Source organism: Salminus brasiliensis, chromosome 5 (genome assembly GCF_030463535.1).
Source record: "Salminus brasiliensis chromosome 5, fSalBra1.hap2, whole genome shotgun sequence".
Classification (NCBI taxonomy): domain Eukaryota; kingdom Metazoa; phylum Chordata; class Actinopteri; order Characiformes; family Bryconidae; genus Salminus; species Salminus brasiliensis.
This window is the reverse complement of record NC_132882.1, coordinates 31,374,659-31,437,749: the sequence shown is the minus strand read 5'-3', so window position 1 is coordinate 31,437,749 and position 63,091 is coordinate 31,374,659. Positions and strand designations below refer to the sequence as shown.

The 63,091-nt window shown below is 40.5% G+C and overlaps 3 protein-coding genes across 5 annotated transcripts; all 3 read right to left on the bottom strand.

Moving 5' to 3' along the window:
• Window positions 1-3,604: 3,604 nt before the first annotated feature.
• Window positions 3,605-5,163, bottom strand: LOC140555663 (C-C chemokine receptor type 4-like). The gene is made up of 2 exons (XM_072678964.1): window positions 5,088-5,163; window positions 3,605-4,966 (listed from the first exon to the last, which is right to left on the bottom strand). The coding sequence occupies exon 2, from the start codon at window positions 4,807-4,809 to the stop codon at window positions 3,913-3,915; it is 897 nt and encodes a 298-aa protein (XP_072535065.1). The 5' UTR covers window positions 4,810-4,966; window positions 5,088-5,163; the 3' UTR covers window positions 3,605-3,912.
• A 15,892-nt stretch (window positions 5,164-21,055) lies between these two features.
• LOC140555662 (C-C chemokine receptor type 5-like) lies at window positions 21,056-38,330 on the bottom strand. Of its 3 annotated transcripts, none has more exons than XM_072678962.1 (4): window positions 38,207-38,330; window positions 22,798-22,879; window positions 22,533-22,610; window positions 21,056-22,431 (listed from the first exon to the last, which is right to left on the bottom strand). In XM_072678962.1, the coding sequence occupies exons 2-4, from the start codon at window positions 22,839-22,841 to the stop codon at window positions 21,375-21,377; spliced, it is 1,179 nt and encodes a 392-aa protein (XP_072535063.1). In that variant the 5' UTR covers window positions 22,842-22,879; window positions 38,207-38,330; the 3' UTR covers window positions 21,056-21,374. The 3 variants fall into 3 exon arrangements, with proteins under 3 accessions (XP_072535063.1, XP_072535062.1, XP_072535064.1); XM_072678961.1 differs by lacking the exon at window positions 38,207-38,330 and adding an exon at window positions 27,351-27,475; XM_072678963.1 differs by lacking the exon at window positions 38,207-38,330 and adding an exon at window positions 23,249-23,329.
• On the bottom strand, window positions 25,591-26,643 carry LOC140555661 (C-C chemokine receptor type 3-like). Its single transcript, XM_072678960.1, has one exon. The coding sequence runs from the start codon at window positions 26,556-26,558 to the stop codon at window positions 25,686-25,688; it is 873 nt and encodes a 290-aa protein (XP_072535061.1). The 5' UTR covers window positions 26,559-26,643; the 3' UTR covers window positions 25,591-25,685.
• Window positions 38,331-63,091: the final 24,761 nt, after the last annotated feature.

Here is a 63,091-nt window from a genome sequence, read left to right as displayed (position 1 = left end):
AGGTAAAAACTAAGGTCTTGGTAAAAATTGTTTGAGAGTTTGAGATCTATTATTGTGCCCACATTTTCATGGTGCTTTTTTCTAGAATTGTACAAAACAAAAATAATATAATACATTTGCTTAAAATGTTACAAAATTAATAAGTAATTAATAAATAAGTAATATTTTAGTCTTTAAAATATTTCCAGTAACAAAACAAATTGCCCAAACCACTGTTGTACGTTAAATAGAATCCCATGGAAATGTTTTGTGGATTTGAAGCTAATTTCTGAAACAGTCAACATCAGCTATTGTTGTGTGTTAAGAATGCAAGAGAAGGAGTCTTATTCACATGAGTAGAAGGATTTGAATCTGTATTATATCTTGAAAGAGGCTGATCAACTACAGCTGGGAGGATTGGGGGGTTGGAAGTTAAATATGGCTTGTCTGAGAAATAAACTGTAAGTTCATCAGAAAGTAATCACTGCATTCATATTCACGCAAAGCTGAAAATGAGTGAGTGAACCTCTCAAATTCTCTACGTTGTGTTGCAGAAGCATTAACATGATGAACAGCGATGGGTTTAGAGGCAGCGATGGGTTTAGAGCCCTGTTAGAGGGCTGTGTACTGAGAAGTTTACAGTGCAGTGTTACCACATCACACAGATGCAGCAAGAAGCACTGGCCGCAGTAAGAGTGGCTGGTCTCTTAGAGTGGCTCTGTGTAATGTGTAATGTCATCGCAGGTATCCCACCGGTCACAGAGTCAAATAAAAAGTATTTTTTATTCAGTGGAGATGATTGTAGAATGAGATGTCAGATAAAAAAGGGAGTATCCTGCAGTATTTGACATCTTGCTATGATTTGGTGACCATATTTTCTTTTCTTTAGACACTGGTGACACATTCGCATTCACTGTGGTTAGGACGTTGTGGCTGGGGGACTGCAGGTAGGTCTAAGTTGTAGGATGGTAGCAGTGTGTTTGTGTGAGGATGAGAAGAGGTTAAATACCTGTAAAAGCATGTAACCTTATTCATGAACATTGATTACTCTTGGTTCCATGAAGAACCATGTTTGTAAAAGAGATGTGTGAGTGTGAAGAGCCTTTTAATAGTTTAAAGAACCTTCACTTGATGTTTGTTACCAATTTACCCATTTAAACACATCAAAAGTGGTTCTTTTATGGCATCACTCAAAGAACCATCTGTGTCAAATGTGTGTTTGTATCTTGGGTATGGTTTGTGTAGTTACCTTTTACCATTTTAACCATTTCCTGTGCTCTCTCAGTTGTTTTGCTACTTCATTTTGATTTTGTATCCATATTCATCAAGTAGACACCTCCATTGCACTTCCTCTCACAAAATGTTATTAAAATTATTTATCTGAGCTGTCAGTGTGGCTTATAAAAAAAATCAATAGAAGGATTAGAGCCTAAATCCAGTAGTCCGGTACAGTGAATGGTTTTCACGTTCTGGATGTGTTGGTCGTGCACTTTACAAACTGAAACGTACAAAAGGCTGTTGACTCTGCCATGCCTGAATCAACGTGCAGTATTATAGCCTTCTTAAAGTAGCATTATGGAGAATTGGCATTTCCTGTCAGGAAGTGTAATTCGTCATTTGAGCCACCTCTAAAGTGTACACATTTCATATGCATTTCTGGAAAAGCTGATAGATACAGAACTGTCACTGAAAGTGAGAGAAACATGTGGACTAAGGTGGTGGAGTAATACCACAGGATTGTACACAGATATGACTTACACTGCACTACTTACACTACACTACTTACTCTGCGCTGCTTGAGTAGCAATGATAGAGGTACTATTTTCACTATTACACTGTTAGTCAGTGGAGCATCACAAATCACAATCCTTTTGAAGCTGTTATTGTATGGTAAAAAATGCTACATAGTGCTGCTTTAAAATGCATTGTATTAAGTGAATACAGTAACTGTCATTTATAACATAGCTAAACACCAACAGCTAGCAGTGATCTGTCAAAGCATTGCAATGTCAGGAGCTATTTGTGTCTTGGCTATATAGTTCGGTGACATTCATGAGTATATTGCCCACTTATGCACAGATTTCTGAGACACTGAGAACTCCAGTTTTTAGATGCAGAAAAATAAAACTAGGTGCTGGATGGTAATTATAGATACTGGCCTTATGATCATTGATGAGCTTTGGAAATCGTTAAGCTTCACACCCAAAATCATAACATTATTTATTAGTTTATTTGTATTTATTATAATCTTTTTAGATATCCTAAGGAGACAGTTGGGGCAGTATTGTAGGTGCACAATACTGTGCAAGGTAAAGCTATGAAGTTGGACTTTCTAATGAAGTAGGCCTAGCTGATGAGCACAGTTCAATTTGGCTTCTTTGGTGAAAGCATGAGCTTGTAAATGAAGGAAGTGATTTAAAAATGAGAGGGCCGCTTGATTTCATTTGCTCAAAGATATCTTCTCTGGAAAGCTGCAGCACATGTTACATCAGCTCACACCACTTCCCATGAAGTATGGTATCCCATGTGCATATGATATTTTTAAATTTAAAATGCAATAATGTCAGAATAGTAGCAGTTTTAGCAGTAGTAATAGTACTAGTGGTAGTAATAATACTAGTAATAATAGTAGATGTAGTAATAGTAGCAGTAATTGTAGTAATAGTAGTAGTACAAGTAGTGGTAGTAATTATATTAATAGCAAGAGTAATAGTAGTAGCAGTAGTAGTAATTATATTAGTGTCTTGTCAGTCCTAGCCACGCCAGTCCATTGCTTTCATTTGCTCAAAGCTCTCTTCTCTGGCAAGCTGCAGCACATGTTACATCAGCTCACACCACTTCCCTTGAACCATGTGCATATGACATTTTTTCATTTCAAATGCAGTAATGTAGGATTAGTAGCAGTTATAGCAGTTCTTACAGAGTCAGTAATTCTCACTAGTACTGTTCCCGAAGGTGACACCAGCAGGTGTTATTCCCATCATTGTGGTCTTTGCAAGTTCCGTTGCATTTGCGACTACAGCAGTAGCCTGACTTGAAACATTAACACTGTTGGTTGTTTCTGAAGCTGAAGTAGTAACCTGCCTTGGCACAGTTTTTACCCCTAAAGTGGTTGCAACAGAAAATCGTTCCTGGTCCCATTTATATACTGTGGAGATTTCAGTTGAGTCTTTTATGTTAACTATCATCTTACAAGTTACATACTCCTGTCTCCACACTTTTTGTACCGGCATAAAGTTGAACTTAAAATAAGTGCATGTGTACTCCCCTTGATCTAACAATTTAGACTGTTTCTCCACCGAGGGGGGTTATTACCTCCAGTTTAAAATCTTCCACACCCACAAGAAAGACGAACTGATCTGCCTAGTTTGACTGGAATTACCAACTGCACAGGAGCTGCAGTTACTGGAATCACCTGGACAGCTGGTTCTGGTGGATGTGATACATTTATACCTTTAGTAATATTTAATGCTAAAGTAAAATTCCCCAACGACACATCTACCCCAGTCTTCGTAATGTTTAGATATGACCCTTTTTTGAACTGTCAGTCATTCAAGTTGAATACTTCAGTACTGAATCTTGAGATGTTAGGATGGCAAGTAGATCATTTCACATCTAGATTTATTAACAAAAGTATTTACATCACATACATACTGATTAATCACTTGGTTCCCTCTTAAACTCTTTTTAAATCAGTAGATTCTGGTCTAGAAACAGCAACTCAGTAACACTTTTACATTGAATAACGTGTAGGATAAGGATTTCATAATGGTACAACTGTATTAAGAGTATTATGGGGTGTCTATATATAAGAATGTTCCACAATGCAGAGCTCATCTAAAGACAGATAGCAAATAACAGCACATACATTTACAGTGATACCTGGATGGTAAAATGAGATTTCGTATTCCTCAGAATCTGTGCCTGCCTGGCTTACATGGCAGTAGAGCGCTCGTCCACACTGGTAGTCTGCGAATATACTGAGGCTGCAGTCTGGGTCAGGTAGCTCTTCATGAACTTCATCTTGATGCAAGGTGTCTGTCGCAGGAGCCTGAAGAGGTGCCTCTTAAACTTCTCACCAACAAACACATACAAGATGGGATTCAGGCAGCTGTGCGAGTATGCGATGGCTTCGGTGAACTGTAGAGCTGACTGAATCATTTTGCTGGTCTCACACTCTGGAGGTATGACGGTCAATAATTCCAGACCTTTGATGAAGGCTGCAATGTTGTATGGTGTCCAGCAGCAGAAGAAGACCACCATGACCAGGATGACGAGGCGAATGGCAAATTTCTTGGAAGAGCGAATCATGAGGAGCCTTTTCAGCACCATTGAGTAGCAGAATCCCACAATGCACAGTGGAATCAGCAGGCCCAAAATGTTAATTTTAAATAGGCCAGCAGTTCTTAAGAAATGGGTTTGGTTTTGATCTTGGTATTGCTGAGGGTTTCCTGGATATGCACTGCAAAGGAATTCCTCATTAATCTCTTCGACTTTAAGGTGAACCAGCTCAGGGAAAGATGCAGAGACAGCTATGATCCAGATGGTCAGACTGGCCAAAATCCCATATGTCTTTGTTTGGACCCTGGCAAACACAGCATGGACCACAGCCAAGTACCTGTCGATGCTCATCAGCACAATAAAGAAGCTGCCGCTATAGAACCCAATATAGTACATACCAAGGACCATGGTGCACATGGTTTGCCCGAAAATCCAACTGTGTCTTGCGTAGTAGGCCAGGAAAGGGAAGGACAAGACCAGGAGCAGGTTGGCTAAAGCCAGGTTCAGAAGGCACACGTCGATCATGCTTTTCAGGCGAGCGCCCGCCATGATGACCCACACCACGAGCACATTTCCAAGGAAGCCCACCAGAAAGAACAGCGAATAGAGCGCAGGAAAGAAATTTTTGCCATGCTTTTCATAAACACAGGGTGCATGAATAGACAAGTCGTCGTAATCATAACTTGTGTAGTCATACGGGAAACCACTGAAAACAATAAAGATAAAATTACTGAAGAAGAACTTTGTAGAATAAATGTCACGATGATACAGTAATTTTACACTAAATATGAAAAGGCCTTTTTAAACACAGCAGGTTTTGCTCTCACCTTGGATTGATATCACCATCAGAGTCATTGTTCTTCAGCACCTGAGCTACAGTTGCAACACTGAGATTGGAAAAAACACTGAGAGAAAAAATCACACGAATGATTAACATCAAATAAACGTTAAACAAAGTGATATATTAAAGGACCTGCAACTTTAAATACAAGATCAGGGTGATTATAAAAAAAGTTTTTGTTTTTAGCACTTTCTTTGGCAGCCCCTAAGTTAAATGAGTTTATGAACATTCTCACATGGCTGTTGTCATTTCCCAAGTACTACTGGTGCTGTTCATCATTTTTCTTGCTGAACCCAAACTGAGCAGTCTTGCTTGCACTGAGGATACAGAAAAAATGCAGAAATGTCATACGGCAGTGGCAATGTCGGCAGAAGACCACTATTGTGCATAACATATTCTCTGTATCATTTTCTTTCATGACCAAATGTCAGTTCCAAAAATTAGTCCAAAAAACGTAAACGTGTGTTTTCTGTAATTAGAAACACATGAAAAAAACACTTTTTTTGCAATGAATGGCATAATTGGTTGTATGTATACTTATATTAAATTTAGATATTCGGATTGCAAAGTGATATTGTGGATCCTTTCTGTCACAGGTCATCAATAGCATTTTGTCATCATTATGACCTGCTACATCTTGTTGCCTGTGGATATTGTACATTCATTATTCAAATACTGCACAGAGCTTATCTGGAGTGGACTCCCTCTTTTCCACAGAAGTAACACATAACAGCACTTCCAGCTATAATCAGAGATGACCCTCCCCAGCCTATGAACACTGCTGCACCTATTTCAAATCTGAAGAATGAAGAAAATCTTGAGCCCTCACCACTCCACGTGCAGTGCTTTTAAGAAAGGAGGGGAAATGAGGTAATGATGTTAAGCAAAAATGTCATGACAAAAAACAAAAAAGTTGAGAGAGAAACATGTAGGAAGGAAAGGAGATTTGGGCAAATTCTCTCTGAATTACCTGAATTACTTCATAACTTTATAACTACAAACATACATATTTAGTTTTTTATACAAACATATACATATATATACATTTCTTTCCAATCAAAGCAAACACAGCTCCCCAGAATCCCAGGATTACAGAGACAATAGACTGGTCCCCTTTATCTACTGTGGAGATTTCAGTTAAGCTTGAGTCTTTTATGTTAAGTTGAACTTAAAATAAGTACATGTGTACTCCCCTTGATCTTCCCATGTAACATTAACCATAAGAATTGAACAATTGTATCTAAATGTGAACCACCTCATGTCATTGGACAAAACACACTTTCTCTGTTTGTAAGGCACTATATCAACTGTAGGTCCTGCTAACACAATCTCTTCACCACGACTGTTTCTCCACCGAGGGGGGTTATTACCTCCAGTTTTAAATCTTCCACACCCACAAGAAAGACGAACTGATCTGCCTAGTTTGACTGGAATTACCAACTGCACAAGAGCTGCAGTTACTGGAATCACCTGGAATCACCTGGAATGTTAATTATTAACATTTATCTATTTCTAGCCATCAAAACAAAATCACAGACTAAACATACGACATGAAACATTACCTCCTTTTTTCCTCCCTCTATGGACCCCCATATCTTCCCTTAAATTCACAACCTCCCACAAAGGCACACATTTTCTGAAACAATATCAGAATTGACTTAAATAGTGATGGTAGGGTATTTGTATATGTGCAATTGTTTTTTCAGTAAAAGCCAACAGTATGGAGAGTTTTAGAATTACTCTCCTCTAACCAAACATATCCCTTTAACCCCAACGGAATGGGACAAAGAAAAAGAGGAGGGACTGAGACACACACAAGAATCCCCCTTCACACTCACACACACCACAAGTCAACTGTTTTAAGCTATCCCTTTCTTCTCTTCTGTGCACACTATACCCTATATCTCTTTTCTTCTGACACTTATATAAAGCCTTATATTAAAACCCCTTCTGCACACCCCACAAACGACCCAAATTTATAACAGAATCTCCTCCCAAGTTAATGTCACAACCTCACACATAACAGTTTCACTCGGTGCATCCTCACAGCACACACCTCAGTAAAACTCAAGCTCAAATAGTGAGAAAAGTGCTCACCGTTTAATGCCGGCTAGAGAGCAGGAGTTTGCCACGTCGAACCGTCTTGTGCCGGCAGAAATCACAGCTGAAGTCCCATCTTGAGTGCCATTTTCTTGTGGTGACTTCTTTTAAAAAGGAGACTTTTTATTAAAATCAAAAGAACAGTGTGAAGTGAGTCCACCAATTCTTGCTGCCCCTCTGCTCTCTCTCCCTAGAAAGAGGGTTCCGATATGCATGATGTCCAAAAGGAATATTCATCAGCCCCCACCACTGCTTATGTGGTCTACGTGCTGCAGACACATCTGGATCCCCTTAACATTCCTGTCACGTACACCAAAAAGTATGTTCAATCTAAAAAACACCCTATGTTGGACTCACCAGCAGCTTCGGTAGTTTGATTTAATCAAATGTTCTTTTTTTCAGTTTGCGTTTACTCATTAAAAGCTTCTCAGCCAGCTCCACATCCATTCTGTTTGATTTTCTTTTCTCCCACAAATATGAAAGCTTTTGAAGTGCAGTTTATCTGATGGGGCAGTTTTGGTGGTCTACCACATTTTGCACTGTGGTTAGGGATTCAGTTATGACATTTTGCACAGTTTAGAAAGCTCATGTTTTTTACCTTCTTACCCTTTCCCTTTCCCCCTAATGTGGATTATCTAATATCTATATCTAATAAAAAAATAATGACTTATTAAAGAAAGGAAGGTTCCCTGACTTTTGCACAATCTTGTGTGCACTACTTTACAATAAGCAATATACCACAAAGCATTCTAGTGTCTGTGCAAGAAACCGCAAATCTTAGCACTGATCTAGGACCAGTTTCCACCTTTCATATCCTATCTGAAATGGTTCTAGCTCAGCACTATGACTGTGTATGCATATACAGTGGGGAAAAAAAGTATTTAGTCACCAATTGTGCAAGTTCTCCCACTTAAAAAGATGAGAGAGGTCTGTAATTGACATCAAAGGTAGACCTCAACTATGAGAGACAAAATGAGAAAAAATTCTGAAAATCACATTGTCTGATTTTTAATGAAATTTATTTGCAAATAATGGTGGAAAATAAGTATTTGTTCAATAACAAAAGTTCATCTCAATACTTTGTTATATATCCTTTGTTGGCAATGACATAAGTCAACCGTTTTCTTTAAGTCTTCACAAGGTTGGCACACACCGTTGCTGGTATGTTGGCCCATTCCTCCATGCAGATCTCCTCTAGAGCAGTGATGTTTTGGGGCTGTCGGCGGGCAACACGGACTTTCAACTCCCTCCAAAGGTTTTCTATGGGGTTGAGATCTGGAGACTGTCTAGGCCTCTCCATGACCTTGCACTCAAAATCTCACAATACATGTCCCCATTCATTCTTTCATGTACACGGACCAGTCGTCCTAATCCCTTTGCAGAGAAACAGCCCCAAAGCATGATGTTGCCACCCCCATGCTTCACAGTTGGTATGGTGAGTTGTGTTTGTACCAAACAGTTCTACTTTGGTTTCATCTGACCATAAGACATTCTCCCAATACTCTTCCAGAACATCCAAATGCTCTCTAGCAAACTTCAGACGTGCCCGGATCTGTACTGGCTTAAGCAGGGGAACACGTCTGGCACTGCAAGATCTGAGTCCCTGGCGGCGTAGTGTGTTACTGACGGTAGCCTTTGTAACGTTGGTCCCAGCTTTCTGCAGGTCATTCACTAGTTCCCCCCGTGTGGTTCTGGGATTTTTGCTCACCGTTCTTGTGATCATTTTGACCCCACGGGCTGAGATCTTGTGTGGAGCCCCTGATCGAGGGAGATTAGCAGTGCTCTTGTAAGTCTCCCATTTTCTGATTATTGCTCCCACAGTAGATTTCTTCACACCAAGCTGCTTGCCTATTGTAGATTCAGTCTTCCCAGCCTGGTGCAGGTCTACAATTTTGTTTCTGGTGTCCTTCGACAGCTCTTTACCTTATGCTACATTCTCTGCCCCATTTCATCCACAGCTGTCATCCTGTATCAGGCATTTTTACTATGGCATGCTAACAAGTGAAAAAAACAAAAACCAAGAGGTGGCCACTGTGTGTGCTATATGGCATGATGAACGCTGGTGTGATAAACTCATGGATCATTCACAAGGAGAATGCCTTAAGGAGAGGTGACACACTAATGAGGAGGAAGCAGTATATGCAGGCTTTGGCAATGGCACTTATCAAGCCATGGACAGAGCAGAGACCCCCCTCTTCAAGTCTGTCCCATCAGCTCAGAATCTGCATTGTGTGCAACATCCTTACACCTGGCACTACTGCTAGAGAGGTTGAACCAGTGGCAGCAGAAAGCGGAGGTCACTTAGTGAGGTGTGCTGACTGCCCCACAGGCTCGGACAGGAAGACACAACACAGGTGTCATGTCTGCCATCGACCAGTGTGCCCTCGCCATTACTACCCTGCCTGTACTGACTGCATGTAAGGCATAAGGTAAGTTAGAATTGTCCCAGAATTTGCATATAATCCTTAATTTGTAGGCCAGTGTCAGGGTTTTGAATCTGGTGCGGGCAGCAGCTACAGGAAGCCAGTGAAGAGAACGCAGCAGTGGAGGGACATGGCTGAATTTAGGAACATTGAAGATGACCCGTGCCGCTGCATTCTGGATGAGTTGCAGGGGCCTGATGGTGCGCAAAGGAAGACCAGCCAGAAGAGAGTTGCAGTAGTCAAGTCTGGAAGTGACGAGAGACTGAACAAGCACCTGGGTGGCCTCTCTAGAGAGGAAGGGTCGAATTCTCCGGATGTTGTACAGGAGAAATCTGCAGGACTGAGTTACGTTTGCAACATGACTTGAGAACGGTAACTGATCATCCATGACTACACCAAGGCTTCGAGCTTCTGTAGAAGGAGTGACCAGTGAGTTCTCAAAGGTGATGGCAAGATCGTTTTTTGGTCCAGCAGTTCCTGGGATGTACAGCAGTTCCGTCTTGCTGGGGTTGAGTTTGAGGTGGTGAGCCGACATCCAAGAAGAGACGTCAGCGAGGCATGCTGAGATGCGGGCAGAAACCTGTGTGTCAGACGGTGGGAAAAAGAGCATGAGTTGAGTGTCATCGGCGTAACAGAATATGTGAATTAAATAAGTGAACTACCTTTTAGTTCCATTTTAGTAAATAACGTAGTTACTAATTACGTTTGCGTGTTTAATGTCATCATTTTCAGCATATTTTTAGACCAAGAGTGCCATCAAAAATGTATATGAACAGGTGATGAATAGGTTATTGATGATGCTGGATGTACTAAGACTTTCTGCTGCAGTTCTGCTGCAGTGGAATCCTTGAATTTGCTGGTCTCTGGTCTCTATCTTTATCACAGTATTGTGGGTGGAGCTCATTCACGTAGGAGTTGCTAATCCAGTGGAAGGTGTGTGGTGAAACTGTGAAGCCAAAGTGCCACCCCAGCAGTCCGGAACACACCATAGACAAAGACGGGTGACAGATATCAGTCATCCAAAACAAACCATGTTTAGTTCATTGCTGCAAACTTGCCTTAGATTTCGTGGCAGGTGCAATGTACACTCCTGTGTCACCGTGATGAAATGCTTTTTGAGGTAGGGGTTTCACAGCATGGGAAAGAAATGTAGAAAGTGTGCACAAACACTTTCGGGCTGTGCCTGTGGTGTCAAGGGTGTATGAAGCTGTCTGAACTACAGCCCAAAGGTCTCAGGGTGCTCTCTGTTCTCTTCAGTCTCTTCTGAAATCATCATATGTTGTAGGCATGGTCTGAACTCTCCCTTAATGCCTGGCATTCAAGTTGAATACTTCAGTACTGAATCTTGAGATGTTAGGATGGCAAGTAGGTAATTTCACATCTAGATTTATTAACAAAAGTATTTACATCATATACATACTGAATTTTCACTTAGTTCCCTCTTAAACTCTTTTTCATCAGTATCAATCAGTAGATTCTGGTCTAGAAACAGCAATTCAGTGACACTTAATAAGAATAAGGATTTCATAATGGTACAACTGTATTAAGAGTATTATGGGGTATCTATATATAAGCATGTTCCACAACTCAGAGCTCATCTAAAGACAGATAACAAATAACAAGCCATACATATACAGTGATACCTGGATGGTAAAATAAGATTTTTGGATTCTGAGATTTTGGTGACGTAACTACAACCTAGATTTAGTCCAGACCCTGGGTGTTAGCATGGATCATCTAAATATTCTACCTCAAAGCTCAGTAATACCAGACCATTATCTAATCTCCTTTGAGCTACATCTTAGGCAAAATGTTCATTCGTCCCCCAAACACTGTCTAAAGCGCACAATAACCGCAATGACAGCTGTACAGTTTACTGAAAAACCTCCCACCCCTATTGACCTTAGCTTACACTCCTTTGGACCAAATGGAGCTAGTTAAATTAACAAACGATCTAGAAAATACCCTCCTATCAACCTCAGACAAAGTAGCACCGTTTAAAAATAAAATGACAAGGCAAAAAAGGCTTGCACCGTGGTACAGTGATCAAACTCGTACCTTAAAACAAACAGTGCGGAAACTAGAGCGTAAATGGCGGACAACCAAACTAGAGGTGTTCCACTCTGCGTGGAAGGACAGCCTTAGTCAATATAGAAAGGCACTCATTAAAGCTCGCTCGGCATATTTGACCTCGCTGATCGAGAAAAACAAAAACAATCCTAGAGTTCTTTTTACTGAGATCTCTAAACTTACTAAAAGCCAGGCAGATTCTCAACCCCAGATCCCAACATCTTTAACCAGTCATGTTTTATGGACTATTTTAATAATAAAATAGAAAATATTAGACAAATCCAACCCTGCTTATTAAATCAAACATGGCCATCACCTGATGTAGCTGCTTTAGAACATAACTTAGTTGTAGAACAAAGGCTGGAAGCCTTCTACCCACTCCCCCAGCCAGAACTAGAAACAAATTATTACCTCATCAAATTGTACAACCTGTCCATTTGACCCAATTCCCTCTAAACTTCTTCCCTCTACAACTTAACATTCGTATCTAAGATATTAGAAAAAGCTGTGGCCCAACAACTCTGCTTATACCTGAGTAAGAATGACATGTATGAGAAATTCCAATCTGGATTTAGACCCAATCACAGCACAGAGACAGCCCTAGTGAAGATTACAAATGATCTCCTTCTTGCCTCTGATCAAGGCCATGTATCTTTTTTAGCCCTACTAGACCTTAGAGCAGCCTTTGATACAATAGATCATACTATATTACTAGAAAGATTAGAGAAAATGGTTGGAATCACAGGAACAGCCCTATCATGGTTCAAATCATATCTAACGGGACACTATCAGTTTGTAAAGATAAAATAATTATCATCAAATTACACAGAAGTAAGATAATTCTTTTATTAACATATAAAGCCCTAGATGGCCTCGCTTCTGAGTACCTGCAGGATCTTTTTACATATTACGAACCATCAAGACTACTTAGATCTCAGGGTGCTGCCTTCTTAATAGTTCCTAAAATTCAGAAAACCTTGGCAGGGGGAAGAGCCTTTTCCTATAAAGCCCCCCAACTCTGGAATAACCTTCCAGATAATGTTTGGGACTCAATCTTTACATCTAAGCTGCAAACTCATCTGTTTGGTTTAGCTTTTGGTAATTAATGTTTCTTAGATAAAGGTTGCAGGTCCAGGGGTTCACAGACCCAGGGAATTGTAGTACACTGAGATGCTGGAGCTGTCGTCTTGCTGCTTACACGTGATCCCTCAGGTTTGTTGACGGTGGAGCAGATAGATGCTGGTGTTTTCAGGGTGCTCTTGTGTCTGTGTTACCTTCTGGCTCTCTAATTTTAATTATAATATTAAGTTGTCTGGTCTCACACAAAGAAAAAAGCACCCTGGAAACATCTGGATATAAGATACTCAATGTACAGTCCTGTTACTCTTATTCATTATTAATTATTGAAATTTTTCTTTCCCTTTCCAATACCTCTGTACTTATTACTGACACGTCAAGTTGATAATTTCACATCTAGCTTTATTAACAAAATTATTTATCAACAAAACAAATCACATATATACTGATTTTTCCACACAAATCGCCTCTTAAACTCTTTTTAAATCAGTAGATTCTGGTCTAGAACCAGCAATTCAGTGACACTTTAACTTGGAAGCATGTGTAAGGTAAAGATTTCACAATAGTGCAACAATATTAAGAGTATTATGAATATAAGCATGTCCAGCAACTCAGAGCTCATCTAAAGACAGAAAATAACAGCACATAAATGTACAGTGATACCTATTTGGTAAAATAAGATTTCGGATTCCTGCGAGATCTCTGTGCCTGCCTCGCTTACATGGCAGTAGAGTGCTTGTCCACACTGGCACTGACCGAGTCTGCAGCCTGGGTCAAGGTGATGCAAGGAGTCTGACGCAGGAGCCTAAAGAGGTGCCTCTTAAACTTCTCGCCAACAAACACATCCAAAATGGAATTACCGATAGCTTTAGTTAACTATATAGCCGACTGAATCGTTTTGCTGGTCTTGCACTTTGGAGGTATGGCGGTCATTAATTCCAGACCTTTGATGAAGGCTGCAATGTTGTATGGTGTCCAGCAGCAGAAGAAGACCACCATGACCAGGATGATGAGGTGAATGGCAAATGAGTTGCAAGTGTGAATAGTGAGGAGCCTATTTAGCACCATTGAGTAGCAGAACCCCACAACAGTGGAATCAGCAGGCCCAAAATGTTAAAAAAAATTTTTTAAATAGGTCACAGAGTCAAATAAAAAGTATTCTTTTATTCAGTGGAGATGATTGTAGAATGAGATGTCAGATAAGGAAAGGAGTATCCTGCAGTATTTGACATTTAACTGTGATTATGACATTGTGGCTGGGGGACTGCAGGTAGGCCTAAGTTGTAGGATGGTAGCAGTGTGTTTGTGTGAGGGTGAGAAGAGGTTAAATACATGTAAAAGCATGTAACCTTATTCATGAACATTGATTACTCTTAGTTCCTTGAAGAACCATGTTTGTAAAAGAGATGTGTGAGTGTGAAAAGCCTTTTAATGGTTTAAAGAACCTTCACTTGATGTTTGTTACCAATGTACGCATTTAAACACATCTGCATCACAAACATCTGCACACAGCCACACCTAATGACCCACACGGAAAGGTGGAGCACAGTGCCTTGAGCGGTCTGCAATCCTCTTGCTGGCCCTCGTGGTGGCCAGTAGGGTGGACCGTGCCTTCTGCCAGGTCCTACGACATCAACGGACGAGCTGCACAGCAGAGGGAACCCCCACCTCCATCACTTGTTGATGGGTAGTACCCAAATTAGCACTCAAAGGGAGAGATACACAGGGATGAGTGCCAAAGCGTGTTGTGAGCATACTCTGCCCAGGGCAGTTGATCCACCCAAGAGGCTGGGTTCCCTGCAGCTGGCCAAGGTCTTGGTTGGTTCGTTTGGCCTGCCCATTCGATTCAGGATGGAAAGACTCTGGCACCCATCAACCCTCAGAAAGCCCTCCATAACCAGCTGGCGAATTGGGGTCCCCGATCCCAGCAGTTCTGCTGTCTCTTGGGTTGAACCCGGCCTATAGGACAGCGTAAAATGGAAGCAGCCAAAATACAGTGCTCATCGGGTCTGCCGAGGGTTCAGGTGTTTGACCTGCTGTATATAAGCCAGGTTTTTGTGGTCTGTCCAAACAATAAACGGATGTTTGGCTCCCTCAAGCCAGTGCCTCCATTCATCCAGGGCCAACTTCACCGCAAGGAGCTCCCTGTCTCCAATGGGATAGTTGCATTTTGCCGGGGTAAGCCTGTTCAAGTAGAATGCACAGGGATTTTCTTAGCTGGGCCCTGGCATTGGGACAGTATGGCACCTACACATACATCCGAGGCATCTATCTCGACGATAAATGGCTCATTGGGGTCCGGCAGCTGTAAAACCGGAGGTGAGGTCAACCTCACTTTAATTTCTTCAAAAGCCTTTAGCCCCTCCATGGACCAACGAAAGGGGCCTGGGGTCTTTCGAGTTAGAGCAGTGAGAGGAGCTGCCACTGTATTGATATTACGCACAAAGCAGTGAAAGAAGTTAGCAAACCCCAGGAAGGACTGGACTTGTCTGAGAGAAGAAGGATGTGGCCAGTCCTTAACAGCCCAATTCTTGATTGGATCCATGCAAAGGGTGCCTTTGGAGAACCCCAAGAACGACACAGTCTCTGTGTGGAACAACTTGATGAAAAGACGGTTCTCCAGGAGCAGTTGGAGGACTCGCCTGACATGTCCCACGTGTTCCTCCAGGGACTGGCTGTATATTAATATGTCATCGATGTAAACACATAAGAAGCGGTCCAATGCTTTCCGTAACACGTCACTTTCCTACTGTGCTGGCCAAAATCAAACCACCTGGTGTTGTAGCTATTTGTAAGAACTTGAGTAGACAACATCCCCTTTTGGTCTATTGCCAGGCCTTATCTGTGAGGCATCAATATGGAGCTATAAAGTTGGACTTTCTAGTGATGTAGGCCTAGCTGATGAGCACAGTTGATAAAGCAGTGAAAGCATGAGCTTGTTAATATAACAGACTATCCTTGTCAGAATGGGGGAAGTGATTTAAAAATGAGAGGGCTGCTTGCTTTCATTTGCTCAAAGCTCTCTTCTCTGGAAAGCTGCAGCACGTTACATCAGCTCACACCACTTCCGATGAAGCATGTGCATATGATATTTTTTTATTTAAAATGCAGTAATGTAGGATTAGTAGCAGTTATAGCAGTAGTAGTAGTAGTACTAGTGGTAGTAATAGTACTAGTAATAATAGTAGAGGTAGTAATAGTAATAGTAGCAGTAATAGTAGTAGCAGCAATAGTAGTAGTAATAATAGTACTAATTGTATTAAGAGTAAGAGTAATGGTAGTAAGAGTGTAGTTAAGAGAGTAATTATGTTAGTAGCAAGAGTAATAGTAGTAACAGTGGTAGTAAAGGTAGTAGCAATGGCAGTAGAAGCAATAGTACTAGTAATCAAAGTAACTAGGACTAGTACAAGTATTTGTAGTGGCAGTAATAGTACTACTATTAGTAGCAGATGCAGTAGTGATAGCAAAAGTAGTAATTCTAGTAGATATGGCAGTAGTTGTAAGAGGTGTAATGGTACTAGTAATATTGTACTAATAGCAGTAACAGTAGTAGTAATGGTAGTTATAGTAGTGTTAATAGTAGTAGTAGTAATAGTAGTAGCAGTTTTAGCAGTAGTAGTAATTAACTAGTAGTAATCACAGTAAAAGTAGCAACAGTAATAATAATAGTAATAGTAATAGCTGTAGTAGTAATATTGCTACCACTAGTAGTAAATATTTATATTATATATTGTATTATATATAGGGCATTTAGCAGACACTCTTATCCAAAGCGACTTACAAAAGTGCATCGCTATTTACTCAAGAATAAGCTCAGCAAGTTTGAATAGGCTTAAAATTTAAAGATACCTCTAAGCTTAGACACTACTAAGCACAAGTCGAAAAGGAGACCATAGTACTCTACTATTTGGACTAGGACAAGTAGTAGTAGTAAATAGGACTAGTAGTAGTAATGTTAGTAGTAGTAGTTGGAGTAGAAGTAATAATAGTAGTGGTGGTAGTAGTTAATAATAGTAGTACTATTAGTTAATTATAGTAGTATTAGTAGTAGTGCTAGTAGTAGTAACGGTAGTAGTAGTAATGTTAGCAACAGTAGTAGTATAATGTAATTAAAAGAAATATAATTGTCTTTTGACGAAAGAATAAGGTCACTCAATGTCCTTATTGCTGGTATTCCCTTCCTTTGGATAAAAAAAAACTCCAGTTAAACATTTCCTATAATCTAGTAGTCTACTAGTCTCTGACATCAACTGGGAGAAACATGTTCCCACTCCTCCAAGCAGAAGTCTTTCAAGCTGTGAGACGTTTCAACTTTTTAGACAAATGCTCTCACATTTTCTTTCTCAAGCGCCCTCTAATGCAATAAAGAATTCCTAGTGCTCTACAGGCCCAGCTGCAGAAATGTAGCCCTAAACCATGACATTTCCACCTACATGTTTCACAGTTGATATGGGTTCTTGTGCTCAAATGCTTTCGTTGGTTTGTGCCAAACATGTCTCTGGCCATGCCGGCAGTTGTCTTAATTGTAAACAATTTTTCGGACAGTGGAAAGAATGATTTCTAATTCTTTAAGTCCCTTCTCAAACTCAAATGCATCTCCAGCCTTCTTCAATTCTTAGCCTTAGGTTAAAATAAGACAGACTCCTCCAGAATCGGCTCTAATGACGCGCTGCACCTGATTCTAATTTGAAGTAGTGATAGATCTGGAGGTGATCTAGCTTTTTTTCTCACATTTTACTATTAATTATGTTTTACAGATGATTTTTGAAGGACGTTTCTTCAGTTGTATGTGTTTTGTTATATCACCCTCTTCCCCCAGCATTGTTCAAATGAACATGAAATGTCCAGATGTTTAACCATATTAAAAAAGACAAAGTTTGTCATGGGGGTGTCCTAACCTTTTTACATGACTGTAGTTATGAGTAGTAGTAATATTCATGAATAGCCTGTATGTTTGTTTAGTAGGCAGGAAAGGGATGTGTAAATACGTGCCTCATGCTTTGCTGAAGAGGATAGGGTGTTGCTGGTCTGTCGATATTCTTAGGTCCTCTCTTTCTTCATGACTCGGTAGGATGCAGAAAAGGTGTGAAGCATGGTGTATTTATGTCAGCTGATTCTTGTTTGAAGGCACTTTCTTCCTCTGTCGTCAGTCTCACTCTTTCTGACTTTGCACTGTGCCAATAGTCTGACAACTACAGAAAATTAAAAGCTGAACGCAGTAAAGCAGCAGTTTACATGCCCCTGTGTGGGGATTGTCCCTCTAAAGGGGAGAAGTACGTTTCTCATTTCTGAATGTCAAATGAATCAATGTGGTAATGCCAGTTTGGGACACGTGATGTCTTGCAGCAGAAACACCTTATAATCTGAATAGGCCAAATTTCCAGGTTGTAACACCTTGCCGTGACCTTACCATTTTCTAATGTTGACAGATATGTAGAGAACATAGTGACGTTTGCTGACTAAATAACATATAAGGTACTTCAGATGACCAAACTCATTCTATACACAACATACATACTACACCACCCTTCATGTTTCATTTTCCAGTTAGAATGTCCATTATGTATTTTTGAGCATTAAGAAAAAACATAAATGTAGCAGAAATCACATAGAATCCTTTACATCTAAATGTAAAATCAGATGTTTAAGTGTTTAATCGGTCCAGCTTTACCTTCACTGCAGCTTCTGTTCTGTTCACGAGACTCACTTTCAGTGTTTGCAGGAGATTTCTCCCCACCTTGCATTTTCCTGGGCCCTGGGTGGTCCAGCAGACTAAGGTAATGTCACTATGATCAGAGGATTGCTGGTTTGAATCTGAGTCAGCTGAGGCCTTGAGAGGGCACAACTGGTCTTGCTCTCTCTAGGGTGGATAGACAGTGTTCTCCCCCCCACATTGCTTCCTTGCAATGCTGGTCATCACTGGCCATCGGCTTCATTGGTGTCAGGCCATTGCGTGTGATAGGGGGAAGGATTATGTAGGGGTTGGGTAATTGGAGAAAGAAATTTAATAGAATTCATACAAACAAACAAAGCATTTTCTACCATTCCAAACACATTCATTGGTGCTGAGGTCTGGACTCTGGACTCACCAGCAGCTTCTGTAATTTAATCAAATGTTCTTTTTTTCAGTTTGCGTTTACTCATTAAAAGCTTCTCAGCCAGCTCCACATCCATTCTTTGGAGCGATAGTGAAGCTTGATTTTCTTTTCTCCCACAAATATGAAAGCTTTTGAAGTGAACTTTATCTGATGGGGGCACTTTTGGTGGTCTACCACATTTTGCACTGTGGTTTGGGATTCAGTTGTCTTGTTCAGTGACGTTTTGCACAGTTTTGGTAGCTCACGTTTTTCACCTTCTTACCCTTTCCCTTTTCCCCTAATGTGGATTATCTAATATCTATATCTAATGTAAATAATGGCTTATTAAAGAAAGGAAGGTTCCCTGACTTTTGCACAATCTTGTGTGCACTACTTTACAATAAGCTATATACCACAAAGCATTCTAGTGTCTGTGCAAGAAACCACAAATCTTAGCACTGATCTAGGACCAGTTTCCACCTTTCATATCCTATCTGAAATGGTTCTAGCTCAGCACTATGACTGTGTATGTATATATGCAGAGCTTTAGTGTAGAAGTGCTGTTTCTGGATCAGTGCAGAACCGTTTACCAGCAAAAAAAAAAGAAATACATGACTAGCTTGATTAGCACCACTCTCACCCTAGCAGTGACACTGCAACCCCAGCAATGTTGATATATTCAAGATCCCACCATCACTCAGAAGCATGCGGCGCTCTTAGCAGTCTTAGCATGTCATGCAGGTCTGCAGGCTTCCAGAGAAGGTGGGTTTCACTCTTAAGAGGCTTGCTGTAGCTGCCCGCATCAGATTCAGAACCTTGACGCTGGCCTACAAAGCCAAGAATGGTCCAGCCCCTCCATATTTGATGATGACGAGCTTCCCCTGGATGTCCGAACGCTCGCTTACTTAGAGGTATCTTTGAATTATTAGTCTATTCAAACTAGCTGAGTTTTTTCTTGGGTAAATAGCAAAGCACTTTTGTAAGTCGCTCTGGATAAGAGCGTCTGCTAAATGCTTTAAATGTAAATGTAAATGTAAGTGGACACAAGCATGAAGTCCAATTGTTTCGCCATCACTTCCCTGTCACACTTTCTCACAGTGGTTAAGAAACATAGCTACCCACATCTAACCAGATGTGGGTAGCAGAATAATTCCATTTACTCAGTAAAATGTACTCACACACTTTTTTAGTAAATAACGTAGTTACTAATTACGTTTATGTGTTTAATGTCATCATTTTCAGCATATTTTTAGACCAAGAGTGCCATCAAAAATGTATATGAACAGGTGATGAATAGGTTATTGATGATGCTGGATGTACTAAGACTTTCTGCTGCAGTTCTGCTGCAGTGGAATCCTTGAATTTGCTGGTCTCTGGTCTCTATCTTTATCACAGTATTGTGGGTGGAGCTCATTCACGTAGGAGTTGCTAATCCAGTGGAAGGTGTGTGGTGAAACTGTGAAGCCAAAGTGCCGCCCCAGCAGCCCGGAACACACCATAGACAGAGACGGGTGACAGATATCAGTCATCCAAAACAAACATGTTTAGTTCATTGCTGCAAACTTGCCTTAGATTTCGTGGCAGGTGCAATGTACACTCCTGTGTCACCGTGATGAAATGCTTTTTGAGGTAGGGGTTTCACAGCATGGGAAAGAAATGTAGAAAGTGTGCACAAACACTTTCGGGCTGTGCCTGTGGTGTCAAGGGTGAGGGGGCTGTGGTTAAACATCTGACCCAGTTTCACACTTCAGAGCCCGATATAAGTGTTTGGGTTTGAATGGAGTAAAAAGCACCCTGGATATACCTGCCCGATCAAAACTACTGCACACAATCCTTGTTGATTGAGCTTTATCATGGATGATGTCATTGTTTTTATTCAGTCCGAAGGATCTCCATTAGTTTTCATTGTGATTTTGGGACATCCTATAAATGTCCATCTCTACCTTGTTCACTTGCCTCCACCACCTGGCCCCTATTTTTCTGGCTCCACTTACTACGGTAAGGGGGGGTATGGCTTCCTACCACAAGCAGAAGCTGTCTGAACTACAGCCCAAAGGTCTCAGAGTGCTCTCTGTTCTCTACAGTCTCTTCCGAAATCATCATATGTTGTAGGCATGGTCTGAACTCTCCTTTAATGCCTGGCATTCAAGTTGAATACTTCAGTACTGAATCTTGAGATGTTAGGATGGCAAGTAGATCATTTCACATCTAGATTTATTAACAAACGTATTTACATCACATACATACTGATTAATCACTTAGTTCCCTCTTAAACTCTTCTTAAATCAGTAGATTCTGGTCTAGAAACAGCAACTCAGTAACACTTTTAAATTGAATAACGTGTAGGATAAGGATTTCATAATGGTACAACTGTATTAAGAGTAGTATGGGGTATCTATATATAAGCATGTTCCACAACTCAGAGCTCATTTAAAGACAGATAACAAATAACAGCACATACATTTACAGTGATACCTGGATGGTAAAATGAGATTTCATTTTCCTCAGAATCTGTGCCTGCTTGGCTTACATGGCAGTGGAGCGCTCGTCCACACTGGTAGTCTGCGAATATACTGAGGCTGCAGTCTGGGTCAGGTAGCTCTTCATGAACTTCATCTTGATGCAAGGTGTCTGTCGCAGGAGCCTGAAGAGGTGCCTCTTAAACTTCTCGCCAACAAACACATACAAGATGGGATTCAGGCAGCTGTGCGAGTATGCGATGGCTTCGGTGAACTGTAGAGCCGACTGAATCATTTTGCTGGTCTCGCACTTTGGAGGTATGACAGTCATTAATTCCAGGCCTTTGATTAAGGCTGCAATGTTGTATGGTGTCCAGCAGCAGAAGAAGACCACCATGACCAAGATGACGAGGCGAATGGCAAATTTCTTGGAAGAGCGAATCGTGAGGAGCCTTTTCAGCACCATTGAGTAGCAGAACCCCACAATGCACAGTGGAATCAGCAGGCCCAAAATGTTAATTTTAAATAGGCCAGCAGTTCTTAAGAAATGGGTTTGGTTTTGGTTTAGGGATTGCTGGGGGTTTGTTGGATATGCACTGCAAAGGAATTCCTCATTATTTTCTTCGACTTTAAGGTGAACCAGCTCAGGGAAAGATGCAGAGACAGCTATGATCCAGATGGTCAGACTGGCCAAAATCCCATAAGTCTTTGTTCGGACCCTTAGGGCAAACACAGCATGGACCACAGCCAAGTACCTGTCGATGCTCATCAGCACAATAAAGAAGATGCCGCTATAGAACCCAATATAGTACATGCCAAGGACCATGGTGCACATGATTTGCCCGAAAATCCAACTGTGGCTTGCGTAGTAGGCCAGGAAGGGGAGGGACAAGACCAGGAGCAGGTCGGCTAAAGCCAGGTTCAGAAGGCACACATCGGTCATGCTTTTCAGGTGAGCGCCCGCCATGATGACCCACAACACAAGCACATTTCCAAGGAAGCCCACCAGAAAGAACAGCGAATAGAACACAGGAAGGACATTTTTGCCATGCTTTTCATAAACACAGGGTGCATGAATAGACAAGTCGTCGTAATTATAACTTGTGTAGTCATACGGGAAACCACTGAAAACAATAAAGATAAAATTACTGAAGAACTTTGTAGAATAAATGTCACGATGATACAGTAATCAGGCCCTTTTAAACAGAGCAGGTTTTGCTCTCACCTTGGATTGATATCACCATCAGAGTCATTGTTCTTCAGCACCTGAGCTACAGTTGCGGTACTGAGATTGGAAAAAACACTGAGAGAAAAAATCACACGAATGATTAACATCAAATAAACGTTAAACAAAATGATATATTAAAGGACCAGCAACTTTAAATACAAGATCAGGGTGATTATAAAAAAAAAGGTTTTTATTTTACTATTACATTTTTATCACTTTCTTTGGCAGCCTTTAAGTTAAAGGAGTTTATGAACATTCTCACCTGGCTGTTGTCATTTCCAAAGTAATACTGGTGCTGTTCATCATTTTTCTTGCTGAACCCAAACTGAGCAGTCTTGCTTGCACTGAGGATACAGAAAAAATGCAGAAATGTCATGAGGCAGTGGCAATGTCAAGACTTGCACTGCGTAAACCACAGGTGACGTACACCACTATTGTGCATATCATATTCTCTGTACCATTTTCTGTCTTGCACGACCAAATGTCAATTCCAAAAGTTAGTCAGAAAAACGTAAACGTGTGTTTTCTATAATTAGACACACATAAGAATAACACCTTTTTCCCATATAAAAAATATACCTGTCAAAATTAGCTATGCCTAGCATACAATACAAAATGTTTACAATGAAGAAAGTCACATTTACATCTACATCTACCTGTGTACCCTGTGTAGTTTTATTATTTAGGCACACAAATTCAGCACAGGTACTTACAAAAGTGGACGGTGAACCTTGCCTGTAGGGCTCAAAGCCAACATTGAGATGAAATGAGTTGAGATATTGTAGGTGTCTGAGGTCTTTGGTTTTGACACTTCCTCTGTTGAGGAGTGAGGGGGCTCTGTGCATGGTGCATGTTATTACATTGCTCACATGAGCATAGCAATCACATGATTGGCTCAAACCAACTTCAAATTCAAAGGAGAACAAAAGCTAACAGCTAATGCTACATTGTGCAATATGAGTTGAAAAAGGTAACCACTCAGGCTTGCTAAAACCAGCTGCTGCTGGGCAATGATGTTCAGCTTGTGGTTACTTTGCACACACCTGACTTCTTGGTCGTTCTATGCTTGCAAGGTTTTGACAACTCCAGAAATTTGCATGTGTTTGCAAAAGGTTCTGCTTCTGTGTCCGGATTAGTTTGGAAAAAGTGCTTCAGATGAACTGAAATGCAGGTTTGTGAGGTTTCTATACGCTATTGACAAAACACTTATGACTCTTAGCATTACTACCTATGCACATTCATTTGTCTACCCTTTTCAGTAAATGTGGGAACGCACCGCAAATCTTCATTATAGCTTATTCGTCCTTTCTAAAGTTAGAAGCGATTAATAAAGGCATGAAAATGCATTCTGTCAAAATGCCTTTCTGTCCAATTTATAATGTCATTCTAATGCACATTATAATCCTGGTTGGGGCAAATGGAAAGAGGCCCCACCACAATTCTATTTTAGGTCGTTTTTCTGTTTGCTCTTCTGGTTTCACTTGGGCCACCAACACATATATGTAAGATGTGCTGTAACGAGCTACAATGACACAATCTTCACACTAATGTTAGTGTCAGCTGGCTTCTCTGGATTGGTGCTGGTTAGCTAGGAACATGATGCCGGTAAAGGCAAAACATAGAAAACTTCATCAGGCTGTATTAGCTGAGCCTGCCTGTTTACAGGCATGTAAGCTTTGTGGCTTTCACAACACACCTATCTGAAAGATCAGACTGTGAGAGAATACATGTTGTACACTCATCTCTCACAGTTTATACTTAGTACAAGCTTCCAACATTTAGTGTGGTTCCTTTCTCACAGAGTTTGGAACTTAGTCTTTTATAGTCTCATTTACAGGTGGAGATTCAAAGGTGGACGGACGGTCATGCCATCCCCAATGGTTGTCCTTCACCTTAAGATTTATAGGAGACTGAGCTTCTGAGCTAACTACTTTTTGTATGTTTAAGAATGACAAGAATGTGTTAAAGCATGGTGAACTGAGCAGACTAAAAATGATAATGTGAGCTTTTGTCAGATTTCAGTTTGAAGATGTAGCCCGCCCCTGAATTTAATGGCGTGTCACCCCGCCATCCTGTGACAGTAACACATCGGAAATAATACCAACAGGAACTAAACATATATCAGTTATATGCTAACACTATGTATATGGTTTTAGGCATTATGTGTTTTCTATGTACATTTTCTGCATTTTCTACAAATCTGCATAAACAAAATATTAAGTGTTTTTATGCAAAAGTGATTGCACATTAAATAAATGTCCCAATATGTTAAATTCAGTGAATACCTCAGGTCTCCCACAGCCCAGTCACATGGTCACTAGTGTGGTGAGGAAAGGCATGAATCTGCTTTTACCTGTACCCAGAATGTAGTGGACAGTAAAGGATTCAACAGTTTCACCTATCAACAGTCACATCATGAACGTAGAATACCCATACACACCCATTCTAAAACAGTGCCTCCACCATGTTTGGCAGATGATGTGATATGCTTCAGATCATTAATCCATTTTTTGTTCCTTCTCAATACTCTATTTAATCCCAAAAATATTGTTCAAGTGCTGGTCAGGCAATAAGATGTTTTCCTATGGTGTCTAATCTGACTACTCTTAAAGTTTATGTTATTTCTCTAAAAGGTTTGTTTTAGGTTTTCACTCACATCAGTATACCTTTGGCATGTCTATTGAGTTGTCTGGTCTCACACAAAGAAAAAAGCACCATGGATACACCTGGATATAAGATACTCAATGTACAGTTCTGTTGCTGTTATTCATTATTAATTATCGATTTTTTTCTTTCCCTTTCCAATACCTCTGTACTTATTACTGACACGTCAAGTTGATAATTTCACATGTAGCTTTATTAACAAAATTATTTATCAACAAAACAAATCATGTACATAGTGATTTTCCACACAAATTGCCTCTTAAAATCTTTTTAAATCAGTAGATTCTGGTCTAGAACCAGCAATTCAGTGACACTTTTACATGGAAACATGTGTAAGATAAAGATTTCACAATAGTACAACAGTATTAAGAGTATTATGAAAATAAGCATGTGTAGCAACTCAGAGCTCATCTAAAGATGATGTACAGTGGTACCCTTGGTAAAATAAGATTTCGGATTCCTGCGAGATCTCTGTGTCTGCCTCGCTTACATGACAGTAGAGCACTCGTCCACACTGGCACTGACTGAGTCTGCAGCCTGGGTCAAGGTGATGCAAGGAGTCTGTCGCAGGAGCCTGAAGAGGTGCCTCTTAAATTTCTCGCCAACAAACACATACAAGATGGGATTCAGGCAGCTGTGTGAGTATGCGATGGCTTCAGTGAACTGTAGAGCCGACTGAATCATTTTGCTGGTCTCGCACTCTGGAGGTATGACAGTCATTAATTCCAGGCCTTTGATTAAGGCTGCAATGTTGTATGGTGTCCAGCAGCAGAAGAAGACCACCATGACCAGGATGACGAGGCGAATGGCAAATTTCTTGGAAGAGCGAATCGTGAGGAGCCTTTTCAGCACCATTGAGTAGCAGAACCCCACAATGCACAGTAGAATCAGCAGGCTCAAAATGTTAATTGTAAATAGGCCAGCAGTTCTTAAGAAATGGGTTTGGTTTTGGTTTAGGGATTGCTGGGGGTTTCCTGGATATGCACTGCAAAGGAATTCCTCATTAATCTCTTCGACTTTAAGGTCAACCAGCTCAGGGAAAGCTACAGAGACAGCTATGATCCAGATGGTCAGACTGGCCACAGTCCCAAATGTCTTTGTTCGGACCCTTTGTTCAACAAACACATCATGGACCACAGCCAAGTACCTGTCAATGCTCATCAGCACAATAAAGAAGATGCCGCTATAGAACCCAATATAGTATATGCCAATGACCATGGTGCACATGTGTTGCCCAAAAATCCAACTGTGGCTTGCGTAGTAGGCCAGGAAGGGGAGGGACAAGACCAGGAGCAGGTCGGCTAAAGCCAGGTTCAGAAGGCACACATCGGTCATGCTTTTCAGGTAAGTGCCCGCCATGATGACCCACACTACGAGCACATTTCCAAGGAAGCCCACCAGAAAGAACAGCGAATAGAGTGCGGGAAGGACATTTTTGCCATGCTTTTCATAAACACAGGGTGCATGAATAGACAAGTCGTCATAATTATAACTTGTGTAGTCATACGGGAAACCACTGAAAACAATAAAGATAAAATTACTGAAGAACTTCGTAGAATAAATGTCATAATGACATGGTAATCAGGCCTTTTTAAACAGAGCAGGTTTTGCTCTCACCTTGGATTGATATCAGAGTCATTGTTCTTCAGCACCTGAGCTACAGTTGCAACACTGAGATTGGAAAAAACACTGAGGGAAAAAAATCACACGAATGATTAACATCAAATAAACGTTAAACAAAGTGATATATTAAAGGACCTGCAACTTTAAATACAAGATCAGGTTTTTTACTTTACTAAGCTTTCATCACTTCATTGGCAGCCCTCAATGTATAGCAAGAATATATATTGGTCCACTGGCTTGATAAAAATCAGCACCCACTCTTTGCTACTGCTGGTTTCCCCTCAGATTATTTCCTGCATACAAAACCTAGTTAGGTTTTAATATCCTCAAACAGATTTTAAATGCACAGAGACTTTTATTTTAGAATATATTTTAAGACAAACATTACAAACCACTGTGACAAAAGCCACTAGTGGCCACCCAGAAAGCACTGAGCAAAATGCCAATGGGTCGCTTTGCCATCAGTGGGGCAACCATGGGCTGCAATCCACTTTCCACTATCAGGGAAGTAGAATGAAGGTTTCTCACCTGGCTGTTGATATTTCCCAAGCATTACTTGTCTGCTTTGTCATTTCTGCTGGATACAAACTGAGCAGTCTTGCTTGCACTGAGGATACAGAAAAATGCAAAAATGTCATACATAAGTCATACATTTGTGTTATTGTGTAATATTCTGTGTAATATTCTATGTTGATAATTCTTTCTAATATGACCAAATGTCAATTCTAAGCATTAATCTGAAATATGTATGTATGCTTTCTGTACTTAGATTTGACATGATGTACCAAATGTACACAAAATGAGATATGCATACCAATCAATACAGAATATTTACAATTATCAAATTTAATGTTAATATGGAATTATTAAAATATTAACATTCCGGTACTTACAAAAGTTGACGTAAATCTTGCCTGTAGAGCTCAAACTCAAAACTGAGATGAGATGAAAAGATATATTCGCAGGTGCTGAAGGTCTTTGGTTTTGATACTTCCTCTGTTCATCTGTTAATGACCTTGCTGATTGGCTTATACCAACTTTATATATGAAGAAAAGGGAAAGAAAAAACAGCTAATGCTGTTGATGTGCAATATGAGCTGGAGTTAACCATTCAGATTTGCTACAATCAGCTGCTGCCGGGCATGTTCAGCTTGTTGTTACACACCTAGCTTCTTGGCAGTTCTCTAGAAAGTTGCATTTGGTTGCCAATAGTGCTTTAGTTGAACTGAAATGAGGTTTTGTGAGGTTTCTGCGCTTTGTTACAGTTTGCTACTGTTCGTTACATGTACCTTCGCCTACCCTTTCCCATTTATGTAGGCAGTGGCATATGTTTAATGTCAACTTTTGGATTTGGGGGTACTGCTAAAGCATAGGACATTTAACACAAGAAATGGCAAATGATATATGTTATACTGTTAATTGTTATTATTTAATATGGCAAGCATCTCACCTTGAGTAGCACTAGAAACACTATACTGGTCTGACCTACTTATACCTAGACACGCCGATCTCTGGTCATCTGACCACTCTGACTACTTACTAGAAGCGCAGTGTTGGTTCAAAACATTAGGTATAGAAACGAGTCTTTTTACAAGGAAGCTCTTGCTGATGTATAATAATACCAAGAAGATAATTCCAAGTAGATACTCAGTGATTAGGTCAGACTGGCAGATTCTCCATGTAAATAGCCCAATTTAATTGTTATGTAAGGTGATGAAGTTTAAGTTTCACAGGGCAATCTTGTGTCTGAGGCTCACTGAGTCCCTGGGTAGCCATAGCACCCTTTGATGGTTTTGGCAGCATTAATCCTGTTGGCAGGGTCACTAGTTCATCGCTGCCTGGATTCTAGAATGACTAATGCTATATACTTTTTTAACCATAATTAGCCAGCTGGGCCTTTGAGATTTATTGCATGACTTATTATGTTCAGGCAAACACGTTGTAAACCTTAGAGCAAAGTTTCTACATCTATATAAGACCAGATAAGTTTATGTGGTATGTGTGCATGGCTGTCCAACACTACACTGATCTGTAGCAAAACAAAGAGATCAATGTCAGGAAATGACAGCAAAGAAGAAGAAAGCCTGACATTCAACCGTTTTTGGTGTCATAAGTGAAGATGAGTGAGGTTAAGGACATATTTAAACATGCAAAACATTAGTCAGATGCTCCACTGTACTTAACTAACCTCAGTGTCTCAATATGCACACACTTGCAGTTCATTAAAACCATCTCCTGTTTCTACACTTATTATCCATATACAAATAATAATAATAATAATTTCATAAAAGAAAAACCCACAATGGTCACAGAAATAACTTGAATCTTGAAGGTAATAATAAATAAAAATGCTATGAAACTTTTGAACCATGCTTCAACAGAAGTATTTGAAAAAATAAACTCATGAAACAGGCCTGGACAGACATTATGGTACCCTTAACTTAATATTTTGTTGCACAACCTTTTGAGACAATCACTGCAATTGAACAATTCCTGTAACTGTCAATAAAACTTCTGTCAATAATGCACTTTTCAGACGGCATGTTTCAGCTCCTTCCAAAGATTGTCAAAAGGATTTAGAAGGCTCATAGAAGACTACTTCAGAATAGTCCAATGTTTTCCTCTTAGCCATTCTTGAGTGTTTTTAGCTGTGTGTTTTGGGTCATTATCCTGTTGCAAGACCCATGACCTGCAACTGAGACCAAGCTTTCTGACACTGGGCAGCACATTTCTCTCTAGAATCCCTTGATAGTCTTGAGATTTCATTGCACCCTGCACAGATTTAAGACACCCTGTGCCAGATGCAGAAAAGCAGCCCCAGAATATAACAGAGCCTCCTCCATGTTTCACAGTATGGACAGTGTTCTTGTCTTGATACGCTTTATTTTTCTTTCTGTGAACAAAGAGCTAATATGCCTTGGCAAAAAGTGTCCATAGAACATTCTCCCAGAAGCTTTGCGGCTTGTCATTATTGACTTTTTTTTATTTGTTTTTAACAATGGTGTCCTTGGTTGTCTCCCATAAAGTCCACTTTGGCTCGAACAATGAGTCACTGATGTTCCTTGAGCTTAAAATTCACCTTCAATCTCTTTAGAAGGTTTTCTTTTTGTTTTTGTTCATATTATTCGTCTCTTTGGTTTGTCATCAAGTTTCCTCCTGTGGCCACATCCAGGGAGTTTGGTTACAGTCCAACTGATCTTAAATTTCTGAATAATATGTACAACTGTAGTCACAGGAACAGCTGCTTGGAGATGGTCTTAAACCTTTACCTTTAACATGCTTGTCTATAATTTTCTTTCTAATCTCCTGAGACAACCCTTTCCTACGCTCCCTCTGGTCCATGTTGAGTGTGGTACACACCATGTCACCAAACAGCACAGTGACTACCTGTAGCCCTATATATAGACCCACTGACTGATTACAAGATTGTAGACACCTGTGATGCTAATTAGTGGACACACCTCGATTTAACATGTCCCTTTGGTCACATTATTTCAGGGGTACCATAATTTTTGTCCAGGCCTGTTTAATGAGTTTACTTTTTTAAATAATTCTGTTGAAGCATGGTTCAAAATCAATGTCGGATTTTCATTTGTTCATTTTCATAGAATTTTTATTTATCATTACTTTTGTCAGTTTTTCCTTCATTAACCGAGGGGTACCAACAATTTTGTCCACGTGTGTATATGCTTCACTTCCCATATAAGATAAATAGCACTGTGGAGTTCTATAATTGCAGACTGTACTCCATCTGTTTCTCTGTAAACTGTTAGCCTCCTTTCACCCTGTTTTTCAGCGCTTAAGACCACTACAGGACCACTGCAGAGCAGTAGTATTTCTAAATCCCTTAGCATCACTGCTGGACTGAGAACAGTCACCAACTAGAAATATCCAGTCAACAGCGTCCTGTGACTACAGATGGAGGATGACCAGAGGAGACCTGTTGTCTCTGACTTTACCTCTACAAGGTGGACCAACTACGTAGGAGTGTCTAATAGAGTGGACAGTGAGTGGACACAGTGTTTAAATCACCACCATCATGTCAGTGTCACTGCAGTGCTGAGAATGACCCACCACCCATACACTACCTGCTCTGTGGTGGTCCTGTGGAGGCCTGACCATTGAAGAACAAGGTGAAAGGAGGCAAACAAGTGGCCTACAGTCTGTAATTATAGAACTACACAATGCTCCTACATGGTCACTGCAGCTGATTAAATGGAAAGTAAGTGTAGAAACTCACTTGAGGTGAGTTTTAATGAAGTGGTATTCAAATTCAAATTTAAATGTATTCGAATATACTTCTATACAAACAGCCAATCATAGTTTACAAACAGTATGCTGTACAAAATCTGGTTCTAGATAGAGGTATCATTAATTTCATTCTGATCCTTTTATTTCTCTTAATCCATTAACTTCCATAAGTGGAAAAGGATTGTTGGTTTGAGATTGTGCTGTCCAACTTTTGATACAATGGAAGGCATGGTGTTAGGGTGGTATCTATGCACATGCACACATGGACAAAAATGTTGGTACCCCTTGGTTAATGAAAGAAAAACCCACAATGGTCACATAAATATCTAGAATCTGACAAAAGAAAAAAATTCTATAAAATGAACAAATGAAAATCCGACATTGATTTTGCACCATGCTTCAACAGAATTATTTTTAAAAGTAAACTCATTAAACAGGCCTGGACAAAAATTATGGTACCCCTGAAAATAATGTGACCAAAGGGACATGTTAAATCAAGGTGTGTCCACTAATTAGCATCACAGGTGTCTACAATCTTGTAATCAGTCAGTGGGCCTATATATAGGGCTACAGGTAGTCACTGTGCTGTTTGGTGACATGGTGTATACCACACTTAACATAGACCAGAGGAAACGAAGGAAAGAGTTATCTCAGGAGATTAGAAAGAAAATTATAGACAAGCATGTTAAAGGTAAAGGTTATAAAACCATCTCCAAGCAGCTTGATGTTCCTCTGACTACAGTTGCACATATTATTCAGAAATGTAAGATCCATGGAACTGTAGCCAACCTCCCTGGATGTGGCCGCAGGAGGAAAATTGATGACAAATCAAAGAGACGAATGGTAACAAAAGAGCCTAGAAAAACTTAAGAGATTGAAGGTGAACTTCAAGCTCAAGGAACATCAATGTCAGACTGCACCATCCGTCATTGTTTGAGACAAAGTGGACTTCATTGCAACAGTATATTGACCCAAAACATGCAGCTTAAAAACGAAAAGAATGGCTATGAGGAAAACATTGGACTATTCTGAAGTGGCCTTCTATGAGCCCTGACCTAAATCCTATTGAGCATTTTTGGAAAGAGCTGAAACATGCTGTCTTAAAATGCACCCTTCAAACCTGAGGCAACTGGAGCAGTTGGGCAGCAGGAGTGGGCTAAAATACCTGCTGAGAGATGCAGAAGTCTCATTGACAGTTACAGGAATCGTTCAATTGCAGTGATTGCCTCAAAAGGTTGTGCAACAAAATATTAAGTTAAGGGTACCATTATTTCTGTCCAGATCTGTTTCGTGAGTTTATTTTTTCAAATAATTCTGTTAAAGCATAGTTGAAAAGCAATGTCGGCCTTTCATTGGTTAATTTTCATAGCATTTTTATTTATTATTACTTTTGTCAGATTCAAGTTATTTCTGTGACCATTGTGGGTTTTTCTTTCATTAACCGAGGGGCACCAACAATTTTGTCCACGTGTGTATTTGAATATTGCAAATACATTTAATTTATATTTGTTTTAAAAATAATACTGTATCTTGGCATGTGAATATGGTTAAACCTTAGTCTACTGCACGCTCTCTGTCACCAAACACGAAAATATGAACAGCACAAATGTGAATGACAGCAGCTTTTTGCAGACTAGAAGTCGCATGGCATGTTCACGAAACTGAACATGAATAATTGAAGGTTGAGCATTGATAAACACTTGAGGTGTTAAGCTTTTCCGCGTGGGTTGGTGTGTTACAGAAGCAAGATCACAAGAGGTCATATACACGTACCAAGCACTTTACCAGGAAGGGCATACTAATACTGGGTAGGGTCTCCTTTTACTCTCAAACCATACTAGCAAGCGGCCTTACTACATGATTTCCACAAAATGTTGGAAATATTCTTTTTAGCTTCTGGTCCAAATCTGCAGGAATTGCATGCCACTATCCACCATGTCATGACTGCATCAGGCAATACCTGCAGATTTGACAGGAGCACTTTCATGCTGTGAATCTCCTGTTCTTCAACATCCCAAAGGTATTCTGTTGGTGACTGGGATGGCCACTGAAGAACACTAAACTCACTGTCATGTTCATGAAACCAGTTTCAATGACTTTTGACTTTGGTGATTTGGTGTGTTAGCATGCTGGAATTAGCTGTTAGAAGATGGGTGTGACACTTAGGCGAAGATTGCTAAATATTAACGGGCTCAAAGTATGTCAAGAAAACATTCCTCACACCCATTACACCACCTCCATCAGCCCGGATTGCTGACAGATAACAGAGTGGGGTTTATGCATTCATGCTGTTTGTGCCAAATTCTGACCCAACCATTTGTGGGCTTTAGCACTATATTTTCCCAGTGTACCACTGACCAGTTTCGATCAGCCTGTTCTCACAACAGCCTCAGATTTCTGTTCTTGGCTGACAGAAGTGGAACCAGGTGTGGTTTTCTGCTATATAGTCCACCCGCCTCAAGAATTAACTTTGAATTAAGTTTTGTGCATTTTGTGATGCATTTCTGATCACCTCAAGAGTAGCCTTTTAGCAAACACTACTATGAGACAGGTATCAGTGCTGATCAGAGGATCATGAGAGCAGCAGAGTAAAGAAAGTAATGATAAGTGATTACACAAAGAAAAGCATCCACCAGTAACAACTAGGATCAGTGCGATCATTTACATGCACTTAATATAATGCTATCATAAATGGATTTCTGCAGTAATCTAATTATTTATGTGGTCATGTAAACAGCATATTCTGATTTCTTAGATCGGAGTAAGGTCTTTTGATTAAGAAATCTGATAAAGAGAGCTGGAGTTTACCTCAGTAATCAGGATTTTTCAGTCTGCACATGCATGAAAACAGGCCTTGGTAAATGAGCAAGCAGTGTTTTACACAGCACCAGCGAGCAAAACACTTTTATAGTGATGCCGGATTTAAATATTTTTTATTTTCTAGATGATATATGTTCATATTGCAGATTGGTGTGTAAAAAGCTCAAAGTATGTCAAGAAAACATTCCTCACACCATTACACCACCTCCACCAGCCTAGACTGCTGACAGATAAAAGGGTGGGGTTTATGCATTCATGCTGTTTGTACCAAATTCTGACCCAACCATCTGTGGACCTTAGTAATCAGTCTTATTCTGAGAAATTATTGTCTAGATGCAGAGCAGACTCCAATGACAGCCTGACTCATGCACACACAGATTTTTCCCATGATCTGATTACTCAAGTGTATGTAAACTTGCTGATTTTCTATAGTTGTCGGATTGTGAAATGCATGTCAGCACACTCTGTGTAAAAGAAATACAAATAACCGCCACCTTTTTGTCTTATCAATCCCCAGCATATCATACCAGCCATTATTACTTTTTAGTTTAGTTTTTGAATATAATACAGAATGAAAAATGCCCATTTTAGCAGTGTCTTAGCTCCTAACTGTATGATCCATCCATTGGTGTCATTCAGTCTAAATTAGTCTAAATTATTATTATCTTCCATTATCATTCAATTACATTAAGAAACAAAATTCTGTTAACAAAAGTAATTTCCAGTTGAAATCTCCATAAACTACATCTGTAACAAGACTGTACTGACAGTAGGGTGCATTTATTAGGAAGGCATGCAGTCTTAGGTGTGTATTCCTTTAGTTTTGGACTTGGACCATTTGATTGTGACACATGCTTGAGCCTTTCTGAGGTTTGTTGGCACTCATACTCTGTGCTTTCTAACCCGCTACAAATAAAAAATACTAAAAAGAAGTTTTGCAGCTCTTCATTCACAGGAAATCAAAGTGTTACAGCTTCTATATTCTTATTGAAAATAGGTACCTGAGGTAAAGTGAGCAGTTACTTTATAGTTGATGAAAATCATTTCCTTACCTCTGTCCTAACCCATAACCTCTATCTAAACACAGTGGAGCATAGAGACTATGCATCACTTTAACAGAAGTTGTGCCAAAGTATGGGTTTCTGTACATTTTGGTACAAAGAGAACACACAAAGTTCTGGTCAACTGGATTCCGTTTTCCTTTCAAATGTGAAACTACACAACAATGATGTTGTTGTTTTTTAGCTACCCTAGTGCAGGGGTGAAGAAGTTAAGTAGTTTTGCTGGATGATTTTCTCTTTTGTCAGCTTTACCCTGACCTTGCATGGGCTAAAGGGGCTTTAAGCCCCCCAGCATTGAGCTGTGAAGCAGTGCAACTGTGGAATTCTCTGGATTGATGAGGCTCCTTCATCCAACACTCCTGACCTCACTAATGCTCTTTTTGCTAAGTGCAACCACATTCTCACAGCAATGCTCCAAAATCTAGTAGAAAGCCTTCCCTGGACAGGAAGATTAAACAAGTTACTCCAATAAAAGCAGGAAAAGCAGAATGATACCCTTGATTTCAGAAGAAACAATGAATGAGCTGGTGTCCCAATACCTTTGTCCATATAATATAGCTAGGAACATTGAGGATTATCTCAGTAAAGTTACTTCAGTGAAACATTCCATGCGAGAAAGGGTTTCCCTATTACGCCTAAAAAAACACCGAGGGGGTCCCGAGCTGCGGTCCACAGGCTTCAAGTTCAAGGACTTTTATGTTGACAGCCATTTATGTACTATGCCATGTTTATTTACGTCTGTATCATGTTTTGATTTGGGTCACCTGAGAGCTGGGGTATAAAGGGAGCAAACGCTATCCTCCCGGTGCCGAGAATTGTGCTTGCCGCGCCAAGCTGTATGGTTGGCTTCATTGTTCCTGTGATTCTAGGTCTGTTTATGGTGTTCTCTAGAGTATAGTCTTTGAGAGTTGATTCATGTTCAGGAGGAGTTCGCTTCTTGGTTGACAGGTTGGTCGCCTGGAGGATTCAGCGACCGATTCCCTAGTGTTCAAGTCAAGTAAGTTTAGTTACGCCTGACGAGCACGGTATCACGTTTGTTTAGTTTCACTGGCCCTGCCAGTGACGTTTGGGTCTAGCGTTATCTTCCCTATCTCGCCTGGCTCCCTGGCTCCCAACCAGCCTCAGATGGCTTTCATGTTTGCCCATGTTGCTTTGTCACATTTGTTCTGTTTAGTCAGTATTCCATGCATTATTGTTGCACTCTTGTGTTTTCCCCTGATTTGTTTGTTATTAAAATCTTGCATCGCACCGTCCCTGCAAGTGTTCGCCCGTCATTGTCCTAGCCAATCATAACAGCGATCTTATATGCTGTAGCTGTAACTGAATGTAGTGAAATTAGCACGAGCACATTAGTTACAAGTTGCTTCTGGGTTTTCTTTATGCAAGATTTTTTTCTTGATATTTGTTCTTGTTTTCTGTCAGGAGGAACAGGCGAAGCCATTCAAAATGGTATTTTTTATCATTACTGGCATCATTAGTAGAAGTATTAGTATTATGATATTCTAGTATTCCATTTATTTTTACATCACATTTGGCAGACAGTCTTATCCAGAGCGACTAACAAATATGCTTCATTCAGAAAATATCAGAAAATAACCCTAGCTAGTGTGAATAGCCTATCCAAAAACTACCTCAAGCTTAGATACGGTCATACACTGCAAAAGACAGTGTGAACACCTAGATACACAACACTCAAGAAGACTAGTCTTAGATTAGTGTTAAATTAGTCTTCAGTCGGCATTTGAGGGAAGCAAGAAGACTGCTGATCTGACACTCAGGGAAGTTTGTTCCACCACCTCTAAAAATGCTTCCAGGTTTTTGCTATGGGGTTGCTAGACAGTTGCTTGATTTTAGAAGAAACATTGAATGAGCTGGTGTCCCAATACTTTTGTACATATAATATAGCTAGGAACATTGGGGATTCTCTCAGTAAAGTTACTTCAGTGAAACATTCCATGCGAGAAAAGGGTTTCCCTATTACAACTAAAAGAAACACACATCCTGGCTTCCAGTGTTATTTATTTCAGGATGATCTTAAATGCTGTAGCTATAACTGAATATAGTGAAATTGGCACGAGCACATTAGCTACAAGTTGCTTCTGGGTTTTCTTTATGCAAGATTTTTTGCTATGGGGTTGCTAGATAGTTGCTATGCTGTTGTTATTAGGTTGCTAGGTTATTATGTTGTTCAAAGTGATTGCAGTACTGTACTAAAAGCATATTATATATTGTATTCCAAATACATTATTATTATTATTATTATTATTATTAGTAGTAGTAGTAGTAGTAGTAGTAGTAATATACATAAAGCAGCCAAGGACGCACCAACTTAACATTCACTCCAAAGTTAACCCAGCATTGTGCAATATTAAAAACCATCATAACATACACCAGCACATGTTCTGTCCAATGGGTTGCCAAATTGGAGGTATTTCAACCCAGCATGTTTTAGAGTCTACTGGAGTTTTTTTTTTATTTGAAGTGATCAAACCAAACCAAAATTGTTACAAATCTGGTAAATGAATTACATAATGTAGGCAAATATGTAAATTATGTCATTATGTAATGATTACATATTTAATGAAGTTAACAGAAAAGGCAACTGTAAAATGATACATGTACAATGTTACATACAAACAACTATTTCTCCACTAGTTGTAAGGTTTAATTATTCAGTAGCTGCTAAAACAGTAGTCCTAATTGTTCCTCGGGTGTCAACAGTGTGGGGGCAACATTGTTAAGCTTATGCAGTATTAAATAGCATTTATCACTGATATTAAGAATGTGTTTGGGGAGCAGAGAGGATAAAGGCCCTTGCTCAATGGCCCAACATGTGTAACTGAACTCGCTATTACATTAGCATATTCAAACTGATTTCACAAAGATTCAAAATCAATAACAGGGTAATGACTGTATCAGAAAACTGAAAGTCTATTTAAATTGCTATTTAAATCGCAAGGTCATCTACTACTGTCATCTACTGGTAAATACGGATGAGCGCAAATGTACATGGAGTAGAGATTCTCCCAATATCACTTAACATTCTGTCCTAGTTTCAGTACATACATGTTACAAGTTAGAGAAATAAAATACACTTTTATCATGTTAGTATATTTAAATAACATTACTGACACTCACTGATTTTATTTTTCTGTCAATTTGATTGTTAATGATGGTTTGCAGTGTCCAAGTTAAATGCATCTGCAGTTTCCTTCAAGATCAATACATTATATGTATCTGATACTGACTTACCTTCTGAAGACGACTCTGCAGCTCTTTCTCGAAGCAGACGTTAACATGTAACCACATCCCAAAACCATTTTTAAAAAGCTATAGCAGGAGAAGGAGAAACGAAATACCCCACCCATGTACAATGCTTCAGTTCTCTATTTTGTTTAGGTTAGATCAAGGGGGGGAAATCACTGCTTTTTATAGTGATGGTGAACATTTTTGATTGATGTAACATGATGTAAAGTGATTTAAGTTAGAGATTCATATTGATTTCAGCCATCATCTGTCTAAAAATGTAAAAAAGTTTTACAAAACTGTCTTGGTGAAATCAAGTGTACTACATATTCTAAAAGGTACAAAAGCTCAAATCAATGAGCAAATCAGTCATATAAACAGTTAATAGACAGACAATATTTCAAGCTGATGCTAATGATGTTTTTTATAACTTTTTTAAGATTAAGGCTTTTTAAATTAGTTTTTGTAAATGAGTGTATATGTAGATTTATTTACAGTGCCTACAAAAAGTTTTGACCCCTTTAGATGTTTTCCCCCTTTTATTGCTTCTATAAATGGAATTGTGTTTAATATCATTTGACTTTTTACAACAATTTACAAAAAAATTTAAGCATTTAGATTAATATCAATTAAATAAAAAGTCATCATATAGTCACATATATGTAAGCAATTACATGCATATTCACCCCCTATCAAGTCAGTATTTAGTAGATACACCTTTGGCCACAATCACAGTGCTGAGTCTGTGTGATTAGGTCTCAATCAGGCTTCTTCCTCTGTGCAAAACTGCTTAAGCTCTATCAGGTTGCATAGGGATCGGGTGTGAACAGCCCTTGTCACTTTCTTTTTAGAATTGAGGTCTGATCTTTGGATCTGTCCCACTCCAGAACATTCACCTTGTTGTCTTTAAACCACTTCTGTGTAATTCTTGCTGTGGGCTCAGGTAATTGTCTTGCTGGAAAATAAATTAGACTGTCCTCCAGGATTTCCCTATGTTCTGCTGCATTCATTTTACTCTCTACCTGAACAAGCCTTCCAGGTCCTGCTGCTGAATAGCATCTTTTTTCAGTGGTTGACGTATTGATTTGCTAGGGAAGAACATGCAAATTTCCCTTTTTGGGGAAAAGTGTATTTCTCATTTCCATGGTCACTGTTTTTGCCCATATAGGGGTACAGTCTGTCTATTGTAGGTAAGCATATGCACTAGAAGAAAGGGACCTATAAGCAGTCTAAAATTGTCTCTGGGGAAATTAATTATGTGCCATCTATAACTCAGTAAAGTCAGCATCTTTCAAACATCTTCCCTCAAAGAGTTATTTTCAAGGATTTCACTTCTTGTTTCTAGGGAAAATGACTAGTCTCTCTAAATTTACTTTGCTCCATGTGATAGCCTGCTTGTGCAAGAAAAGAGCACATCACATAGACTTTGAAATCTGCTGCCTTTTGCCAAGTAAAGAAATAAGGAGTCGATGCTAAATCAACATTCAAATAAAAAAAACATCACCAGAGCTTTATCTAAGACATGGCAAGAGTCTCTCGCAGACTATTATACAGCCAATACCTCAAACTTATTCAAAAGAAAGGACCATATTTGTGTTTTTTACATTTTTAACTGCTAGTTTTCACATAACTAGTTTAAACATGTTATTGCTTAATACTTACATCCACCTAAAAGTATGTCTAACATCTGACATAAAAATTATGTGGCATTATGATTACAGAATGCCACATGACTGCAGAGTCAGAGATTAGGTAGTCTTGCAGTCTATGTAGCTGGCCTTGCAGTCATTTTATTTCCATTCCTATAGGAAAGAATGAACCTGATTTCCTTTACACTCTGAATGTCTATAGTAATAAGCCTTGAGTTACTAGACCTAACTGCTTAACACAGAAAGGCTTATTACACACTAAGATGTATTATTCAGTAACTACAGGGACTTCTGTATAAGCAGGTTGGGTTATTCTTTGGTAACAAAAGTTTGTCCATATGCTTTTTAAGGGGTGGGGCTATTCTTTGGTAAAAAGTTTTGTATAGGCTGTTTAAGGGGTTAATGTGGAATTTAAAAAGATGAATAGTTCCTAAAGTACTGTTAGTGTCTACATAAGGATAATAGTAGCTTTTTGATGTTTTCGTATCTTCCCAGAAAGATTTTCCCTGTTTCACCACCATCACTTCTAGTTTTGCGCAGATGTAACTGAACAATAGAAATTCAAAAATGCCTTTGGCATCCTTCATGATGAGCCATTCAATCCATCATGAAAGACTATGTTTCAATATATTCAGATGACTTATTGGTATTTGTATGACACTGTACTGTCATCTGCATAATATTTATGCGCTTTACTTACCGCACGTTACACTTTTTAAAACTGCTTCATTATATTCTTATTACATATTCATTCTGTTTTTAATTTATCTATCTATCTATCTGTCTGTCTGTCTATCTATCTATCTATCTATCTATCTATCTACACCGTTTCGTAATTTGGTCTCTGATAGAACAATTCACCAGGAATCATTGGCTACAAAATACTGTGCAGTACTTCTGTTAGTGCTGTGGACTATTGCTGAGGAAGTGAGCAAGGAGGTGCAGGTACATCAAATGAAGATGTGTGTGTGTGATCTATTTGTCTGTCTGTCTGTGTGTATCTATCTATCTATCTATCTATCTATCTATCTATCTATCTATCTATCTATCTATCTATTTGTCTGCCTGTCTGTCTGCCTGTCTGTCTATCTGTCTGTCTGTCTATCTGTCTGTCTGTCAGTCTATCTGTCTATCTATCTATCTATCTATCTATCTATCTATCTGTCTGTCTGTGTGTCTATCTATCTATCTATCTATCTATCTATCTATCTATCTATCTATCTAGATAAGATTAAGTTGTTCTTTAGAGAATATTTGAGAACATCTTAATGTTTATTATAACTTTCTCTGTATTTATTGTTTTCCTAAATGTTTTTCTTAGGAACGCTTTTTGTGAATCTGGTCTCTGGAGGTGTTCATTGTGTACATTGAGGTATCATTTCTAAAATTGTTGATGTGCTGAAACTGAAACTGAAACAATCAAACAAATATGTCTCTCTACCTGGGTTACCAATGTAACCAAATAGCCATTTTGGTCTGCTGTGCTGTCATATAGATTTGCCCAGAATGAAAAAGTGTCATTTCTTTAGGAATATATATTTAAAAATTCTGACTTTTGAAAGACGCTCCACATGTCACTGCTCAGCCATCTGCTCAATGAATGACTGGAGAGCTTCAAACTGAAAGCTCCCCATGTGGCATGTGGTGCATAGGTGTTACTATTGTCCCAACCAGAATTGGTTACCCCATTTCCTCTCTAGCACAGCAGAAATATAGAGATATGGGTGAAGGCAGGATTCTTTTTCCATAGTTTTTCATGTGTGAGATATTACTGCATATTAGATATTAGTGCATAGATATAACTGCAGGGTTCCTATTTGTACCTATGTTGTTAAAAGCAGGAAATGCTCATTAAGTGGATCACCCCACAGGAGACCATCAGTACAAGGTAATATTACATTTAACTCTGGAACTCTGTAAACAGCTGTTGCGCATTGAACATAAAACATTCAAATAATCATACAATCATATTCATAAGTATTTGGACAGTGACACCTTGTGTAATTTGGTCTCTTATAGACCAATTCATCAGTAATCATTGGCTACAAAATAGTGTGCAGTACTTCTGTTAGTGCTGTACAGTATTTTGCAGCCAATGATTGCTGAGGAAGTGTGCAAGGAGGTGCAGGTACATCAAATGAAGATGTGTGTGTGTGTGAGAGAGATGTGAGGCAGGTTCAGTTCTTGTGTGATGTGGGGTATTGGGGGAAGGAACTGTTGCAGAGCCTTGACTCTGCAGTAATGCCTCAGATGCACTGGTACTTTCTGCCATCATCTCTAAAAGGGTCTGTGTGAGGGATGGGTGGATGCTCACAATGCTGGTGGCTTTGCAGATGCAGCATGCAGTGTAAATGTCCATTTTGAAGAGAGAGAGAGACTGATGATCTTTTCGGCAGACTCTATTTACCATAGAGTATTGTGGTCAAAGACGTTACAATTCCCAAACTAGGCAGGCATGCAGCTGTGCAGGATCCTCTCTGTAGTCCCTCTGTAGAACATGGTGAAGATAGGAGGGAGGAGGTTTTCTCAGTCTGGCAGTAGAGCCACTTCTGGGCTCTCTCTCTGCAATGTGAACACAGAGGAACTCATTGATACTGATGGTCTTTACAGAAAAAGCATTAATTCTCAGAAGGGGTGGTCACCTAATGCTCTGTTGAAGCCAACAACCATATATTAAGTTTTTTGATTCTGCACTAGTCCACTTTTGTCTGTCCAATCTGTTAATCTTGTTTTGTAACTTGTCGTGATATTCTTACCCTATAGTCATTGTCAAGCTTACATCTCTCTGTAACTATAAAAAGTGCTCCACCAAACAGACGTTTTTCAAGAGAAAATGAGATCAATACCATTAAAAGGTTAGTCTGTTAGACTGTGGGTCTCAGAATGCAGAAGTGTGAAAGCGTCTGTTCACAAAAACAGAAAATGTGGTTAACTGGCTCTCATGCTAATAGCATGAGAGCATTCAGAACATTCTAGTTCACTGCTGATGTATTTTGTATGGGTACTTTAATTTCATTCTGTAATTTACATAACAGGGTTGTTTTTTGTTTTACAAAACAGAACAAGTTCAGGAATATTACAAACATTTCACAGAACAGAGATGGATATGTTCAGATAACTGGGCTTTAGTATGGGATACAGTAAAAATGTGTACTTTTCATTTCCTATAATAGACTCAGTAAAAGATTGTTTTTTCCTCACTGTTGAAACAACTTGACCAGTTTGCATTGCTTTGCATGTAATTACAACTACTAATTCTTAGGGTGAAATAAAAGTCACAGAGCATTAATGGTTAAGAATGAGATGTGTAATGGAATTACATGATAATGCAAAAATAATATCATAATATTAATAACTCATTAAAAATGATAATTGTCAATAAATAAACTGCAGTCAACCTCCTAAACATCAAAAATAAACCAAGCTTTATTGTTCAAACGAGCTCATATGAAATGAAATGCCTCTTACTGTATTTATGTTGGGTGACTATATTTTGGTTTACAAAAAAGCTGGAGCTGTCATCTCACTGCTTGCACGCGATCACTCAGGTTTCTGAACAGTGGAGCGTTTCAGGGTGCTCCCATGTCTGTGTTACCTTCTGGCTCTCTCCTTTTAACTTGGCTGTTATAGTCAGACCTGCCGGAGTCGTCAGACACACTCTAATACTGCTCAACATTCTCTGCTCTCCATAAATCCATTCAGAGCCAACTCTTTTTTCATGTCTTCTTATGTTATTTCTCTTTTCTTTTTTTCTTTTTATCTGTCTTTTACTAATTGCTGATTATGTAAAGCTGTTTTGTGACAACAACAGTTGTAAAAAGCGCTATACAAATAAATCTGACTTGACTTGACTAGTATACTGAGATGTTCAAACTGTCATCCTGCCACTTGCACACAATCACTCTGTCTGTGGACAATGGAGCAGATGAACGCCAGTGTTTCAGGGTGCTCCCGTGGTTCTGCTACCCTAGTCAAATAGTCATAGTGCAAATAGCAGAGTGCAAATAGCTGTTCAGTCCGGTTTGGTACAGTTCAGTTGTATGTTTTGAGGTTTTATAGTGGGAGGTGTCCACTGTGGTTGAGGAGCGCTACAGCTCTGGGAAAAAAGCTGTTGGCATGACGTGTTGTGCTGGTTTTGATGGACCGCAGTCTTCTACAAGAGGGGAGTGTCTGGAAGAGGAGGTGTCCAGGATGTGAGGGGTCAGATGTAATTTTGCCAGCATGCTTCCTCACCCTGCTGGTGTAGATCTGCTGAAGTGATGGCAGGTTACATCCAATGATCCTCTCTGCTGTCCTATCTCTTTACCTTCTCTGAGTTAATGGTCGCCCACTCATTTGGCCTGACCTGTTAGAAGACCACTGGGGTCCCCTTTACCTGTGTCAGACCAGCTGCCACCATTTACTATCATGACTATTATGATTATCATGTTATGATATTAAGATTATGTTGAACACCTGAGCAGAAGAACAGCCTTATGTGGTGGTGTGGTGACTTTTATTAACAATTTATAAATAATTCTTGGGTTTTTGAGTCTTGGGTTCTCCCAGTGTTTCTTCCTCCAGCACTGAGGGAGTTTTCCCTGCCACTATTGTCTTTGGCCTATTCACTGGTGGTCTTAGGTTTTCATGCCTTTAATGTTTGTGACCCATACTAAGGGTATTACGGTGAGAGAAGAGCTGGTACACCTTTCTAAGGCTTACCTGGTAGGGGGGTGGCGCCTTTAAGATGCTCGGCACATTGTGGGCTAGTAGGAGCTCCGCCTACTAAGTCTCCTGATATTTGCCCAATGATCGTTTGGTTCATTGTCAGGGACATGTGCAGGTAGCAGGAGGAGTGCTCTCGTTAAAGTTTAGCACAGCTTGGAATACTTCATTCGGACGGTTTGGAGGATGTGGAGGAGTGAACTGCTGTACAGGCCAGGGAGTCCGGTATGCAGCATTGAAGGCCAGATGCAGGTATTTGCTGTTTGATGGTTTTAGTAGTTGATGCTGTAACATAGTCACAGTATCTGCTGCTGTTTAGCTTGTGTGAAAGCAGGTGTCTGTTGGTTCAGCAGGTTGGATTGCAGTTTTAGTGAGGCTTTGAGTGCTTCATTTAAAGATAAGATAAGTGTGGCATTGAACCCGGTCTGCAACAGTGAGGCCTAGATACAGGTCCCTACTGTTTGTTAGCATGTAGCAAATGTAGAAAATGCTCGCTAATGCACTTGTCTTTAAAGCAAACACTTACTGATTGCAGTGTGTAGCAGTGCCTGGGGTTTGGGACTGAGCCTGGGTTAGTGACCAGGCAGATGCACTAAACCTTTGGTTACAGGTATGTAAATGCATGCAATTGACTGTCAATAACAGTGAGAATTGTGTAACCTTGGGAGTTAGGGAGATCAGTTACAGTTAAATTCTTGGCTAAGAGTGACGAGGATCTCCCTGGTTCTACAAGTGACATTAATTTGCTTGCAGGTAAAGTCTTGGTGTTACTCTCTGAATGAAATGCCTAAACCTCCATCCTTCATTTTAACAAAACAAATCCTGCAGCGACTGGTGAAGTAACTCCTCCATACTCCTCCATAGCCAGATTTTCTGCTTGAGTCAAAGGAAGGATACAAGATTTGGGAGATAATTGATCATTAGTTCAATTGTACAATAATAAGCCCTATGTAGGGGAAATTTAGTAGCATGAACTTTACTGAAAGACTTAGCCAGGTCAGAATATTCAGGAGGAATAAAAACAGGGGCATTAGCTTTGGGTTTTTCGATTGTGGTGTAATGAAGCTTAACAAAAGGCAATGTGAGACCATTAGAAAAACACTGATCTTAATTTTAACCAGTCATTTGAGACATGATTCCATTTCCCACAGGTTCCTCATAGGCAACAGATATGCTCATATCAGCTGTTAAGATCCACTGATACAATTATTCTCCCCAATCCCTCTATGGCTTGGTTTCCACATGCAGTTCTAGGGTTGGTGCCAGAGGACTGTGTAGAGTGTAACTAGCAGAGCCATAGTGCATGCACTGTTCTCCATGAAGATGGCAAAGCCTCTGCTAAGTCAGGTGAGCTGAATCACACTGCATTTGCTTACTGAGGGATGGGGCTAGAAGGGTGGTGAATTAGGTTGAGTGTGAGATGGAACAAGGCATTTCAACTTGTTCAATCGGATTGCCAAGTTGGTTGGTTCAAAGTCTAATCATCAACTTAACAAGCAAATTTGATGGTTACATCTGGGCATTCCAGGGCATACTTGGCTATGGTACACTGGCCCTGCTGTAACCATGTTAGTAATTCACCTGTTTCATCTGCTGTTGGGTTAGTGTGCCCACTGCCTGTGTAAGCAAGTCAAAAAGTTGATTGTGTTGTCCCAGAAGCTGGCCTTGTGCTAACTGCTGTCTGAAGATCTTCAAGATTTGCCTTCTGCATGTTGGTGGCAAAGCATTATGTCATGGATGTAACAAAAAAAACATAAGGGTAAAAATACTGAGCACAGACATGGGCAGAGAAAGAGAGTAGTCAAAAAAACAAAACATCAGAACTAAAAAAACGAGTCAAAATCAATCAAACAAAATCAAACAAAAAAGTCAAACAAAAAAGAGGCAAAACCAATGAAGGCGATTCATAAAAAGCAACACTCTGTATGTAACTGGTGAGGTTGGCAAACCTTGGCTAATCCACAAGTGGAAACAACAGGTTGAAATGCATAGAAATGGAACAAGACACAGGGGTTGTGAATTAGTACTCGGGTGAAGGTAAACGAGTAATCAGTCTCTGATTAATAGATGACAACTGTAATAGTGTTGTCATCTTGCTGGGCATTCTGGGAATTGTAGGGTATGTACTTGACAGAGACTGAGGGGGAACATGGAAGCATGACAGCAGGAAGAAATCAAAGACATTTTACACAATTTAGAAATCCCAGCCAAATGTATTTTTACATTCTAAAAAAGAGGAATGTCCAGGAAATTTTTACTGAACTGGGAAAATCTGCTTTTAGCTGCAGTGCACAATAAAACGTCAGGAAACTCTAAAGCTCAGCTCACTGGTGTCACTCAATCAAATTAATCTTAGTTTTTAACCACATCCACACATCCTGCAATTTTTTTATTTGATTCTAGTTTACTTTTACTTTTATTTTACTGTATGATCTTGGTCTGTTGTTGTCTTTGTACACTTTGTTTAACTTTCTTGCATTTCTTTTCTAATTGATTTATTATTATTATTTTTATTATTATTTCTTGTTCAATGGTTTTACTATGTGTTACCTATATATGACTTTATTTTTACTATTTCTGTGGTTTGCTTAAATTAGAACTCTACCAATTTATCCTAATTGTTTTATATCTTATTGCTCATTTGGGGCATGGGTGGTCTTCAGTGACTATAAGTTCAGCCATGTAACTCCTCTGCTGTGTTCTATTCACTGGCTTCCTGTAGCTCACTGCATCAGATGTAAAACCCTGATGCTGGTCTAAAAAGCCAAGAATAAAGATGGAGGCCAAATTCAATCTGTGTCCAACACAAATTGTGAATATGGTTGTCCTGGTCCTGGTACTTGGTGACAATGGTCAAAAGTCAATCTGTACAGGGAGACTTCCAGCTTTAAATATGCTTGACCTCTAAGATTCACTCAAGACAAGCATCCAGGCTTGTTTCTCTCCTGGCACTGAAGTGGTAGAATGAACTTTCTCTGGGTGTTCAAATGGCAGAGTCGCTTGAAGATTCATATCATCCAAGAGTACTTGGGTGAAGTGTAGTGCAGAGTGTTGTGATCTCCATACAGACTTTTGTGTTTAGTAGTATCTACGCTTAGAGGAATCTTTTGGATAAACAGTGAGGCACTATTGTAAGTTGCCCTGGAGAAGAGCATCTGATAAATGGCTTAAATTGAAATAAATGTATTTGATTTGTTATATAAATTCTATCATTGTTTTTATTTTATTCATCTATATTTTATTAATCATCTTGACTACATTGTCAATGAGGGTCACCCTAAATGAACGCAGAGTTTCAATAATGGTTAATTTGAATTAAACTGGCATCTTTTCTAATGTGATCTGGTGTTATGAACCAAAACTTCTACTGGCCCATGCACGCTCACTTGAAGCTCAGCTGAGGTAAGCTACGTGGTTGCCAGGCTGTCTGACAAACTTGGTGACAGTCGTCTTCTCAGGATGTGGTGTCTGATGCAAAGTCATGCTGATAAAATCATTGCTTTGGGTCTTCCTTCTACAAAAAGGAAAGCTGATTTTTGAGCATTTGTAGAATCCAGCGATGTTGTAATCTGCAGCATTTTTCGTTAAAAACTGCACCCTTTAAATGGTCCGATGAATCCTTTAGATGGTAAACGGACTTACCTGTCCAACATGTGGCTCAAACGTGGTTGAACTGAACTGTGAAGCAGTTGACGAGCTGTGGTGGTGCATCCTTCCAACTGCATTTCGCAACACACTACAAGAGTTATCTTGTTAGAGTGTGGTCTCTGATGTAGGCAGCAGTGCTGATAACATCACAAGTTCTTTATAGTGAGGAAGTTGTCTATAATTTGACACAATTTCTGAAGGATTCACCCATCCATTCATATGATCTGTCAATGAAAAAGTCCTAGAATTTGTTTACTTTTACTGACTTCTTTTACATGTGGCTTCTGAGGCAATATTTAATAATATATTTATTTTAACAAATTATGTAATGCATCTTACATACGGAAACACTCAATAATGCATTAAACAAAGTTTAACAGACACAAAGCACTGTATGTCTCATTATGAACAGACTAATTTACCCACAACATGTACGTTCCTTAATCTTTCTTTTTCACCAGTCACATGGCATGTTTAGTGCCACTGCCAATAACCTCTGCCTCGATTGAAGAACCTGAGGTAAATGAATTAGAATGCTTTCATTTACACCATTTACACAATCTGGATAAAAGCATTGGGACCCCTGCTCATTCGTTATTGTCATTTTTTGTTTTTTCCAAAAAGCAAAGAAGAGTTTATTCGTTTTGTTGCAGTTACTGTCTCTACTGTCTAGGGAAGGCTTTCTACTAGAGTTTGGAGCATTTGGAGCATTGCTAAGAGGCCTATTCTATTGGCAAAACTCCTCAACAGGGACAGGACAAGCGGTTTGTCTGTATCAGCAATGAGTAAAATACTACAGGAAATGATCCTTCACATATGGCCCAGCCCATTCCCTTTAGCCCTGTTATAATCCACTTACTTTTTGATTTTATTTACAACCTCAGTAACACTATACCAACAGCATTTCATCGCTGTCCAATAAAAAACATGTCCATCTCCCACCATACTACACCTTATACCATACTTTATTTTGACCAAAAGACTGTTACTTTGGGGCATTTTTGCTAAGTTTACAATTGTGTCTAAAACATTTAGTGACAAGAAAAAAGAAATAAAATACTGATGTCAGGCCCTCGTTATCACGCTCCCCCCACCCTGGGCAATCCCAGAACTGCATCAAAAGATCTGAATAGGAGCCAGGATTCCAGGATTACCTCGTTAGACTATCCTGTCCTATCCTAACCTTGATCTCTTGTTTGGCCTTCTACTCCTGGTTTGTTTTGCTTGTCACAGATGGAAAAATGAAGCATATCAAGAAAAGAACACTGTCCCTACTGTGAAACATGGAGGAGACTCTGTTATGTTCTAGGGCTGCTTTGCTGCATCTGGTAAAGGGTGTCTTGAATCTGTGCAGGGTACAATGAAATCTCAAGAATATCAAGGGATTCTAGAGAGAAATGTGCTGCCCAGTGTCAGAAAGCTTGGTCTCAGTCGCAGATCATGGGTCTTGCAACAGGATAATGACCCAAAACACACAGCTAAAAATGCAAGAATGGCTAAGAGGAAAACATTGGACTACTGAAGTGGCCTTCTATGAGCCCTGACCTAAATCCTATTGAGCATCTTTGGAAGGAACATGCCGCCTGGGAAAGGTACCCTTCAAACCTGAGACAACTGGAGCAGTTTGCTCATGAGGAGTGGGCCAAAATATCTGCTGAGAGGTATCTGCTGAAAGGTCTCATTGACAGTTACTGGAATCGTTTGATTGCAGTGATTGCCTCAAAAGGTTGTGCAACAAAATACTTAGTTATGGGTACCATCATTTCTGTCCAGGACTGTCTTATGAGTTTATTTTTTTTAATAATTCTGTGAAAGCATGGTTCAAAATCAATGTCAGATTTTTATTATTTTTTTATATAGAATTTCTATTTATTATTACTTTCAAGTTATTTCTGTGACCATTGTGAGTTTTTCTTTCATTAACTGAGGGGTACCAACAATTTTGTCCACTTGTGTAAGCCTCCCTAATAATCCTCCTTGACTTCCTCAGACAGCAGCTGGTGTATAAATCTAAAAGATTTGGAAGTTGAACCCTGATGATGTGCTGGGCTGTGCACACCACCCTCTGCAGAGCTTTCCGCTCTTGAGTGGTGCAGTTCCTGTTCGAGGTAGTGACACCGCCTCAGTGCAGGTGTAGAATGTCCTGAGCATGCGGGGGTTCATACCAAACCTCCTCAGCTGTCTGAGGTGTGCCTTCTGTCCATGTACATTCCTCAGTAATGTGAACACCAAGGAACTTAAAGCTGCTGACCCTCTCCCCATTGATGGAGATAGGGTTGTGCTCTCTCTCCTGTTTCCTGAAGTCCCCTACCAGCGCCTTGATGTTGCTGACGTTAAGAGAATGGTGGTTTTCCTGACACCAGTGTGACAGGAAGCTGACCTCCTTTCTGTAGGCTGTCTCATCATCATTTGAGAATTATACTTTTTGAACTGAAGCTCTGTTATTTTATTCTGATTGAAACATCTATCAGAAAGTAATCATGCTTTCCTCCAGTAAACATTATTCATAAAAGTATCCCAGTAAAATACACCCCTGCGTGAAATAGCATATTTACTATTAAAAAAAATTCTAACATTTTTGTTAGGATTTGTTTTTGACAGATATAAGTGTGGTATATCATCAAAGCTGTGGAGTGGGCTTCTTGCAAAAGACCTTATAAAAACATTTAACTGATAACTGAGAACTTAAATGACAATCTGATACATTCTTTTTAAATTCACATTAAATTTTAAAGTATAATTACTTTGGATAAAAATATATTTTGTTATTTAAAAATACTGGATAATTGCTTAATTGTGAAGCTCTTATCAATACATGTCCTTAACTAGTCATAAATATATAAATCTAGTCAAAGATAATCCAAAGACCTGAAGAGACTATGGCAGCATAGAAAATACACAAATAAGGCAAAAGTAATGGTAAATAAATAAGGTTTGGGGGACAGAACATTTTAGAACACTTCTAGATGGTTTTGGCATTAGACATGGTGCCAATAGGTTCTTTTTATTTGCTCCAGAGAGTCCTATTCTATTGGCAATGATTTTCAACAGGGACAACTGTGTTTGTGTGTACATCTGTGTCAGCAATAGGTACATCTTAAAGCAGCTCAATGCATTCATTCAATCACAAACATTTGGACATATAGTGTAGCTATTATATAGATTAGACTATCCTACCTATGAAAAAAAAAGCCTTGGGTACTACTAGAACATTTAATGACCTGGATGAAAAAAGAATACATTTTTGAAGTTGTATTTTGTAAACATAGTCTAAAGCCAGGAAAACTGATTAATTTTCCTCTAGTTGATCATCTTTATTCCTGTCAGGCACTCTGCATCACGCCCTTCCCTGGGGCGATCCTGAGCCGCTGCCCACAGGTCCAAATAAAGACTTCCTGTTTGTTTAGGTTGATTCATGTTCATGTGTGTTCGGTTCACATTCATTTGTGTTGATTCATGGGTCATGTGTTTCACCTGGGACTGGGAGTACTTAAGGAGCTTCCACCCCTTGATTCTTGGCAGAGAATTGATTCATCTGGAATATCTAGGATGCCCTGACATTCCTCGCGTGTTACTGGCGTGTTCAGGTCAGCTCTAGTTCTCGACTCACGTTCAGGACTAGGTCTCCCGTTAAATCTTGTTGCAAGCAAGGCACGCTCGCTTCCTGTCCAGGTTTCCAGGCGATCCACGTTCAAGCAAGGCGACCCACGTTCACGGCAGCATGCTGCTTATTCAGGTTAGGTCAGCCTTGTCATTTGGTCTAGCGTCTGGTTCCCCAGCTCCCCTCTTTTGTTTATTAGAGTGCGGCTCTAACCTCTGTTTAGTCACGTTCTGGTTCTGTGTATTGTTTAACCCCTTTTTGCTGCTCACGTTTTTCACACCCCTTGTGTTTATGCTTGTTTTGTTTAATAAACCCTCTTGCTTTAATATCCATCTATGCGAGTGTTCATCCCTCTTGGTCTGGCCATACACACCGTGACAATTCCTTGCTGTGGATGGGTAGTACAGGCATCTTTCAACTGAGCATACATGCTGTTTCTTATGTGTCTCTCTTTAAGTATTTAATGCAGGTATTTAAAATACCCTAAACGTACATCGTACCCACACTCTGCCTATGCCCGAAAAAGTCTGTGTAATTACAGCAAACACTGTTAATTTCCCCACTGTGGGACTAATAAAGGATAAAGGATCATCTTATCTTACAATTATTATACTTAGCATTTAGCAGGATTGTGCAATCTATTCTTTGTTTTAGACAAGTTTCTACTATGTTAACAGTTTTATTACATTATGTGGTTTGATCTGTCTATCAACTGACTTGCACATTCCACTACAAAGGTCTAGCATGTCATGGAGTGTATGGCCAGACAAATATGGAATAAACACTCGCAGAGATGGAACTAGGCAAGGTTTTATTAAAACATAAAGGGCTTACAAAACAAGGTGCAGAGAAAACAAGGTGCAGCAAACTAATGGCCAAAACAAGAACACAAAGAGAAGATGACAAACCAAATGGCGAACACAACAAACTTGGGACTGGGAGGAGCAAGGAGGTGCAGGGGATGAGCCGGACATAACTAAGAAACTATACAAAGGAAGGAGACAAACGAAACCACAAGCCTAGCTTGGGATGCAGGGGAAACTAGAACTGAGAACCAGAGACGCACTCGGAGTAAAAAAAGTGGTAGCTGGAGAGCCAGCTGCCTGACTAGATAACAAGGCAAGCCCAACTTGAGTACGGCGTGATGGCCTTGTGAGCTTTAGTCAACAAGGAGCACGAACTGGGAGCGACGTAACGGTCCTGACATAGCATATATTTGTATTCACAGAAACACCATTATCACTGACCTTATAGTAATCCAGTTAAAGAAAAGATTAAGAAGGTGTATATTTAAATTTGAGATTTCTGTTTACCGGTCTGTGGTCCCAGCTTCCTCCATATTGGAAAAGACTATTAACTAGTAGCTAGTAACTGCAATTAGCGTCTTTTTGGTGTATGCGTTCAACCGGGTCAACAAACTTTTTTCATCATTGTCTGTATGTAAGGAGGTGATATAATAGTGAAATAGGGATGTGATTAAAAATGACTTCTGCTCGCTTTCGATTTGCTAATATCAAAACTTCCCTTCTCTGGAAACCTGCAGCATGCATTTCCGGTCAGAATGACCATTAAGTAACATACATGTAACCAAAAAATGACATGGAAGCCTCTGCAACAAATTGAATATCAGACATTTGAGTGTTTTGTGTGTTAAAGCTTTACCTTTAATACAGCTTTCATTTTTTGTGCAGCTCATGGCACCATAACTAACCTCCCTGGACGTGGATGGAAGAGAACAGTTGATCCAAGATTGCAATGAAGGATTGTTCAATGGTGGCTAAAGAAACCTCAATCAACTTGCTAACAAATTCAAGTTGACCTGCAGACACAAGTTTAGCTGTCAGCTAACGCTATCTGTCGCCATCTGAATGAACATAAAACATAAAAATGCCAGACAGGAGTTTTCTAGAACTTAGCAGAGGAAGATGGACAGATAAGACAAACATGGCATTCTTTTGCTAAAGAATATTATTGTATCATTTACAGAAAATGAAATTAGGCCTTCAAAAAAAGCACTTTAGGAAATTTGAAAACTACTGAAGGATTTGGGAGTGCAAAATAGGGGCCAATGTCAGAAAAAACTGGGTCTCCATCAGAGGCCATGGGTCTTCCAGAAGGTCATTGAAACAGCAGAAAGCACCCAGAAATTGTTTAAGACAAAGTGGGTTTTTTTGTTGCTTAATGGAATCGAATCCTCACAGCAATGCTCCACAATCTAGTAGAAAGTCTGTCCTGGATAGTATGGACAATTTTTCCAACAAAAGCTGGAGAAACAAATTTTCTAATATCATACATTTCACAAGAAACAATAAATGAGCCAGTTTCCAAATAATGTATAAAAAGAGTGGGTGGGAGAGAGGTATATGGACCATTTGTATTGTATTGAGAGGTATATGGACCATTTGTATTGTTATAATTATGTAAAGCTATGCTTTAGTTTTTGTGGAATCGTGGCTTAGCGACAACATTCCAGACAGTGCCATTCAACTAGAAAGGCTAGCCTCGTTCAGAGCGGATAGGAGCGCGGCTTTGTCCGGGAAGACCCGCGGTGGAGGCGTGTGTGTTTACAACAACACGGAATGGTGTAACAATGCTGTGACTGTCGCCAAGCACTGCTCTCCGCTGGTGGAGTTCATGATAGTCAAGTGCAGACCTTTTTATTTAGTACGGGAATTCTCCGCCATGCTGATAGCTGCCGTGTACATACCACCTAGCACTAGTGCTAATGCTAAGGAGGCACTATGTGAACTGCACAGGGCCATCAGCGATCTGCAGACCAAACACCCAGACGGACTGTTCATTGTCACCGGAGATTTCAACCACGCTAATCTCAAGTCAGTCCTCCCTAAATTCCATCAACATGTGGACTTTGCAATGAGAGGAGCGAACGCGCTGGACCTTGTTTACACAAACATCCCCAGCGCGTACCGGGTGGATCCCCGCCCCCACCTCGCATTCTCGGACCACATGTCTGTGTGCTTTCCTAACCCTCAGTGAGGCTCTGACCTGTGTACTTTGTGAAGGCTGTGTGCTATTAAAGTCCATTACTGACAATCCACTTAAATCCTCCTCCTCATTGTGCGAAGGGACAGGTGCTAAGTATGATGCATTCCATCACCGTCCATCTGACAGTTTATAGGTGTATGGACCCCTCTTTTCCATCACTTTGAGCGGTTTTCCAAACATGGACTGAGTTTTTGGAAGAATGCCAGGTTTTCTCACCCTGACATAAGAACCACACTGAAAAGAAACATGCCTTGCGCCACGCCTCTCATCTGTGTATGCTTTGCTCTTAGCTTGTTGTGCTATCACTCTAGCAAAGACCTGCTCTGGTGATGGGGCCGGTTGTGAGACAGGAACCTTGAGACCTGACACATGAAGCTTGGTGCGCAAGGGTGTTCCATGTAACAGTACTGCAGGGGAGCACTGGGTTGTAGCATGTGGGGTAGCACGGTATACTTGCAAAAAGCCTTTAGTGAATCCTTCCCAGTCTTTCTGCTCCAGTGAAGCTGTCTGTAAGCAGTCTTTAAGGCTGTGGTTGAAGCGTTCAATTTCTCCATTTGCACGAGGATAGTACACTGAGGACGTTCTGTACACAATCCCCCGTTCTTTGAGAAATAAAGCAAACTCATGCGAGGTGAACTGTGATCCATTATCAGAGATCAGTTCTTTTGGGTCACCCTCCCTACTAAACACCGAAGATAGAAACTGGATCACGGCTTGTGTTGTAGCATGTGACACGAATGCTATCTCAGGCCATTTGCTGAAATAGTCTATCAGTGTGATCACAAAACGACAATGCCCTGGTGCGTTGTCAAAGGGACCCATGATGTCAATTGCGAGCTTTTCCCAAGCACTGGTAGGGTATGGCACAGGTTGCATTGGCATTGTATGTGTGACCGCTGACTTGTCATGTAACTGGCATGTTACACATGCTTTGATGGATGCCTCCACCTGTGAATCCATCCCTGGCCACCAATATAACTCTCTCAGGCGTAATTTAGTACGGACAATGCCTTGATGTGTGTCGTGTGCCAAAGAGATAAGCTTCGGTCGGAGACTTTCTGGTACCACAAGGCGGGTTGTGCCTCGTGCAACACATTCATCCTGAAGAGACAGTTCGGTTTGCAGCCTGAAGTAGGGCCGCAATGCTGGTTCAAGGGCTTTTGCAGATGTAGGCCATTTGGACATGAACAATTCACAGTTTGATTTGCTCTGGGCAGGAGGCGCATGCAGCTTTGAACTCATCACGTGTTACTGCTGTTAATACAGAAGTGAGGGCCACTACTTCCACATCATTGTCCAGGCAGGGTTCTTCACTGTGTAGTGGCAGGCGGGATAAACAGTCGGCTGTGCAATTTTCACGTCCTGGCTTGTACTGAATATCATAAGTGAATGACATTAACCTAGCTGACCACCTAGCTATACGCATGCCAGCTCTTCCATGTCCCTTGGAAGACAACAGTGTGGTCAGTGGGCTGTGATCTGTTCGTAGTGTAAATTGTCTTCCCCACAGGTACGTTCTCCACCTCTCCGTTGCCCACACACAAGCTAGGGCCTCTTTTTCTATGGTAGAGTATTTCCTCTCTGCCTGGGTGAGTGTACGTGAACCAAATACTACTGTCCGTTCAGTGCCATCTGGATGCAACTGGGTAAGCACCGCCCCAACCCCATAGTCTGAAGCATCTGTGGTGACTATGGTGGGGAGTTCTGGGTTAAATAGTGCAAGAGCAGGACTGCTGAGTATGAGCTCCTTGACCCTCTCAAAGCTCTGCTGAGCCTCTTGTGTCCAAACAAATGAAGCAGAACCACGAAGCAGGCTGCGTAATGGCTCCACTACAGCTGCATAATTTGGTATGAATTTTGCATACCAAGATGTGAGCCCCAAAAATGAGCGAAGACTGATCACATCTGTAGGTGGTGGAGCTAGGGACACTGCAGTCACATGGGAAGCATCTGGCTGCAGCCCTTTTGCTGACACGGTATGCCCCAAAAAGGACAGTTCAGGTTGCCTGATGCTACACTTTGCGAGGTTCAGACGGAGTCCTGCCTTGTCTATGCGCTGTAACACAGACTCCAGATTCTTATCGTGTTCCTCAGCTGTCACACCTGATATGATTATATCATCTAGGTAACACTGGACTCCTGCTTGACCCTTTAGAATGATGGACATCATCCGCTGGAAACAGCTCGGCGCCGAGGCCAATCCATACGGAATGCGCTTGAAACGGAAAAGGCCATCATGCGTAATGAAGGCAGTAATATTACGGCTGTCCTCATGCAACTTGACTTGGTGGTAAGCACTCTGAAGATCCAAGGTAGAAAAAAGTGTTGCTCCATGTAGCTCTGCGAACATTTCTTCCATGTGCGGCAGAGGATAACTGTCTACTACCACTGCCTTATTCGGCTCTCTTAAGTCCACGCACAATCTGACTCCTCCATCTTTCTTTCTTGTGACAACTATGGGGGAGACCCATTCAGAAGCCTCAATTGGCTCAATTACCTCTTGTTCCACCAGTTTCTTTAACTCTGTAGAAACTGCATCTCTGACTGAAAATGGAAGGCGTCTTAGTTTCTGCTGTACCGGCTGAACATCTGGTCGGATTTTCACTTGATGAGAGAAATCTTTTGCACAACCTAGGGCAGTATCTTGTGCAGCTTTGACTGTGGAGACTGAGTGGTTGTGTGGAGCTGAAGTGACAGAACCATTCAGTACCTGCAACTGTAAAGCGGAGAATAAGTCTCTACCCAGGACTGCGGATCCTTGCTGCACAATGTATAACTCAGCAGCAGTACTGCGGTTTCCGAAACGTACATTGGCTTTCAGACAGCCAGTAACATGTATGGCATTACCCCCAAAACTAACCAGGCTTATCGTTGGTGCAGAAAGGGCAATATAGGAGAAAAACTGCTTGTACACAGACACAGGTAAAATAGAAACAGCGGAGCCAGTGTCTAACATTAGCTCAAGTTCTTGTGCCTGACCAGCACCAACATGCACCTGCACTGTACACATAATTTTGCCTGGGTCAGTTGCTCTATTTTCAATGTTCAAAAGAGTAACTTCAGGTGCAGTTACCTCAGAAACTTTCTTGGCTCCTCGACACACTTTGACGAAATGTCCCCTTTTATTACAGCCTCTGCACAGTGCATCTTTAGCTGGGCAGTCAGGAGAGTTAGCAGTATGCTGTTTTGATCCACATCTGTAGCACATAATTCCCTGTGCATTGCGTGATGCTCCACAAGCCCTCTGCACAGGCTTGCCTTTACAGTGGGACCAGTGCGGCTTGCTACTCTGCTGTACACTGTGCACTGCTCCGTTTGTAGCTCCCACCAGTATTTTAGCCTCCGCCATAGCACTTTCAATTTGGCGTGCTATAGTCACAGCTTTCTTGAGGTCAAGTGGTACTTCTAACAGCAAGCGCTCTCTAATGCGGGCTGAGCTTGTCTTTTCTACAAGCTGGTCTCGAATCATTTCCTCTTCCATAGTACCGAATTCGCATGTGGCTGCCAGCTCTCTCAAAGCTGCAACGTACTGATCAGCAGATTCACCAGTCTGCTGGCTGCGCTGGCGAAACCGGTAACGTTCAGCTACTACATTTACTTTTGGCACAAAAAAGTCCCGTATTGCTGATAGAGCTGTTCCATACCCCTCATCTGCAACAGTCAGCGTGTAGAAGATTCACTGACCTTCTGCTCCCAAGCAGTGAATGAGAAGTGCACGCTTCTGAACGTCTGATAGCTCCTCTCCCATGGCCAGCACGTAGTTGTCGAACACACGTATCCATGACTTAAAAGGCACTGGTGGCTCACCCGGAGACAGAAGAAACGGTGCAGGCTGGTTCAAGTTCAAAGCCATCCTCGTCGCCATATGTTGTGTCACCACTTGAATAAATAGGCTGGGCAGCGATGTGGAACAAAATTAGCCAACTCTTTAATGTAACAGCAGAACCAGTTCACTCTCCACCTGCTACCTCTCTTCTTCTCCTCTTCTCTTCTCCCCCTTTACTCACTGAGCTCCACCTAGTGGTTCTCTAGACACCACACCGAGCCAGACGAGCAGGTGTTGTGCCTGACTGCAGTGGATGTGAGGAAAACCCACGGAAAGCTGCAGGACCAGACCATATCCCCGGCAGAGTGCTCAGAGAGTGTGCTGACCAGTTGACAGTTGTTCTCACAGACATCTTCAACGTCTCCCTGTGCAGCTCCACTGTCCCAACGTCAAGACTCAAAACCACCACCATCGTCCACGGTGTCCTCCCTCAATGACTACCATCCCGTTGCTCTCACGCTCATCATCATGAAGTGCTTCGAGAGGCTAGTCATGAGGAACATCAAGACCCAACTGCCCTCTTCATTGGACCCCCTGTAATTTGCATACCGTCCCAACCGCTACATCACCACCAACGATGCCATCACCACCACCCTTCATCTCTCCCTTACCCACCTGGAGAAAAAGGACACCTATGTCAGAATGCTGTTCATAGACTTCAGTTCAGCATTCAACACCATCATCCCACAGAATCTCATCAGGAAGTTAAGCTTGCTGGGCCTCAACACCCCCCTCTGCAACTGGATCCTGGACTTCTTGACGGGGAGGCCCCAGTTAGTCCGGTTCGGGGACATCATCTCCAGCACCATCACAATGAACACTGGGGCACCCCAGGGCAGTGTACTGAGTCTTCTGCTGTTCACCCTGCTGACTCATGACTGTGTTGCGAAAACACAGTTCTAACAGCATCATAAAGTTTGCCGGTGATACAACTGTGCTGGGTCTCATCAGCAAAGGCGACGAGTAAGCATACAGAGAGGAGGTGCAGCAGCTGACAGACTGGTGTACAGTCAACAACCTTCACTTGAATGTAGACAAGACCAAGGAAATGGTTGTTGACTTCAGGAAAACAAGACAAGACCACTCTCCGCTCAACATCAACGGCTCCTCTGTGGAGATCGTTAAGAGCACCAAGTTCCTTGGTGTCCACTTAGCGGAGAACCTCACCTGGTCCCTGAACACCAGCTCTACAGCCAAGAAAGCCCAGCAGTGTCTCTACTTCCTCCGGAAGCTGAGAAAGGCCCGTCTCTCTCTCTTTATATATATCTCTCCAACCTTTTACCCCAGATAACATGGGAAGCATTTTTGCACAAATAACTTTACTACCTCAATGGACTTATTTATTATTCTCTGTCTGTATTGTGTTGCACTTGTGTTCTGTATGCACTTTGTCTATGTTGCACCATGGTCCTGGAGGAACGTTGGTTCGATTCACTGTGTACTCTGTATATAGTTGAAATGACAATAAAACCCACTTGACTTGACTTGTATATAACTACGTAATGATTACTGTAGGTATTACTGAAGGGGAGTTTCATTTGTAGTTATTATTACTTTCTTTTTTTATATACATATTTTTTGCTTCATTATTTGTTATGTATTACATGAGGTGTTCGGGTTATTGCATTATTCTAAATTCAATTTTAATACTTTATTTGGAGTGGTCCTTGTACATGTTTAATAAACTCATCAGTAACACATAAACAACATATCATTGCAGTAACAACAGTGATGCATGTGAATACACTGAGATAAATATCTTGTAGATGATCTGTTGATGCTTTACTTTACATTAAGCACACTTACTGTTGATATGGCACATCAAGTAGATCTAATACTTCCATAACCCCTTAAAAAGCATATGGACAAACTTTTGTTACCAAAGAATAACCCAACCTGCTTATACAGAAGTCCCTGTAGTTACTGAATAATACATCTTAGTGTGTAATAAGCCTTGCTATGTTTGGGGGTTAAGTAAAACCAAACCCAGCCTTACCCAAAACCTAACCTTAATCGTGGTCCTGATCCTAACCTAAACCCAAAACCTTACCCTAACCCTCACCCTGGTCCCATAATCTCAGTCTGATCCAGTTGGGAAGGTCTACAGCAGCTGGTTGAGGATGTTGAGATGTCTGTATTACAGCTGTGACCTGATCATTGATTTCCCAGGTGAACATCTAAGATCTGAACTTGGACACTCCAAATAAAGTGAACAGTTAGATTCAGTAGATGTCTTGTACAGTCTCTTAATAATCTAGAGACTGCATTTCTTGGCAGCTACATCATAGATGTGGGTGGGCTCCAGAGCAGAGTGTGTTTAAAAATGTTAGTTTTTATAATTATAATTAATTTCCATAAAGAAATTAAAAAGGATATTGCAAGAGGTGGGATCTTTGAGATCTTCGCACCAATGGAAAGGTTACAGTAACTCAGATAACCACTCAGATAAGAATCTCAGAATGCACAAAATGTCCTATGTTGAGGCAGATGAGCTACAACAGTGGGAGAGCACATTGGGTTATACCTCTGTCAGCCAAGAACAGAAAGCTGAGGCTGCAGTCAGCACCTGGAGGGTTGAAGAACTGGAGGAATGTAGTCTAGTCTCGAGAATTCTGATTTCTGTTAATACCAATCAGTCAATGCTTTACTGTATATTGTATTTTACTTACTAATGTAACTATTAATGTAGCATATAGATTTGTTTATGAGACACAAATTGCGACCTTATCATTTCAGGATAGGTTCTTAGAACTGTACAATCAGTACGGTTAAAGGAGTCCTAATTTCAAGCCTCTAGGATATGTACATGTACCTTGCTGATGCTGTCTCAATAGCCACAAATGTATTTCTTATAGAGCGGCATGATGTCTCATTACCTCAAACTCCAGATCCACTAGAGCACAGTTGATGACATCATAGCCAGGTTCTCTCGGGTCACTTTTGGAGTAGATTTATCAATTAATTTTTTTATAGCTTACAATGTTGGCGGAAATGGGGGGCAGCGGTGGCTCAGCGGTTAGAGCGCCGGGATATCGATAACAGGGTTGTGGGTTCGATTCCCGGGCTCGGCAAGCTGCCACTGTTGGGCCCTTGAGCAAGGCCCTTTACCCTCTCTGCTCCCCGGGCGCTGGAGTTGGCTGCCCACCGCTCTGGGTGTGTGTGTGTACTCACTGCCCCTAACACGTGTGTGTGTGTGAGTGTGTGTTCACTACCAGATGGGTTAAATGCGGAGGACACATTTCGCTGTACAGTCCACACTGTACAGTGACGAATACGTGCACCTTTATCTTTATCACCTTTTAAATGACAATGTTTAGATATTGACATGTTGATACACAGAACTGTGCAGAACTTTCAGCCCCCTAAGCACATTATTTAAAACCAATCATCAGGACAGTAAGAGAGTTTCTGCTCATGAAACTCCGGGTCATATTATAGCATATGTATAAATACAGTAAAAAGGAGTGAGTTTGTTTGAAGAACAAACCCTGGTTACAGATTTCTTCTGGACGCTTTGGCACAGCCGGCACAGCATGGATGTATTTCATCATAAGATCACATTAAATTGACCATTATTAAGTACTGATTTCCCAAACCAGGTGTTGGATGATAACTATAAAAATAATACTAGACTGAGGAGATCTTTGGAGATGGCACTATTGGACACAATGATGTAAAATCACTACTTTATGTGTGAATGTTGTTATTTATTTTAATATTAGTTTTACTGAGTAAATAAACAGTTACTGACCATGGGGCAGTGGTGGCTCAGCGGTTAGAGCTCCGGGCTGTCGTTAACAGGGTTGTGGGTTCGGTTCCCGGGCTCGGCAAGCTGCCACTGTTGGGCCCTTGAGCAAGGCCCTTTACCCTCTTTGCTCCCCGGGCGCTGGAGTTGGCTGCCCACCGCTCTGGGTGTGTGTGTGTGTGTGTGTGTACTCACTGCCCCTAACACGTGTGTGTGTGAGTGTGTGTTCACTACCAGATGGGTTAAATGCGGAGGACACATTTCGCTGTACAGTGTACAGTGACAAATACGTGCACCTTTACCTTTAAGGAGCTTTTAATTCCAATTTTTCCAGGTGCATTAAACATCTGCACAGAACTGAATGTGTTATAAATATAACAAATATAGCTAGAATATTGCAGAAGACTGAAATGAATTCAGCTTTTAATTTTTAATATTTGAGCTGTAATTATAGTGGCTGTGTATGCTGACATGTAAAATGCCTCTTTGTCTGAAAAGATTATGTTGTGTCAAATATTGTCAAATAGTGCTTGCCGCATAGAGTGCACCAAGTAGTGAGCATAAAAACTAGCACCATGGTGCAGCTACGACCTATAATGGTGGCCATGAGTTATAGGGATACTGTATTTCTTCCTTTACAGTATTTTGAAGCCAGACATTGTAATACTCAGCAATATTAATAAATACTAAAAAATACAAAAAAATAAATATC

Excerpts from the sequence above, each read along its gene's own strand:
- LOC140555663 (XM_072678964.1), bottom strand. The coding sequence starts at position 4,809 with ATGGCGGGCGCTCGCCTGAAAAGCATGATCGACGTGTGCCTTCTGAAC.
- LOC140555661 (XM_072678960.1), bottom strand. The coding sequence starts at position 26,558 with ATGGCGGGCACTTACCTGAAAAGCATGACCGATGTGTGCCTTCTGAAC.
- LOC140555662 (XM_072678961.1), bottom strand. The coding sequence starts at position 27,375 with ATGCTTGGGAAATATCAACAGCCAG. Across the intron at positions 22,611-22,797 it reads TTGGAAATGACAACAGCCAG|TGTTTTTTCCAATCTCAGTA; the intron begins GTGAGAATGTTC and ends TTTTTCTCTCAG. Across the intron at positions 22,432-22,532 it reads GATGGTGATATCAATCCAAG|TGGTTTCCCGTATGACTACA; the intron begins GTGAGAGCAAAA and ends TATTGTTTTCAG.